The 60,948-nt window shown below is 40.8% G+C and overlaps 5 protein-coding genes and 1 long non-coding RNA gene across 7 annotated transcripts in view; 3 read left to right on the top strand and 3 right to left on the bottom strand.

Moving 5' to 3' along the window:
- Positions 1–6,925: 6,925 nt before the first annotated feature.
- On the top strand, positions 6,926–12,875 carry LOC134153793 (uncharacterized). The gene is made up of 3 exons (XR_009961233.1): positions 6,926–7,124; positions 8,158–8,298; positions 12,022–12,875. It is a non-coding gene; the product is annotated as an uncharacterized LOC134153793 (long non-coding RNA).
- On the bottom strand, positions 10,902–17,289 carry RAD1 (RAD1 checkpoint DNA exonuclease). The gene is made up of 5 exons (XM_062600215.1): positions 17,017–17,289; positions 15,385–15,493; positions 13,189–13,447; positions 11,473–11,571; positions 10,902–11,173 (listed from the first exon to the last, which is right to left on the bottom strand). The coding sequence occupies exons 1-5, from the start codon at positions 17,209–17,211 to the stop codon at positions 10,990–10,992; spliced, it is 846 nt and encodes a 281-aa protein (XP_062456199.1). The 5' UTR covers positions 17,212–17,289; the 3' UTR covers positions 10,902–10,989.
- Positions 17,290–17,415: 126 nt separating this feature from the next.
- Positions 17,416–22,403, top strand: BRIX1 (biogenesis of ribosomes BRX1). Of its 2 annotated transcripts, XM_062600287.1 has the most exons (10): positions 17,416–17,592; positions 18,541–18,652; positions 19,057–19,100; positions 19,660–19,730; positions 20,154–20,203; positions 20,294–20,367; positions 20,461–20,511; positions 20,789–20,890; positions 21,364–21,492; positions 21,794–22,403. In XM_062600287.1, exons 1-10 carry the CDS (start codon positions 17,443–17,445, stop codon positions 22,055–22,057), a joined length of 1,047 nt encoding a protein of 348 aa, XP_062456271.1. In that variant the 5' UTR covers positions 17,416–17,442; the 3' UTR covers positions 22,058–22,403. The 2 variants fall into 2 exon arrangements, with proteins under 2 accessions (XP_062456271.1, XP_062456272.1); XM_062600288.1 differs by lacking the exon at positions 20,789–20,890.
- Positions 22,404–24,696: 2,293 nt separating this feature from the next.
- DNAJC21 (DnaJ heat shock protein family (Hsp40) member C21) lies at positions 24,697–37,123 on the top strand. The gene is made up of 12 exons (XM_062599895.1): positions 24,697–24,938; positions 25,570–25,663; positions 26,267–26,390; positions 27,284–27,406; positions 30,329–30,633; positions 31,853–32,007; positions 32,359–32,446; positions 32,686–32,844; positions 33,282–33,321; positions 34,862–35,052; positions 35,491–35,566; positions 36,313–37,123. Exons 1-12 carry the CDS (start codon positions 24,842–24,844, stop codon positions 36,475–36,477), a joined length of 1,617 nt encoding a protein of 538 aa, XP_062455879.1. The 5' UTR covers positions 24,697–24,841; the 3' UTR covers positions 36,478–37,123.
- A 561-nt stretch (positions 37,124–37,684) lies between these two features.
- AGXT2 (alanine--glyoxylate aminotransferase 2) lies at positions 37,685–51,024 on the bottom strand. Its single transcript, XM_062599896.1, has 14 exons — positions 50,975–51,024; positions 49,782–49,867; positions 49,246–49,430; positions 48,817–48,940; positions 47,626–47,720; positions 46,364–46,457; positions 45,562–45,655; positions 44,249–44,349; positions 43,089–43,181; positions 42,242–42,374; positions 41,470–41,558; positions 40,915–41,064; positions 40,453–40,551; positions 37,685–38,958 (listed from the first exon to the last, which is right to left on the bottom strand). Exons 2-14 carry the CDS (start codon positions 49,815–49,817, stop codon positions 38,848–38,850), a joined length of 1,404 nt encoding a protein of 467 aa, XP_062455880.1. The 5' UTR covers positions 49,818–49,867; positions 50,975–51,024; the 3' UTR covers positions 37,685–38,847.
- A 9,745-nt stretch (positions 51,025–60,769) lies between these two features.
- The window catches only part of PRLR (prolactin receptor), a 14,936-nt gene continuing 14,757 nt past the window's right edge, over positions 60,770–60,948 (bottom strand). Inside the window, exon 12 of the mRNA XM_062599445.1 lies at positions 60,770–60,948. This exon is cut by the window's right edge and continues 853 nt beyond it. Coding sequence (XP_062455429.1) covers positions 60,770–60,948 — 179 coding nt within the window.

Below are 60,948 nucleotides of genomic sequence, written 5' to 3'. Positions count from 1 at the left end.
TGTAGTATGTGCATACTCCCTGCTGCTGCTGTGGTTATTTCCTGCTCACAGGTCCCAGGTCCCTTAGGCAGGAAAAGGAAAATAATCTTTAATCCCCATGTAGCTGCTTGTGTTAAGATTTTATCTGCACAGTCTGATTCCTGGAGGCCTGAGAGCATCAATAAGTGTCACCCCTGTGGAGCTGGCTTTCCAGAGAAACATGAGATTGGGAATAAGAGAAGGTGTTGCCAGATAGTTTCTTCAGGGATCTCATGCATTGAGATACTGAGTAAGGAGCAAATAGCTCCCCTAGCTGGATGTGCAGAGCAACTCCGTGAAGGTAGAAAGCCCTGCTGGTTTCCCTTCCGCCATTCCTCACGCTGTTCAGTGAAGTGACGATGTACTACGTGTTGGCGCAAGACAGCAAAAGCCAAAGGAAGGCCAAGCTGCCATATGCTGCAGTAAACCACCGCACCATGCCCCAGGAGGAGCAACCAAGAGAGCTAGTGGAAAAGCTGGCTGGAAATCACTTGGCAGATGCTCCATCACTATGTGGAGCTGCAATTTAGTTTTAAAGCTCACATCACATTATGCAAGTTTTCCAGAGCAATGGATGGCTGTCTAGGGAAAGGAGGTAGGTGGTGTGTGATTTCATGGCAGTGAATGTTTCAGAGCTAAATAAATCCTTGGTGGTACATGTGCTTTGCGTGTAGGCTATAAAAGCTGCTGGATGGGGTCTTTGGCAGGGTGGGGATGCCAGGCTGGAGTGAGCAGGAGGGAGGAGGACATGCAAAGAAGTTGGAGACCCAGGCAGATATGTGGGGAGAGGTACAGTTGTGACAGTGGAGCAGAAGTTGTCCACCTGAGCCTTTGCCTGTCTGACCTGTCTCCAGGCCGTGGCTTGTGTCAGGCCAACCAGAGCATCCTGGGGCTTTCTGCACCACGGTGCCAGCCTTCGTGTGAGCAGAGGGCAGAAATGAAAGGCCGACACAAACTGACCTTGTACCGTGATAGAGATCCATGTTGGGGGGAAGAATCACCTGCTCAAGTGGAGGGGTCAGGCTCCCTCGCGTGGGGCAGCACCTGGTCCTGGGGCACCCCACGCGGTTTGGGCCCTCCAAAGAGGCAGGGCCTCGGGCCGGTGCTGTGGGAGGTCTCCGGCATGGCAGCTGCGGAGCGGCTGCGCTGAAGGTCCCGGGCTGCGCGCGGAAGCAGCTTGCGGAGAAGCTCTGGCAGGAGCCGTGTTACGTGTTGACGGACTTCCAGAGCAGCAGCCTCGACAGACGTGAGGTAACACGGCACAAACCCTGCAGGCGCGAGCGTAACCCGGCAAATTCTTCCAAATGAATTTGAACTGGTACAAAGCTCTTGTAGGCCAGATCAGTGGTTTAAATCCTCTATTCGCTGTGGTTTCCATCGGCCACAGGGAGCACTAAAACTGCTTTTAGTTTAATGTCAAGCCACAGTTCAAAAGTTCGCTCGAGTACCTCGACGCTTTCATTGGTAGCGCCGCTGTCTGGTTTTCCTGCCGCGGGTCATGGGTTGCAGCTGCGGGCGTGAGCCAGCTCGCAGCAAAACCTTCCACAGAAGCGAAGTTTCCAACTTTTTTTTTTTTTTTTTTTAACAACCCTCTCTTCCACCCCCCTATTTGGATCATTCGCTGATCCTTTGGAAAATAAGTAAACTGATTCAAAAACAAGCAGCGGAGATGCTAAATACAGAGCAGAGCCCGTTTTTATTTTGATTTGATGTCCCTTTTCTTCCCAGGGCAGTAACAAATTTTTCCTATTAACAGTCATTAACCCCTTTAGCAACAAGTTCTCACGCCATGGTACAGTGCAGCTGAAGTAAGTTTGAGTTCCTGAGTTAGGAGGTTCCTCCTTGTCTGAGGAGGTTTCGTCCCCCTGCGCAAGCGGGGGAGGTTTGTGCTTTTAGTGCTCCGCGCGCCAGTCCCGAACCGGGATGGAGCTGGTGGCGGCGGCAGGGCCTGCTTGGGGAGGCGCCTCGAGGCGCCCGGCCTGCCCGTGTTCACAAGCCTTTGGCTGCCCTGGCGGGCTCTGTTTAACGAGCGTAACGCGGGTCGTTACACAACCATCGGATATCAGTTCGTTTTTTTAAAAGCCTGCTCAAACGCCAGTCTGTCCAGATCCACGGTGCTGGCCCTGCTCGAGCATTTTCCAACCGCCTGAAATGCTCAGACAGTTGGTAATGGGGCCTCCTACGAGCAGCTGGGGTTTGGAGAGAGGCACGTCCCGGTGACTTCATCCCCCGCGAGGAGCGCGGGGCCGGAGCCCGTGTCCCGGCAGGCGCCCGTCTGCTGCCGACTGCCTGCTCCGGGCCCCGCTGTTAACCCTTCCCAAGGGACGTAAAAAGGACGAAGCCGCTTGTCTGGAAACCTCCCGCTCCGAGCGGGGTCGTTCTCCCCCGCAGGCTTATCCCGGTGAGGGAGAGGTTGGCAGAGTCTCCTTAGCAGATGCTTTGGCTAACGGGTCTCTGGCAACATGTTCTCCTGCAAATATCTGCGTAACATCCGTGCCCCGAGCAGGGCGCTCGCTGGCGCGCGCGTGGCCTGGGAGGGTTGGATGGGGACTCCGGCAGGATCTGTGGTGCAGCTGCGGACCTCACCGCCCGCTCCTCCGCTTCGTGGACTGCGCTGAGCTGTGGAGATAATCTAAGGAGAAGGGCTTCTTTCCCTTAGAGGAACTGCAGTCTGGCACTGCTGCAGAGACAGGGCCTAGTGCAGGAAGCGCCCGGCCGCTGTTGCCTTGCCGGGTGAAACAGCTCGATTCGTCCCTAATGCTGCGCGTCAATCGCTGCACTCGCACCTGCGCAGACGCCAGCTTGGGCAAAAGCTGTCCTACCCCCCCCCCCTTTTAGCTCTCATCCAAAAGTAAACTTGTAAAACAGACTGGTACCACACGAGTGGCCCTTTTCCCCGCGTGAGCTAGCCGGCACGCGGGGCACTGTAGACGTCCGCAGTCAGGTGTTTCCATGGCCTAAACCCACGGAAGCACGAAGCAAAATAGCTGTTGCCCAGTTACAGAAGGGGCAGCTGCGGCAGGCAACGTGGCACCGGGTTGCGATTAGCTCACTTTGAAGGTGCTGGAAGCGTGAGTTTAGAGGGTGTGGAAGCTTTTCTGTTCCAATAAGTTTGTGGGGAAAAAAAATGCATCTAGCATCTGACTTGCTTTTCAACAGGAGTAAAGAAAATGGGGCCAGACTGTTTGGGGGAAGGAGGAGATGAAAGCCAGCCCGATACATTTTCCTGCAGGTTCCTGGGACCACTCGCTTTCACAGGTGGGTTCCTGCCTTTTCCTTCTGAGTGATTTTTATTTTGAACAAGGTTTTGTCAGCTCATCTGTAGTCTGCTCTATTCACTGGCGTAATGGCTTTTCTCTTTGAAATAGTAATTTAAGATGTGGATTTTACTTGCTGGTGGCAACTGCAGCTTTGGGCTGGCCAGGGTCACAGGGGCAGCATTGCTGGAAGCTGGCACAGGCATTGCCAGCCCTGCCCGCAGCTGTCTAGTACTTTGAGGTCTGTATCTCACAGCTTCCAGGAAAGTACGTGAAAAAAACATGGGAAACCTGTGAAATCAGCTTTGCAAATTCAGGCTTGCAAAAAAGCATTGTAGGACGGTGAGGTGAACACAGGTTACGTGCATCTGTCTACAGAGCTCTCAAAACAGAAGTTTGGCCAAAGTCACCATATGGCATCTGTTCTTTTCCTTGTGCGAGCAAGGCTTTAGTCACTGAAGAAATGCTAGACCGTGACAGGTTTTGTTATTTAGTAGGTGTGTGAGAGGAGCCATAGACAGTGAAGCTTGGTCATTGCCTTGATCTCTATATTTGGAGAAAATGCTGTAGCGAGAGCAGCCTCTGGAAGGCAGTGTGTGGTATGGTGTCTGCTGAGCCATCTGCAAGAGGAGGCTGCCTGCATGCTGCCTTTCTCCCAGGACTGGTGGATTTGTACAGATAAGCAAATTATACTTAGAATAGAGCAGAATCCACATCTCGCAGTGCCTGTCTCCTGGGAAAGACAGCTTGTGAGGCTGTGCCCTTTCCTCAGGGTTAGTTGGAGGGATGGCATAAAGACAGCAACACCGATGAAGAAGGAGCGGCACAGGAATTGCATTGCCAGAGCGCGCCGTGTTCCTGCTTCTCCTTTAGCCCTAGCCCTCAATACGCTAAATGTTTTTTTGTTGGAAGCATTTCCATGTCAGCGCGTCTCAGCCTGGGGGGGCTGCGTAAATTCTGCGAATGCAGAATGGGGCTGAGGTCCGGGTGGGTAGCGGGAGAGCAGCTCATCTGCTCTGCACCAGCTGCTCGGAGGTGCCGCAGTGTTCGCGCACATCCCTGCTGCGTTTGTGGGATGGAGGCCCTGGCATGGAGCGATGCCTCAGCATGTGCTTGTTTTCTTAGTGTATCGTGTATCTGCATAATTACTTTTTGCTGTTGCTCATGTTACATGTTATGGCAGGTACATGCTGCTCCAAAGCAGCGTGCACGCAGGGGTTGCTGTAAGGAATTTTGTGTCCCAGTAAAGCTGAACCCAAATCTCTCATTGACGTTAGTCAAGCCAGGATTTTGCTCTACTGCATGATCTAGGACTAAACACTTACGTATCATTTGGTGGATGCTCTGGTGGATTTTTGTATGTTCATGACTTTATATTTATCCTCTGCCTGCACAGGCTTACCCCCTCCCCAGTATGCCCAGTCTGATCAGTGTGCCCTGCTGATGGGCAGTGTCTGCCCACATCGCGGGAGAAGAAGAGAGAGCAGTTGGTGACCCTTGTGACTCTCCTACACTGCAGGTGCAGCACATCTGGCACAGAATAAATATCTTTGCGCTTGAAAACACTTTGTTTTTAATATATCTATTACAAAATGCTTTTTTTTAATGCCCAGCCGCATAACTTCTTTCCTTGCAGTTCTCCTGTGCATTAACTGATCAGAAGACACAGCATCTTTTTGCACTATTGGGCTGGTGTTGTGACTGTGAATGCTTTGGCAAAAAAGCCAAAGATATTGTGCCAAGCTAAGTGGGTATCAAGATTAGAGCTAAAAACAGGATGTGTGATTTTAAGAGATGGGGACTAAGTTTTAGAACAAACTGCAAAGAGGGCCAGGGACTATTCAGTCCATCACTTCTCTCTAAATCAAGACGGGATGCACTTCCAGAGTACTACTTACTCAGGGGCAAGTACTGAGGTCTAATGCAAGGGTAAGAAGACGAAACAGCCTGTGTGATACAGGCAGACGAGGTCATCTAATGCCCTCTTCTGGCCAAAAAGCTCCTACGAAACTGGGTTACCACTCTCTTTCAGGCTCCCGCTTAACATGCTCTACCCACTGTGCCCACCCGATTTTGGCAGTGGGACCACGCACAGCCTGCTGCATGCAGCCGAGTTGATACTTGGCAACATGATACTTGTGTTTCTTTGGGGATTTTTTTTTAAGGGGGGGGGGAGAGATCATACTTTAAGATTTCTCCAGTATTTAAATATTTCTGGAAAGACATGATCAAGCTAAAGAGCCTGCACGATGAAACGATAAAAGGGCAGTGCAAAGAAAGACCCCTGTCCGGCTAGCTGCTCCCTGACCCCCTCCACGCTCCTGCGCAGTCTCTGATGCCCTCACATCTTCCTTCATCCTTGAGCTGTGTGAGCACAAGCCATGCTCAGCCCCAGTGCAGTGAACTGAAGGTTAGCAGCTACTCTTCTGGAATCAGAAACACTAATGAATAATGCAAGAAGCTGTGTCTTCTGACTAAAAACTCTGATCATTAGAAACACCTGAAATGAGCACTGTTCAGAAACAGCTGGTGTCACACTATAAGACTGCTCTGGAAGCAGGAATCTGCACCAAAAACCCCCACCCTTTTCTCATTAGCTTCTGTGTCTGTGGCTTTATATGTTTTGGCTGCTGATTAAGTATTTCTAGTGGAGGCTCTTACTCCTCGACTGTTGCTCTAGCAAAGCCTCTTACTGAGGTAAGAGAGGTTCCTGGAAGAACTGCAGGACTCAACAGAGTTTCTGGCATGAATTCAGGATTAAAAAACTCTGAGAAGGATCTAGTCATCAATGACTAGATATGGACATCAGCTGTGTGTTTTGGGGAAAATAGCACACAGTGACAGCTCAGAAAGAGTAAATGGCACCGATGAGAATCTGCACATGCAAATAGCCACGCTACTGCTGAAATACCTGCTAACTTTCAATGAGTGTCTGGTTTCCCTCCTTTTCCAGAATGTGTCTGCAACCAAATAAGCTGGAAGCTGCTATGCTTTACTTTAAAAAGCAGTTATTTCGTTAGAAGGAAGCACAGCACCTGAACTGATACAGCTATATGTGGAAGTTGCCCAAATTGAACAACTGAAAGAAAACTATGATAGAGCAGTAAGTTATTTATTACAGGTAAGCAAGATCCTGATAATCACATTAAACAGTTAAACCATGTTAAAGTAATTAACACAGGTGCATCAATATATTAGAAGATTTAGACTAGTCTGAAATAAATACTTTGAAACTCCAATTTCTTGACCTTCAGATTGATAAAAATAGCCTTCAGTTTTCAAGTACCACAAAGCAAAGTTCTTGAGTATAAATAGCTCTAAATTCCAGTGGGGTTAGAAAACTGGCTTGAAAATATTCAGTATAGGTCCAGCCCTGAGAATATACTTTTAAAACTAGAATGGCTTGTTTATGCATTTCCTGCTTTAGTGAGGTAGGGCTTGAGAGAAGACAAGACTGAGTGGTGATAATATCACATGGCAGAAGATAAGCTTGTTAGTACAGTTGGAATTTCCTGTTACTTCATTGTCCCTGAAGATACCCTTGTGCTTGTTCCCTGCTCACACAGGGCTGCTGCTGGGCAGAGCTTATTCTGTGGCTGGGGAGGAGCAGCAGCACACTGAATGTCTGCTGAACAGGGAGTAGTGGAGGGTTTGGGGCAGAAAACGTGAGATCTTTGGTTTGTAGAGCAAAATGCTGCAGAAGGCAATAATGCATAGGGAAGTTTGGAGATTAGGAACACAGAAGAAAAGAGTATGCTCAGAGGTAACACCGAGCTGCCTTACAGACTGCAAAAGCCCCAAGCTTCTTGGATTTCATTACCAAATGTACTTTGGTCAGCCTGCAGTGGGGTAAGTTCAGTTCTGCCATTTAAAAAGAAAAATACATCCGAACCAATAGAGACTGCAAAATTTAACTTTCTAATTTTCTGGGAGATAAAAATCCATCTTTTCATTTCCAAGAAGTGCAGTTGTTCTTGGTGGCATACATTGTTCCTGTTAGACTGCTCCTAATTGTAATAACAAAGTCAGAACAGGTGAGGAGAAGACTTGTTCAAAGAGAAAAGCAATCAGCTGTAAGTCCTTACCACATATATTTTCTAGAACCTCCTGAAATGTACTTTAAAGAGAGCCTTAGTATGTATCAAGTGATGTTGGGTGCAGATAATTCCCAGATTCTTAGCACCGTTGAGGAATTCAGTAACTGGCTTGTCTGACTAGCAATAAATCAGGTAAGAAAAATATTTGCCTAGAAATTTTGCTGCAGATCTGCATGTTGCCAATAGCTGCTCAGAGCTGGTCAGTGCAAGCAACCCAAGCCCAGCATGGGAGGAGGGAGAGACATGTAATGGCAATGTAATGGCAGCATTTTCAGTTGTCACAATTAATTTTGCTGAAGGATATGAATTGATGCCAAATATATTTTTAGGAGAAGGCAACATTCCCCGTAGATTTTTGGTAGGACAAGTTCATACTCCAAGCAATTTTACATATGTATATAAGATTTTATACATCTACATAAATATTCTTGCTTTTGTACTTCATAATCCTTTATGAGTTTATTGTTAAAGCACTGGACATGTCCTATGTACAGCTGGCTTTGCACATGCATATTTGGTGCCAAACAGTTTATTTCCCAGGTGTCCAGCCTCACACACATTCAGATTTTCAATGGTATAAGGAAAGTGGAACTCGGTCTGGAATTCTGCTTGTTAGGCAGTTTGCTAAAAGTTCCTCATGTTTAGGTCTAGCTGTGGGTTTCAAGAATACATTAAGCATGCACCAATCAAACCTTCAAGAATACTCCTAAAAATTAATATATTAATAAAATTAATATAGTTATGAGTGATCCATGTTGCATATTTTTTCACCTCTCTCTCTCTAGCAGGCCTACACTGTGCTGAAAGACTTGAAATGTAAGGCAGATGCCTATGAGGACTACAGCGAGTAGGTTGTCAAGGTTTCTTATAAGTAGCATTGTCTAGCAGACAGAAGGATACAAGAAGCTCATCTGCTGTTCAGCAAGGTAATTATAATACTACATTTTGCTTTCTTTTTTTCCTTTATCACCTGTCTTTGAAAACTTAATTTAATGCAGTTACATAGCTGCTGCATCAAAACTAGCTCTTTTTGAAAGCAGTTCAAGTCCTTCTACATTAGTCAGCTTTATTTTCCTGAGGAGGTCCAGGATATTTGAAGGGAATCTCAATCACATTTTCAGTGGATATCCATGCACCTTCCTCCCCATGTATTAACTCCATAAAGATCTGAGCTCTGTGGACACTTAATTACATTTCCCAACAAACAGTCCCACTCCTTTGCAGAGCCCTTTTAGTTAGATTTAAGAACGATAATACATTGCTGTGTCAGTTGCTAGAGCACCACTGGGGAGAAGGCACACTAGAAAGGCCAAAGTAGCCTCCACTGCGGACCTGGGCTTCCATTTGTACCTAAGCAATCCTGCTTCCCCCTCAAAACTAATTCCATACAAACACAAGTTTGTCTGAACAAGGTGTCAGGCCTCTAACTGTTACTCCTCTGTAACAGCCCCATTTAAAAAAAAATAATTCCGTATTTGTTCAAATTACTGAACAAACTACTGAACTATTGTTGTTTAAATAATTAATGTTAAGAGTGTTCTGTCTGTTAAAGCACTATTTAGTACTGCTATTATTCTTTATACAGTTTCTTTGTACATAAAACCCACCCATTGGATTCTTAAGGATTTATAAGCTGCTACAAAACAAAATTCGAAGTAGTCACCTGTAGGTAACCACACACAGCTTCTTATCTCAGCTTTTCAACAGCCTTCTAGTCATTCTCTTCTTAACATGCACCCCTTTGCATGTTTTACTTTACTCTGTTTAACGACACAGATGTAATATAACCTGCCATCATAACACAAACTGCAGGCATTATTAACATTTCGGACAGTTTAGAACAGGAATCTTTTAGAAAAGAATGTCTCTATACTTACATTGGAAAATTCTAAGGATGCTCCTTTGGGAAGATTATGCTTTATTCATGAAAATAGCAAAGGAAGGAATCCAATTTCTTTTCCCCATAATTGTACTCTGGCCTTTATTATTTTATACATACACTGAAAAAAGCTCAGCTACAAGACTTGAAGTCTAGTCAGCTCTCAGTTTCAGTTCAGGCCACTGGATGCTATCTTTCCAACATTAAATTTATTTTCACTATGGAAAAATCTTGATTTAGCAAATGCAACTTTTCACAAATTTTAAAATATTTTGATAGTTATAACTGTGAAGTTAACACTTCAGAAAGGTAACACATTCAGGAATATCTGTGTGACTTCTGGAAACTCAAATCTCATTTTCAGAAATTACTTGGATAGCTCAGAAATGAGTCCTTAAGCATCTACGTCCCATTACTAGGCATATGCCACATACTGATCTTCTCACTCCTTGACCGTTAGCTCTGGTAGTAGCAGCCTTTAACTCACATCCCCAGGAGCACCCCCACACAGAGTACAGAACTGCTGGTGTACTTCTAGTCCATTCCTTGCCTCACTGCACAGTAACTTCTTATTGCAGCCAAGGCCTCCTGCGTTTTCATCCGCCTACAGCCATGTTCACAAAGGCATTTGTTGACAATTGCCAAACTACATTTATGAGTCTAGGCCTCTATTTAGTCCTATTATGTACAAATATAATTCCTGCACAAATCTTGCATGTCTGCAATAATTATTATTTGTGAAATGGAAGTGTTACTATCACTTACTGGTACAGTGAAGATTGTACTAACTTCTTATGATATTCTTTCCAGAATCTCTGTTGGTAGAAGAAATTGTTAAATTATCATTTCAAGAACTAATCTAGTATATCTGAAGCCAATTATGTAAAAGCGCAAACACTAAATCACAGCAATGTCCTCGAATAAAATACAAGGTAACTTCAATACTCTAAAATAAATCACATCATTGAAAAAGTCGTGTGTTCAGTTTCATTTTTATCCTGTCATCCAGAGTAGTAGTAAATATCTTTGACTACTGTGTGTTAAGAGTTAATAATTCTTAATGAGACAATAGTATTAATGTTTTTCGCTGAAGAAACTGACATGGTATGAATATTTAAACTTGAAAAATAAACAGTAATTTAGATAAAGATATCTAAAATTATTCATGTCAATCAATTTTAAATATCTGTAATTCTTTTAATTAAAAGTTTATTGCCAAAAATGATCTACAGAGAAGTCAGTGAAAAGGAATGACTAAATGAATTGCTGATGTAAGCAAGTGCTGAAAAATGGTTAATAAAAGCATTTTTAACTCAAAAAAGGAAAAACCCGAGAGGATTTGGATACTATTGATTTGTGCAGCAATCAGTTGATGACATACAAACATACTGTTTCTCAAGTGTGCAAGGCAGGACTTCATCTTCTGACAAACATTGAAGCTCAGCTCAGCTACAGTCTAAAACTGTAGGAACTACCCATGGATCACTAACTCTCTGGATCACAATGCACAGCAGCAAGCTGGAACACTGCAGCATCTTTTCACTTTTAGAACTAACTTTTTTGGGTCAGGGCTAAGAAACAGTTGCAGGAGAATACAAGAGAAGTCTTCATGGTATTAATTCCACATTAAAAAAGAGGTAATATCAAGTCTATCAGTCTTTGTAACTTTAATTCAGTTCTATAAAAAATACATAATTTTATATATACATAAATAAAACACAGACTCTAAATCACACAGCTACAGGGCTGCCTCAGTAACATCCTCATCAGGGCAACAATAGTATTCTACAAAACAGATCTGCCCATCTTCATTCCTAATCATATATTGCAGAGAAAGAAATCCTCGAGTATCTGTTCGAATGGACACTTTACAAGATAGAGCTAATGCCTTTGTAGATGGTTTAAGCAAAGAAATCTTATACCTGCAAGGGAGAAAAAAAGTCATTTAAAAATTACAAAGAGACAAGCTGAAACACTACTCCCAATTAACACCATAAAGTTATGGAAAGCCCAGTAGTAATACCATATTTTAATCTTCTCCTGGTAACACCACCAGACAGACACTGTTACCACTGAGCTTTTGATCATAGACACACAATTTTATTAGATGGGATTTCTGTACTAACGAAATAAATGTTTCATTAATGCAAAAGCAGTTTTTAAACTGTCCATCAAGAAAATATAACCTGCCACAGAGTGCAGTGAGCACACAGTTACTAACCTGTTTGTCTGGGTTTGCTTACAATGGAACGCTTCTATCAAATCAGAGTCCTTGGGATAGTCAAGATGTGCACTTCCTGCATTTCCAAAAGTGGATAACCTGGAAAATAAAAGGTGTCATCTCAAAATAGTTAACAGCAGCTCTACAAAAACTTGTCAGAAGTGGTCATCTTATATATCTCTATGGCTGTTTTACAAAACACTGTTTTTACCAAGACAACGTTCAGCAAGTTACAAAAAACAGTGTTTTGTATCTCCCAAAATGGGAGATATGGATTAGGCCAGAATGGGATAATTTAGGAAAAGGCTGAAGCACTCCAAAGTCTCTGATTCTCTTAAGACATCTGACAATGGTTTCATACAAAGCTGATTTACTTCAGTGAAAGATTGGCTATTGGTCTTCAGTAGCATATTTTAGTTTCTATTTATATATACTGCAAGTGAAAAAAGTCCCCATTCTGCAGCATTAGCTATGAAAGTAAAAAAAAATGTGGAAATCCTAGAAATTTCACTTATTTTCTACGACGACTGACTGAATTTATGATTTCAGATAGTTGTCAGTGTTCCCAAAATCATTCCAGACCTGGGAGATACTCTCTGCAAACAAAAGCACTGAAGAAGAATTCTTAATGAACTCGGACTCTGTAAAGTATACAGAAAACAAACTAATGGAAGCTGAATCTTACTGAGGCCAAGACCACAGATCTCCAAGTCACATAATTTTCAGTTGCCAACAGCATGAGGTTGAACACTAACAAAAGTTAACATCAATCATTGAAACAAGATTCAAGTTATGAAGAAGGACATTACAGAATATAGTAAATATTTAAGATGAGGCTATTGAAGGTACAAACTCATAGGATGGAAAATAAACAATAACTAGGGGTTCAAACGGTGTCTCAGGACAATCAGGAATTTTTTTTTTCCAACTAAAAGCACATTTTTTTGCTGCCACATATGATGCTTTGCACAATCCTCTTCAGTGATGTGTGCTACATTATCTTCCAAAGTGATGCACTGCCGTATTATCATGGTAGTCTTGGATGATAACTGGGCCATAGCGTATGTCTGCTAGGTTCCACTATTAGATTAGAGATGCCAGAGCAACATGACACACAACATTAAGCTACTATATGTCTACCAAAATAGTTCAAATTTGCTTTGAAAGAAATGTTATGGGCTGAATCAGGGATCATCCATTGGGGAACCTCTGTCTTGATGGAAAAACAGTAAAACACCATGAGCAGAACACACATATACACAGTTGTTCATTCTGCCTCTCTGCTTATTTTGCAATACTCTGATTTAAGTCACTACATGCAGTTTGGTTGCATGTGTTGCAGCAGATATAAACCAGCAACTGCTATCAAGAAACATGTGCTCTTTGGATTGCACAATATGTCCCACCCAGAAATGCTGTTGTCTCATCTGTTTCTATATAAGACACACAGCTAAACAAATTTAAATGGACATTTGTGTTTGTTTTACTTTAATTAAAAATACTAAATTGTCTACATTACCAAGCTGGTCAATATATTCCTTATTATGTTAATAAGATAACATGTCTTTATTATATTCATTACAATTTTCCTTAAAATAAAACTGTGTTCTAAAACAGCTTCCCACTTTAGTACATGCTAAAACTTCCAGGCCTTACTCACAGAGGAGCAGAAAGGCCATGTATGAACACTTACGCTGAATGCACAGTTTCTCCTACCTGAAGTATGGCTTGTCTGGGGACATGGTAATCTGCAGAACTTCACTGGTCATATCCAGTTCAGAAAATGCTTCTCGTAGCCCCTCTGACTGCAGGATAATTTTATTAACAACATTTGTACTGCAGAAATCAAAGTCTAACAACTCCTCAGGTTCTTGAGTGTTAATTTTGCATACTGTCACCACTCCTCCTTCTTCTAAGAAGAGCATCAAGGGATAGCCATAACCACGGTAACACATCCTAAGAGCTGTTGATGTTCCTGAAAAAGAGAATGAAGCAGACACTCTTCAGAGAGCTAGCTAGCACATCTGACCACTTTAGGAAATTTAGATATTATCTGCACAGGACATACAAATTGAATTCATTTAGAATGCCTGGTCTGGCCTCTCATACATTAATTCAGCATGGTTAGTCTAGCCTCCTATACACCCTCCTCCAAAGGGTTACGTTTATGCAGCAAAATGAAATGATGTGAATGTACGCACTAGTTTGAATCCAACTAGTGGTATGTACCAAACAGATAACTCCAGCTGTGACAATGATGCTGCATATGCTGCAAACAGGTTAGCAGATTCAGTAAAACCTCCATAGATCTAGGGCTCACTCTGTCTTAAATTGTCACTCTTTACTACTCTCGTTACCTGTGCAGTCCAAACTAAAATTAGCATACCACAGCTTGCACGATGGTACCAACCTCCTTTTGCTATGTAAACATAACCTGAATGTTTGGGTCCTCCAAATTATGGTGCAGTTTAGTACATTTGATTGTCTATCTTTAGGTCAGAGCCAGAACAGAAACAACAGAGAAACCTGGAGTTCAACACATAGCTGCAACGACAGAACTGCCTTAGAAAACTGGCATGGTTTCATTCTGCTGCATAAAAGTATACAGTGCATCCTATAGCACTCATACATTTAGATTGAATTCCAGTTACTTTGCATGAGAAATCATTTCATGAACAATTATCAAGTTAAAAAATAATTTTAAAAAGACTTCAATTTTTAGGAAGTAAAATCTAGCTAAAATTGCATTTTTTAAACAAATAACAATTTTTAAACAAATGTAACTCAATATTGCAAACATAATTATGACAGGAATTTCCCTCCATTCATCACTGAAAGCCAGTAATACAGTCTACTTGATTTTTGCAATTCACACACTTGACAAAATACTTTATATGCCTCACAGCAAAATGTAAAACCCTCTATTCACACGAGATGGTGTGCTTAGGGCATTTGAAGTGGTCACCAATTCAACCATAAATTCCTTAAGAGGCTTTAGGTAAGTAACATGCCTTAGTTCCTTATTTGCAAGCTAGAGATAATATTCACAAAATAGATGCTGCTGTAGCTTGAAGAAAGAAGGAATAAAGTGTGCTACATAACAGCTATTGCACCAGGAGCACAGACAATGAAGAGATGATGATAACTGGAATGGCTGCAGACTCCTTCAACCCCAATAAATCTATCCGCCCTAGAATATTTCCTATTTCAAGTATACACTTATTAATGTTTTTGAGCCATTTGGACTATTTTGAGTGGGCTGCAGAGGAACTATTTGTTCAGCTCTGCCCAGGTTTTCCCTTTAAGTGAAGGGCACTCTGGAACAAACTAGGATTCATGTGATGTGGGTGATCTGGGTCCTGGAGTGAAGCAATTGGCCAAACTGACAGTAAAGACACAGTCCTGGGGGTCAGTACTGGCTCTGGCATCAGAATTACAACCTAAACATAGCATGTGACTTGCTGGAGACACCCAGATAAATTACTTCCCATGTTTTCTTATCAAGGTTATAGAAATTGTTTGAGATCTTCAGCCCCAAACCAGAGCAAGGGTATGAGAGGGCTTGTACTTCATGCCACAAAAGGGTTGCAGCCACATAGAGTGGCCCTTCTGTGCCTTACAGAGATCCAAAGGGAGTCACCCTCCTCTGGCATCTCTTTCAGCAGTGGTCCCAGACACACTGACTAGGTTAAGATCCAGCACATCCCTTCTTCAGCCCATTTGCTGTTACTATAGCATACACTTATGTTAGCTTAAGCAAACAGTGTGAATCCCGCTTAATAATGATAACTGCCATTCCCAGAAGGACTTATGGTGAAAGTCACAAATTTTGTCAAAGCATGGCTAAGCACAGGTTTCACTATGCAGTTACAAGAGATGCATATGCATGATAAAGCTAAATATGCATCATACCTGGCAAAGAACTTGCACCAAAAATGGTCAAGCAGTCGAGAAGAACAGCCAAATTGATCCGGAACATCACAGATTCCTCCTGAACAGCATATTCTTGAAAAATTTCTGCCTATGAGAAGAAGAAAAGGGATGAGGAAATTTTTGGTAATTATTTTACAGCTTATATTTCAGTTCAAAGTTTTCAGTTTCAGATATCAGTGCAATACAAAGTGATTTCTATATTTAACACAATTTCTGTTAAAAAACCAGCAGGTCTTAATCCACAGAAATTAGTAAAATAAAATCAGGTCACATTTTAAATGAAGTAGCATGTCATAACCATGAAAATCTAAGCACTTATCGTTTATAGTTTAAAAACCAGCCACAAATGTTAAAGTCTCTAGCCACCTACTTCTGGAGTGAGAAACATTCAGATATCTGACATAAATGACACATTTGTCCAGATTCAACAAAATTCTGTAAGTGATCAGACTTAATTTGTTGTAACAATTACATTAAACTAATTTTTGAATATTTTCAGGTCCATGTTGAGAGACTCGGTACTCACTTTCAGAGAATAAATACAAATTTGAAACCCACATGTGAAAACAGTAAGTGGACTAATGACAACTACCATAAAAGAAAGCAGAAACCGTCTCAAACCTTGTTTTTTAAAAAACATTTGCTGGAAATGTAAAAGCAAAAAAATCATTGCCTCCAAACACACAATTTGAACCAAAAAACTATTATCAACAACAAAGTGACTTACTTACTTTTATTCTTAAGTAAGAGCTTTGCAGCAAAAAGCATGAGAAAACGTTTTGAATAATAAAAAGTATGTAACCGGATTTTCAAAAGTAGCTGAAATCATCCTCCACTTCTTTTGTGATATTCTTTTCCTGTAGTTACCACAAAGCTGCTGATACCTCCTGAGTATGCACATGCTTTTGCCAGTGACAAACAGGAGACAGCCCAGAGTAGTCTAATCCCTCTCAGACTAGTTAGGGGCGCATGTCACAGATGTGCTGAAGTCACCTCACAGCTCAACACTCAAACTGCATCCATGTGTAAACTCTAAAAAAATTCTTTTAGGCCAAAGACACAGGCAGAATCAGAAGGCAAGAGAAGGCCATTGCTCCAGTGTTGCAATGACACAAGTAAACACACGCTCCAGCTGTTGGAGTTGTAGGCTTTATATGTTGTGAACTGCTCATGAACCTAAGAACAATTCAGTCAGAAGGACAACAGACTTCTCAGGTGCCAACATATTAAACGAGGATACAAACTCAAAGCGTAAGCAGGCATTAACGAGCCATGCATCGAGTTCATTCCGGGGACATAGCACAACTGAGGGCAGCCTAACCGGAGCACTGCCCTCGGGTCAGCAGCTCCAGCTGTTGCACGGTTTTGCTCACGTTTCCCCTTCTTCGCAGGTGAACTCCCTGCACACACCTCCTCTGTTAAGTAGCCTGGGCCCTCCTAAGGTTTCTAACAGTGCTCTACACCTGTCTTTCACCCGCGCGGGTAAGAGCGGCGTGAGCGCTACGAAGCTTGATGTAAAACAGCGAGAGGGCGGACGCCCGGCAGTGGGGACTGCAAGAAACCTCTTATCGCGGCTAGCGGCAGCCTCGCCACCGCCCCGCGGCGCCGCACCTGGATGAAGGAGTTGGCCTGCAGGCACTTGGCGTCCTCCACCGTCACCCTGATGCCGTTGGCCGTGGCGAAGCAGGTCGCGTGGTCCTGGAAGTGCACGGCCCGCAGGAGGCTGGAGAGGTTGCGCGCGTTGTCCAGGCTGGCCGTCAGGACGTAGCGCTCGCCGCTGGCGGGCGGCTGCGTGGAGAGCGGCATGGCCGGAGGCGCGCAGGCGGCCCGCGGCAACCGCCCGCCTAACGGCCGCCTCGTGCTGCCCAACGGCCGCCCAACGGCCGCAGCACCGACGGCAAGCGCGCGCTGCCGGCCGCCACTACCATAGAGTGCGCGCCCAGGACGCACGGAGCGGCTACGGGCCGTTCCGGCGGGGGCGGAAGTGCGAACAGACGGAAGTGCAAGCGACTTCCGACGCGGGGCTGTGCAGCCAAGATGGCGGCGGCCAAGAGGAAGCGTGGGGCGACAGCTGCTCGGCCGAAGAAGCGAGCTAAGGGGGACGCGAGCGCCTCCGAGCCAGCTCCCAAGGCGGGCCCGGACGGGGCGGGCTCGGAGGAGTACCGTATCCCAGCGCCGGTCTCCCAGGTACTGCTCGGTCGCAGGGCGGAGCGGGCGGGGCCGCGCGCTCCGCGAGAAGTCCCGTGTGTCGGCGTGCGGCGGCCGCCGAGACACGCTGCGCCCCGGCGAGGGGCTGCGGGGGCGCGGGCGAGGCGTTGTCGCGGGCTCGGTGCTGCTGGGCTCTGCGCTGCTGCGCGCAACGCTTCCGTCGGGCGTTCGCTGCTGGTGGATTCCGAGTTTTGCTGCTCTTCCTCCTGCTAGGGAGATGCTGGGGCTCAAAGTGCGTGTGCTCGGGGAGGGGAAGCCGCCGCCCTGCCAGGCGAGGGAAGGTGCTCATAACTTCTTGTAGCTGTAGCACACGTGAAAGTAGCATCTGATGGTATATTTTGCAGTGATAGGAAGAGCATTTTTCTGTTTTGTTTAAGTTGTGCTGCACTCATCTCGGAAGTATTTTAGTCAGCTAAGTGGTGGTGTTATAAATGAGGGATATTGTACCTGTTTCATTTAAGAACTGTCATGAGATGGCCTCAATAACTGTCTTGCGATTTGCTAAAAAGAAAAAAATCAGTGTGTTCAAGTCTGAGACTTTTTTACATGGTTATCTGTAAGAGAAGCTATGTTGTTTTATTTTGAGATTGTAGCTCAGGCATTTTTGTAGAAAGGGAGGAGAGTGTTTAGGGAATATGTGTTGCGTATGGGTTTCTTAAACTCCAGTTGTTCTACACAAAAGGTTCTATTAGTGATGTGGTATGGATAAGAGTCATTCCATAAAAACATATATTCCTGTATTCTGTACGAACGTCAGCACTTTCCCCAAGTGGGCAGTTCTGTGCTAGTGTAGTAGTGGTAATAATAACAAATGTTTCTGTTGTGCTTTTCTGTTATTACTGTTCAAACATGTATTTTGGCTGTGTTGTAACAGTTCGGAGGCTAGGAATTTCCTCTGCCTGCTTAACTTCTGTGCCATTTTCCTAGGGTAAATGGAAAAACAAGGAGCGGGTGCTTATATTCTCATCCCGTGGAATTAATTTCAGAACAAGGCACTTAATGCAAGACTTAAGAACGTTGATGCCTCACTCCAAAGCAGGTAGGACTAAGCATCATTCCTGACTTAGTCATGTTTTCAGATTAGTTCTAAATCAGCTGTTTTAACAGCTTGTTTTTTGGTGCTATTTTTTATATGGTGCATAATTATTTTGACAAAACTATGCCTTGTGTCCTAAACAAAAAACCACCCTCCCTGAGCCAACAGAACTTATTGCTGTTGTTATAGCCTAATGTTCTCCGGAAAATGATTGTTATGGCTTCTGTTCTGTAAGCACCCAAATATGCATATTGACATACTTATTTTCTGCATCACATGGCTAAAACAGCTTGATATAGTTAATCTTTCATTTATGGCCAGTAAATTTTTGCAAAGAACAGATTTCTTCAAAAAAAAAAGTGTTAAATTGGTTTTCAAATATTCTCAATGTTATTTTTGTTTTCCAGATACTAAAATGGACCGTAAAGACAAGTTATTTATAATAAATGAGGTAATCCAGAATTTAACTAGTACTATTTTTTTTTTCTTTTCTGTGGTAATCCTGTGTAGAACAGAAAGGGCAGCCAATGGACAGCTAGTTCAAAGGAATTAATACTAGCTATATGAGTTGTGCAACTTCGTAAGTGAAAATGATTGATGTTAAAGAAGTGTTTAGGTTAAAATGGGAAGCTGACTTTTGATATAATTTGTGTTTGGGTAGATCAAGGAACAAACAAGTGACCAGCCCAAATAATGTAGTAAGACATTGGTAGAGCTGAAACAACAACCCATTGTCACAGCTTCTGCTCTGATACTCATGTCCTGGAAACCTCATCAGATTGCTTGTAGCTTCAGTGAAATTATTGCTACTGGTAATAGGAACTTTAGATCTTTCAATAAGTCTTTAAACTGAAGTTTGGAGATCAGTAGATGTAATCAATTAAGATGAGACTTTTTGGTTTTGAACTTTTACTTTGCTGCGGGGGTGCAGGGCATAGAGATTAATGTGGAAAGTCTGTGAAAATGTCCTCAGAATTTTGTAAATAGCTAATTTGTCATGCTTTGTATAGGTCTGTGAAATAAAAAACTGCAACAAATGCATCTTTTTTGAAGCCAAAAAGAAACAGGATCTGTACATGTGGTAAGTAAATGTTTTGGATTTTACCTTCCTGTGTGTAACTAGGTATGCTTCTGTTCTAACTAAAGTCTGTTGGAGTAATAGTGAAGATGTATAAAATAGCATTGCTTAGTTAAATCTGTTCTAATCCCATACTTAGAGAGGGAATGTGAATTTACAATGCATGATGGTTTTACTGGATTTTTCCCAAAACATTTTATAATTTTATTTAAAAAACAAGTATACATACAATGCATTTCTGTTGAGTGTTACAATTTAAGGCCTATTAATTGTACCTGAAGTATGTTAAAGAATTCAATATTGCTTTTAAAAGAGGTTGAAATTACAGAAGTAATTGGTTGGACTGTACTGTGCGACTCTGGCACACCCTTCTATCTGCCATTAACGTTTTTTTTTCCCCTCTTTTTTTCTGCCTCTCCCCTGTAGGCTTTCAAATACACCACAGGGACCATCAGCTAAATTCTTAGTACAGAACAGTAAGTTGTTGAGATCATTTGGGCTTTTTATTTTCTTGTCTGTATGTTTTTTTTTTCCAAATACTAAAATGGTATTTTTAATAATTGTAGTTCACACACTGGCTGAATTGAAGATGACTGGAAACTGCTTAAGGGGCTCACGGCCCCTTTTGTCTTTTGATCCAGTATGTATAGGTTTTGTGTTTCATGGATTATGCTTTCATTTTCTGTACTACTACATTTTGTTTTGTACATAAAATTACATTTTTCTTTTATAGACATTTGACAAGGAGCCACACTACGCCCTGTTAAAGGAGTTGTTTATTCAGGTTAGTTTGTAGTTCTCTTGTCTGGTGTTTCTTCCTTCTTGGAAATGGCCTTTGGCAACATATTTATTGATTTTTAAGTAGTAATTTTACACTTCTGAACTTGAACCTAATCCTGTGGGGATGTTGTGCTTAAGGTCACTGGGACTGCTTGTGTTTAGGTTATTTATTTAACCTGGAATCTGGATCTTAATAAATTAAGACGAATTAAAGATAAGCCACGTATATGATTGACCTCTTATGATTACAGATATTTAGAAAAGATTGCCTTTTATTACAGATATTTAGTACACCACAGTATCATCCCAAGAGCCAGCCCTTTGTAGATCACGTATTCACATTCACCATTACAGACAAGAGGATCTGGTTTCGGAATTACCAGGTTAGTGGTCCTCTTTGGCTCTTCAGATGGTGCTATGAAATGACTTCATATCAAATCCATTAGTTACAATAAATTAAGAAGAATCGCTCTCAGGATATGCTGATGTTCAGTGCTCGCACAAAGAAATTTCAGTTATTCTGATTCCGTAAAGGTTGCCTTCATGATAGGAAATGGTAGCCAAAGTGAAGCCCAAACTTCACTTGTCTTTTAACTTTTATTTAGTGCTTTGGCTCAAAGTGTGGCTTCTTATTTTCCAAAGGAGGAATTCACAAGTATCTAGTACTTGCTGTTTGCTTATACCTGAAGGAACTGCTTTGTATATAGAGTTGTATTTGTACAAGTCTAGCTTACCAGTTTCAGCAGCACTAGAGCTGGATTTGAATTCTGTCATGGATCACTGTATGTAATATGACAACAAGGTCATATATGTAGATTCAATCCATGAAAAAAGAGTAACATTCTTTTTATTGCAGATCATAGAAGAGGATGCATCTCTAGTGGAAATTGGGCCTCGTTTTGTTCTAAATCTCATCAAAATATTCCAGGGTAGCTTTGGAGGACCAACTCTATATGAAAATCCTTATTACCAATCTCCAAATATGGTAAGCAGCTTTGTCCTTTCTTTCATTTAGCAGTTCATTTGAAGTCTTGCAAGCTCCTTATGCAAAAGGACCACGTGTTCCTTTCTATGGAATCCTTTGTAGGAGGGAGTGCCCTAACTAATCACAGTTAAAAATAGAATAACCATGCATAAATAGGAAGGACTCAATTCCTATCAATAAAAAGATAACACTATACTGAGGAGTTTGAGGCAGAGAAATCTCTACCTGTTTCTTTGGTATCTGAGTTTTTTCCATCTTACTTTTTCAACACCTGCTTGAATTTAATTTCTTATTTTTATAGCATCGACGGTTGATAAGATTATCAATGGCTGCTAGATTTAAAGAGAAACAGCAAGTGAAAGAAGTACAAAAGATTAAGAAAAAAGAAACTAAGATACTTACTGAAGAAGATCCCACTGAAACTGTCTTTGAGACTCCAGCTGAAGAAAAGCTGATGGAAGTGCAGCTTGTGAAACCAGAAATGAAGGCAACCGTAAAAGATAAAAGGAAGCCACGCAAAATTCAAAGGAAAAAGCAAAAAAAGCTTTTCCGAATTGAAGGATAAATGTTACAAATGACAAAACTAGGCAGTCTGCAAAGTCATCTGTTAAACTGATATATCTATACCTAGCTATATTTCATAGCTGTCTTCACCTAATATTGTAAATACTTGTTTTTACAGACAAAACTAATTTGACTTGTTTTGAGTAAAAAAAACCCAACAGTTTCTTTATTAAGATTCAGTTTGTATTGTTTTATTGTCTTTCTCTTTCTGATTATGGGTTTTCAAAAAGAACATGTCAAGATGGAAGCTGAAATAAGAAAGTCAAAATATTTCTGCTTTTTACACTTAAATAGCTCTGAGAAACAACTCACTGTAACATACAAGGAATAAAAATAACTAGGTAGTCTTTGGTGCTCGTCATTAGCCAGAGTTCAGAATTCATATTTCATAGTCCTTTACAGTAGTCAATAATCCTTTAAAAAAGTTGCAAGTTCTCTCTTTTTAGACGGCTGTTTCTTACTATACCCTGTAATCCTTAGGCAATGGCAAGGGTTATGGCTGGTTGTGTTTTTATTAACAGTAGAAGAGCTGCCACTCCTGTCTGTGGGAGCTCCTAGTCATGTTTTTAGGACCTGAAATGTGCTTATAGGGGAGAAGTAGGCCTTTATTCCAAATTCACTGCATGTTCCCTAAAGGTAAAAGGTATGTTGCTGCTTATGATTCAGAGTACTAAAAGCACATGCCTACATGAGCTTGAAATAGAATTCTCTGTCCTTTGTTACAGCAACAGTGCTTAAAGGCACTGATTGTGTATAAAAAAAAAATGCTTTCAGCATTTACATATGCCGATTAACTTTCTTTGCTTTGTTCTTAAAAACAAAACCAAAAAACCTCTCTTCATTCAATTTTGTATACTTACATAGTTTGAGTCTTGTTTTTCAAAGAATGAGTCTATATAGATCTTTTTTCAAATTAAAATGGCAAGTAAGCTTCCAGTACTGCATAATATGTACTTATAAAAAATATTGGCTTGATTTTGCTTATAGCTAAATGTGTCTGAGTGCAGCCAAATTTGATACCTCTATTGGCTGCTGTATACTGATCAACAGCAGGAAGTCTGAAGTTTGGTTCCCTGTAGTTCTGTTTGACAGCTGGTGAACTCACACATGTGAGCTGATCTGTGTCTTAAGCCAAAGCAAAGTGACTTGGCCAACAATCTCTAAAGACCACAGGTTTCAAAAGAAAGTGTTAACAGCATGGAGCTGTTTTGGCTGCATGAAAGTACCTGTACACTCTTGAGCATTTTTGCAAACAGCTGTATGCATTTGATTTGATGAAACTGGAAGCCCAAAAAAGCAAAATCTAGCATTAATAACAGGGAAGGTAGCAGCCCCTTGATTCTTCTAGACCTGCAAGCCCAAACACTAACAAACTGGAACCTTGGGTCCAGGAGCAGGGCTGCTAGAGCAGGGCCACTACTGCAAGTGTGAGAGTGAAGTAACAAGCAGGGCTTCTGCATCACTCTTCCCCACAGCATTACTGCATGTGCTTCCTCCCGTCTGCTGCAGGCAAAAGCCCTTCCCTCTGCCCATTTTCCCAGTATAATAAAATATCAATAACGTAGCCCATCTTCTTGAGAGCAGATACACCCACCCAAGCACAGCTCTTCCCTCCCCCACACACACAACCTTCTGCCCCTCCAACGGCTCCCACGGGGCCCTCGCGCCCCCCCCCCCCCCAACGGCTCCCGCGGGGCCCTCGCGGCCCCCCCCCCCCCCGGCTCCCGCGGGGCCCTCGCGGCCCCCCCACCCCGGCTCCCGCGGGGCCCTCGCGGCCCCCCCCCCCCCAACGGCTCCCGAGGGGCCCTCGCGCCCTCCCCCCCACGGCTCCCGCGGCGCCCTCCCCCCCCTCCCCCCCAACGGCTCCCGAGGGGCCCTCGCGGCCCCCCCCCCAACGGCTCCCGCGGCGCCCTCGCGGCCCCCCCCCCCAACGGCTCCCGCGGCGCCCTCGCGGCCCCCCCCCCCCAACGGCTCCCGCGGCGCCCTCGCGCCCCCCCCCCAACGGCTCCCGCGGCGCCCTCGCGGCCCCCCCCCAACGGCTCCCGCGGCGCCCTCGCGGCCCCCCCCCCAACGGCTCCCGCGGCGCCCTCGCGGCCCCCCCCCCCCCAACGGCTCCCGCGGCGCCCTCGCGGCCCCCCCCCCAACGGCTCCCGCGGCGCCCTCGCGCCCCCCCCCCCCCCGGCTCCCGCGGCGCCCTCGCGCCCCCCCCCCAACGGCTCCCGCGGCGCCCTCGCGGCCCCCCCCCCCCAACGGCTCCCGCGGCGCCCTCGCGGCCCCCCCCCCAACGGCTCCCGCGGCGCCCTCGCGCCCCCCCCCCCCCGGCTCCCGCGGCGCCCTCGCGCCCCCCCCCCAACGGCTCCCGCGGCGCCCTCGCGGCCCCCCCCCCACGGCTCCCGCGGCGCCCTCGCGGCCCCCCCCCCCCAACGGCTCCCGCGGCGCCCTCGCGCCCCCCCCCCCCCCAACGGCTCCCGCGGCGCCCTCGCGGCCCCCCCCCCCCAACGGCTCCCGCGGCGCCCTCGCGCCCCGCAGCGCTCCCGCCGCTCCCTCGCTGCCTGCCTTCCGGGACGCCTCCCCGTCGCCCGGGCCGGGCTCCCCGCGGCCCCGCCTGTCGCTCGCCTAGCTCCGCCCGGCCGGGGGTGGCGGCAGCGGCGGCTCGCGCTCCTTATGGCTGCGCCGCGGCGGCCGGCCCCTCCTCTGGCCGCTTCCCTCGCTGCGCTGCCGGCCGGCGCTCCCCGCACGCGGTGCCGACGCGCCCCGCTCCGCTCCGCGCCCTGACCCCGCCGCGATGAGGTGCCACTACGAGGTGCTGGGCGTGAAGCGTGACGCCGCCGACGAGGACCTCAAGCGGGCGTACCGGCGGCTGGCACTGCGCTGGCACCCGGGTACGGCCGCGCCTTCCGCGCTCCGCAGGCCCGGCCTGGCCGCAGGCCTGGGAGGAGGGAGCCCGGCCGGCCCGGCCTCGCCCTCCCCTTCTCGCTGGCTCCGACCGGGGCGGGGAGGGCCCGCTGGGTTGAGGGCGGGAGCGAGCCGCGGGGTGGCGGCAGGGCCTTGCCGGGCGGCCGCCGCCGCCTCCCCCAGCGCCGCGGACGGCGTTTGCCCCTCGGGGCTGCCCAGTCCTGAGGAGAGTCGGAGGAGAATAATGTCTGTAGCCGCCTTCTCACTCCCTTGTGCAGCATTACTCTGAGGGGGAGAAACTTCCGTCTGACCGGGGAGGGAAAGCGCTTTTAAAGCCTCGGAGATGACGCCAGCCTGCTTTGGTTTTGTGTTCGTGCTGTGCCCTCTTGGCTCTCTCCTTGTGCTCTGGGTCTGTTAAAACAGACCTGCCCGCTGCGCAGGGGGCTGGGAAGCGCTTGGGAAAGGGCTGTGTCAGCTGTCGCCCGGTATCCTCTTGGTGTATCCAGTAACACCTTGAGCTGCACTTCTGGCTTGATGTTCTGTTTTCTTAAATGGTTGTGACAGGTGCTGCTCTTATGGTTTTAAGTATTTAAAATTGTATTTAAACTTACCTTGCAGATAAAAATCTAGAGAATGCTGAAGAAGCAGCAGAACAGTTCAAGTTAATCCAAGCAGCATATGATATTCTCAGTGACCCACAGGAAAGAGCCTGGTTAGTAATATTTATCTTACAGTAGGCTTCTTATTTCTGTCTTCACCAGTTCTGTCTTGGAATTCACTTCACATGTGCTTGACTGGTAGTCAGAATAGAGCCTCTGTGGCAGGTGTGGTCAGCCTTCCTGGTGCTTTGCTCCAAACTTTTAAGTAGTTGAGAGCCATGCAACATATACTACCTGTCTCAGAAACTTGAAGGAGGAGAGACTTCACTTTAAATGTTCTGTGTGACTTGCCTTTTGAATATGCTGAAATCATGTACCAGATTATGCAGCTGAGAACACCTGTGCTAACTTTGTCCTCCTTTTTTAAAAAAGTATCGTTTTTCACTTTTCATATGCTAATTTACAGTTTGGGATTTGGATAATATACTGATTTTTGAAAGCTTACTGAAACATCTTGTTCAGTTGTAACCCTGTGGGGTTTTTTTTGGTGCATGTTTGTTTATTATACTTCTCTGAAGACATTGGATACGAGAGACATTCCAGACATTGGGCTAAGCAATACATCAAAGTAATATGGGTACTATGTTAGGTATCTCTTATTTTGTATTGGGAATATTTTGTGTCATTTACGTCCTTGATACTGTGAACTTTTGTAGGTATGATAATCATAGGGAAGCTTTACTGAAAGGAGGGGTTGATGGAGACTATCAAGATGACAGTTTAGATCTGCTGCACTACTTCACTGTTAGCTGTTATTCTGGATTTGGAGATGATGAAAAGGTAATGAACTAATTCATCTTTAATGGGTCAATTTAAATCTTATGAAAAGCATCAGCATTCACTTAATATTGAAAAGCTATTCATAGAAATGTTGAACACAGTAACAATGTTGAACAGATAGTAACAATATCTTGCCAAGACAAAACCTACACTAGATATTTAATCAAATTTTAATTCCTGCTTACTGCCTAACAGCTGCATAGCCATGATTTCCAACTATACCATACAATTACAGAGTGCCTGAGTATGTTGTTATACAGTGAAGAATCCATATGCTTTTCAGTACCATGTGCTTATTCAGAAATATCTTTAAAAAGCTAGAACGCCTCAAGATAAGAAAAAGCAACAGAATACCAGTGCAGGGGTGGGGAATGAGGAAGAATACACTTGCTGCAATCTAATTTCCTGTTGCATTTTAAGATACTGATCTTAAGTTAAAAAGCTCTGAGTGATTAGAAGTACCTCTACCTGAGAGTATCTTCATTTGTCTTTGTGTTATTATAGTAGTAATGAGTTAGTAACTATAATTTAAAAAGCGAAGATGTAAGTAGGGTACTTAATAGTGAATTTTCCTCAAAACTTGTTTCTGTCTAGGCATACATATGTTGACATCTTCAGCATACGGAATGTTTGGAGTTGAATACAGGTGCTTGATGTGCAACAGAGAGACAATAGACAAAGGAGACAGAAATAACAGGAATGGGAGAGAACAGGAACTTTATTAAACAGAAAGGATCTCATTACCTAGCATAAGCACTTAAAAGGCCTATACCCTGATTTACAGTTGCTGTTGCAATTCGTAATATTTCTTTAAAATCCACTACAGTAACTGAGCAGTTGTGCACTTATTATTGAGCTATGCAGAATGAGTCACAGATTATTTTTTATTTTAGGGATTCTTTACAGTATATCGACAAGTTTTTGAGAAGATTGCAAAAGAAGAGATGGAATATATGACCCAGGAAGATGCTGAAGAATTCCCTATGTTTGGAAATTCCCAAAGTGACTATGATGAGGTAAGAACAAGTGTAAAACTAAAAGTAACAATTGAGTCATTACTTTGTCTCACACTGAAATGAAAGGCTTCTGTTGACCTTAGTTGAATATGAACCCACGTATCTACCCTCTTTACTACTACTGTAGACCATTACTGTTATAAAGGAAATGTTCAAATTATGATTCATAATATTTAGATGAATCAAAATTGTTATTTCCTGTTGGACTACGTTAGTAGCCGGGCTTTTAGTGATGTGTTGTCAAAACCCTGCATTTCACAGGCCTAATCATCAATTATGCCAATAGAACTTAAGTGCTATGTAAAGCCTAAGAAGCAAAAGAACGGATGTTCTCTTCTCAAAGAGAATAGCTTACCAGTGCTCTAATGCAACATACGTTACAGAAATGGATATTGAAATACAATATTTTTAACAATATGAATAGTACCTTGCCTCATTTAGGAAAATAAAATGCATTCACTACGTAACACAGACTATGGAACCTGAGAGACATGGTGATTGACCTACAATGGGAGCTCCTACTAAGATGTTTCTGTCATCTATATTATTTTGTTATAAGATTTAATTTTGAGAGCATCACATCCTTTCCTTGGGGAAGTGAGAAAAGAACCGGAATGGTACAGACCTGAATTTTTCTCCATTTGTTTACCAACTATTTGTTGTATTCTATCAATCTTACCATTTTTTTTAAGGTTGCCAATATTTCTATGTGGAATGTGAATAATCCCAATGAATGACTAAATAATATCAGCATTCTTAAATATTTCTGCTAGTCTACTACTTCTCCATGGCACTTTTAGTAGTATTGTACTGTATGACTAATTATTTACAGAATTTAATTGATGTATACCTTAATATGAGAAACTGCTATGGTATGAAATTTGGCTGGAATTTGAAACAAAGTTACAAATCAAGGTAGAATGAATGTCAGAACGGTTCTTTGGATTTCATGTAAAATTATAGAATAGCTTAAAAATTATACTCTTTCCCAAGGAGAAAGTATTTAGTGTCTCTGAAACTGCTAAAACCTATTTTTTGATGAAGTGAACTTGAAACATTTTTTGGGAACTGCTTGTGTAGAGGCCGCAGAATGGGTATGATTATAGACCAAAAATATTTTTATACTGTCAGCTAATAACTATAAAAGTAGCTGAAATTATAGAACCAACATGATATGACATCTGCCTTGGTCATGCTGATTGGAGAAGGAAGCAAAACATAATATACTTTAATAATAATAAAAAACATACTATATAATAATAAACAATAATTTAAATTTCAAAGTCATCAGCCCTGTTTGCTTGTATTCAGGAGCAGAGATTAACCTGTTGGGAGATTTCAGTGTCCAACTCCCTCATTGTTGAGAGTGTTGTGGGGAAAGAGAAGAGAGTTTTAGAAGGGAACTACAAAAACTATCTAGAGGCTTAAAAATCTGTGATGTGAATGTTCTCCAGTTCAGTCTACTGAGGTTATTCACAGGTTTGAGAGATGACCTGATCAGTGCCAGGCAACCAGTGAAAATGCTTGTAAATTTGTGATTTAACAAGACTTTGTGAGAAGACAAGATGTATAGGTCAATTAAATGCTGAAACAAAAACAGTCAGCTCTAACTACAGATAGCAAGTAAAACAAAATGCAGCTGGTAGTCCAGCAAGAGGTGTTTTGTTGTTGTGCGGAAAAGTGGCAGACATGCTTGTATTTCAGGCAGGCACTAAGCAGGAGGAAGTCCTTTTGTTGTACCCGGGAAAAACTGCATAATGACTTGTCTGCCAGAAGCCACAGTCATGAAAGTTGTAAGCAAGCCGTTAGAAATCAGTGCTGAGGGGTTGATGACTGTAGCCCATACGAGTACCAATGATGTACGGAGGAGAAGAGATCCTAAAGGCAAAATGTAAGCTCTTAAAGACTCAGACTTTGGCTGTAATGTATTCTGAAATACAAGCAGTAGTGCATGGAGGCATAAGCAGTAAAAAAGCAGCTTAATGGAGAAAATTATATAAGAAAGAGTGGTTTAGACTTATTTTCTCTTTCCAATATATTGAGAGTACAGTATATTAATAGTTATTTGGAAAGGAATAGAGAACAAAACAATGCAACCATTATGCCATTTTATTAATCCAGTGTTTACTCCTGAGCAAAAGGAGGAAGAATTGGGAAAAATTGTTCACTGTTTCTTGTAATGTGAGAGCTAGAGGATGTCATTTTAGTTTACAGTCTCATAATTTCCTGACAAAAATAAGTGTGTCTTCACATAATCCATAGTTAAACTGTGTGAAGTGTGACTCAAGGATATTGTAGATGCCAACAATTTATATGGGTTAGAAAAAGAAATAATAAATTAATGAAAGAAAAATCCATCAAAGCCTGTAAAACCGTTCTGTCTTGCTCTGGTAGTAGAGAGAATATATTGGGAAGAAATAGCATTATATGCTTTTTGTTTTGTTGCTTTTTTGTATTGGTTATTGGCCAATGTTGAAAATGTATCGATGACCTTTGGTGTAACTTGTTATAGTGGTGGTTATGTAATATATGCATTCACTTGCTTGTGGACAGAGCATCTGATTCTGATTGTGTGCTTTTCAATTTGAAAGAAATACAGCAAAGTTAAGTAGCTGGGCACTAGTGTTAGTGCAATTCAATCCAGAAAGGAGGTGGTTTCTTGGAAAGTGGAGTTTAGAACAGTTTAGTGGACAAGGACTTGCCATGGTTTGAAATTTTAAAGATAAGGAACGTTTTGGGACACTGCTAATGATTTATTGGTACTTTGGGGAAAATTGTGGCCTATATAGGAGACAAAACCTGCTACAAAAGCCCCAAATGATTTGGTACCTTTTTTTCCTGCTCTTCCCCCCCCCCAACCCAACACAATGACTGACGTGAATGTGGGTTTTTTTTGGGTTTTTGTTTGTTTTTTTTTAACAGGTAGTCCACCCCTTCTATGCATATTGGCAGAGTTTCTGTACTCAGAAAAACTTTGCTTGGAAAGAAGAGTACGACACACGGCAAGCATCAAACCGCTGGGAGAAACGAGCTATGGAAAAAGAAAACAAGAAAACGAGAGAGAAAGCAAGGAAGGAGAGGAATGAACTAGTCCGTCAGCTAGTTGCCTTTATTCGTAAAAGGGATAAAAGAGTACAGGCTCATAGAAAACTTGTAGAAGAACAAAATGCAGAAAAAGCTAGGAAAACAGAGGAATTTCGGAAGCAGCAGAAACTCAAACAGGCAAAGTATGTATATGTGAAACAAATTCTTTATTTTGAACTTGGTGAACAATCCATGATGGTTCTTTATAGAGTTAGATTCTAATAGCGGCCGCACTTACTCTTTTAATCATCTTGAAGATTAATTTTGGTCTTAAGCTTGAGATTTTTAAAATGGAGTGCATCTGCATTGTGCTGATGTCTAGAGGTATCTGAGATAACTAGGGTACAATTACCCATATGCTACAGGTAAATGGCTGCAGTAGTGCCTTTATTTAGTTGGAGAAGTAAAACTTAATAATGGTCCTTGTTGCTTTAAAGAAAAAAATTGGATGTTGAGGAATGAAGGGAAAAAGAACAGTAACAGCCTGGACTTAGATGAGCTTAAGTGGCCTTGGAATCATACCTGATAAAAAGTGAAGTAGAAAAAGTGAACTCAGTTTTGCTTTTTCTTATGATTTGGAAGAAGGAACCCTTTCATTTGACCAAATGCATGCTTTTATGCTTTCGTTTTTCACAAAATTTAAGCAGAAGAAAGAGAATGGCAGTCTCCCAGTGTAAGTACAATTTGGTCTTCAAACTAAGAGAGCTTTTTGTCTGAAAATGGGAGGAAGGAGCTTAAATATTTTGCTTGTTTTGCAGATGCACTTTTACTTAATCTTGTGTTTTTTTTTTTTTAAAAAAAATCTATTTTACTGAAGGGATTGAAGCAAAGAGGTATGCATTTCCTGGCAAATAGCTTCATAATTCTGACTCAGCTGGACCAAAATTCAGTAACAAAATGCAGGGGTAATTGGGTCACACAGTGTATGGAAAACTGAGCTGGTACATTCCCAAAGCATAGAGCTGAGAAGTAATGTGCTTATGTTTTTGTGTTGCTGTTCTGTCTGTGATCTCACAATAGGTAAATGTGCTAGTGCTAGTCCTAGTGCTTCTAGGATTGAGCTGATTTTCCTGCTATCAGCTTCATATTTGTACCATGCTGCCTAGCATTTCCTGCCTGAAATTCAAGAAGGATCTAGCTACACTAATACCTCTTCACTTGCAACATAGATGTGCACACTGATGTCACAAACTAACTCCTCAAATTTCCAGGCCCTATAAACAATTGTTTGTTCCATCATAAAATGTTCGGGAATTTCCTCCTAAAATACCTGAAATGAGCAAATGATCTTTAAGAAATACTATTTTTAATTCCTATCTCATAAACACAGATGTGGAATTTACTGCATTATTCTACTTAAAGGCTTGCTGAACAGTATAAAGAGCAGAGCTGGATAGCTATGTCGGATCTGGAGAGAGAATTGCAAGAGATGGAGGCACAGTATGAAAAGGAATTTGGAGATGGATCAGACAATGAAGATGAATTAGAAGAACAGGAGATAAAAGAAGGAATAGAAGGTATGTGTGAGACCTATAGTGAGTCGTGGCTATAGTACTGCTTTACTGCATATAAAGACTCGCGATCCAGGTTCACAGTTTTAACTATAGTGCAGCTCTCCTCCCTTCATAGGGAGTGTGCCAGGTTAGAGTCTGGCTCTTCCTGATGTTTTCCATTGGACATAAGAAGACATCAAGATAGAACTGTTAATTTATGATAATGTATGATTTGGTGAGATAATCTTGATCAGTCTGCATGTCAATAATACTAAAGAAGTCAAGTATCAATGTTGTGACCATTTGCTGTGGTTTTAAGAGCAGCTAACTTCAAAATCGCTTATCTAACTTTCTGTCTAATCCCCATCCCTTCAGACAAGTTGAGTGATGAGGCTGAAGAAGCAGAATGCGTTGATGAGCTCTACTGCCCTGCTTGTGACAAATTGTTAAAAACTGAGAAAGCGTAAGGCTCTGTGTTTTGTGTTTTTTTCTTTTTCTTTTTTTTCCTCCCTCCTGGAAATCTCAGTAAAGATCCTTTACCCTCACATAATGGCCAGTGTCTTCCAGTAGAGATGTTATCGCTGTCAGGGCAGAATTTTCCATGTTTGTAGTGACGGGTAATGGGTTTGTTCTTAATTTATATGCAAATATAACAATATTTGCTCAGAGCTACTTGCAGTAACTACCTGCTGGTCTTCACAGCATGAAGAATCATGAAAAATCAAAGAAGCATCGAGAGATGGTAGCACTGTTACGGCAGCAACTAGAAGAAGAAGAGGAAGAATTTTCTGTGTCTTTGGATGATGCAGATGGAATAAATACCAAAGAGGAGGAAGAAACAGAAGAGACACCCAAACAGAAGTATTTTAAATTTTTTATTTAATAACATTATTATGTCCAGTCATTTCTTAAGTCTTGGAACCTTTCAATGAGTGCTTCTAGTTGGATTTATACTTGTGTTAGAACTCATAATATTGTGCAATTTAAAATATTTTTTAAAATATTTTTTTGTATTACAGTTCCGAAGACATGATTCCTTTAATATTACTAGATTTAAATGCTGTAGAATAATAGTCTTCTGTGGGGTTTTTTGCTGCTTTTTGAAGTATCTGTTAAGGAAAAGAAGTGATGACTGTTACAGAAAATGACTGTTTGGGAATAGAATTGAAGAGAGCAAGTCATTTTCTAGTTGTGGCTACTTCCCCCTGGTTTCATATTATAATGATCTGCAAAAATATAACTTGGTGCTTTTTTTTTTTTTTTTTAAAAAAAGTAATTTTAAATTCTTATCTTCACAGGCTCTCTAAGAAGCAAAAGAAGAAACAGAAAACAATGACGGTATGGAGTTGGAGAGAATGAAATTCAGGGAACTTTATAGTCTGGTTTTGTTTCCTTTTTTTTTTTTTAATCCTGAAAAAGAGAGAATTTGAAATTCTACAGAACTTAAATTGTAAACAGTAGTAATGCCAGTCTGTGATGCTCTAGGATCTGAGTTTGTCTGTAATATGACAGATCTGTGGTGACAGCAGCAGGGTGAGACTCAAGAATTAGGAGTTCTGTTTCAGGCTTGAGTGGCAGGAATACCAAAGTAAGCAAACTTTTCTGCCTTGTTTTCTTAAGATTTGAATAGGATAAAGCTTCTTCCCTACTTATCACCTCAGTCCTAGCTTTGTCCCAGGAAATACCTTTTACCAGGTCTTGCATCCTCCATCCGTTCCCAGGAAGGCCTCACATCTTTCCCAAAGCTGCCTTATCTAGTCTCCTATCACGTATTCTTTTTCCCCTTTCTCTTCTACCATCATTATCTCTTGTCCTCAAGATACTCTGAGAAATTTTCAAGCAAGCTTATTTTGCTTGCTTCCATTCTTCCTGGTTTTGCATAGCTGGAGTTAAGATTGGCTCTTCCTTCTTGTTTCCTTCCAGCCCATCAGCTTCTTGTCCAACTCTTGTCTCCTCAATTTAGAATCAGAAAGTCTTGTCCTTGGAGTATAGGTTGTGTATGGGGGAGGACTTCTCTCCTTACCATCAGTTCTGTTGAAAGGTCTTCTGCTGCCTAGAGTGTGGGTGACATCTCACTTAGCAGGAGCTGGAATGTTTTTAGTGTGCGGAGACTCTGCTAGAAACTTAACTTCCAAACTCTACCAAGCTTCTTCGGAGTACACATAAACACTAGTGTTTCTCTCTTTTTTTCTGGAGATTGATAGCTTAGCCAAATTTTGTCAGACAGTTACAACGCTGTAGAAGATACTAGAGGAGCTAGATACAGTTGCAGGAACATAGTGTTATGTCTATCTTATCCTGCTTTTAGGAGCTGCGTGTTTTGCTTCACACGTGCTCAGGGGTTGGCTTTTTGCCAAACAAACTTAATGACCTGAGGCTAACATGAAAGGTTACTGGTGGGTTTTTTAGGTTTGGGCAGGGGGGAGAAGGGGAATACAACACATTTACGTAGCATAAGTAAGTCAGCTCTTCTGGCTTTAGTGTCCTAATGCAGATGTGTGGCGTAGAAAACTGTACTCCAAACAATTTAACATTTGGCACAGTTATAAGCAAAACCATTATTTTATAATGTGAAATGGTAGCCAAAACAGTATGAGCCCAGTGTATAATTAAAAGGTACTGTCGTTCTCCTCTTCCATAGTTCTAGAAGCTGTATGTTAACAGTGGTTCTACACTGGTTCTTCTCTTCACCACAGGGTGGCCTCACCTTTCCAACTAAGATAACCGAGGTGTCACTGAAAACAGCGTAAAATTACAGAGTTGATGGCTTTGTGTGTGGTTTTTCCCCACCCCCTGCCGGGTGAGGTAAATGACTTATAACATAATTACTGATTATCTTAAAGTAGTTAACTTACTTACATTTATTCTATTTGGACAGACTTATGAGGACTCTTTTGATAAAAGTGCTGATGAAGAACCAGTTAAACAAAAGGAGGCTCCCAGGGCAGACAAGGATGGTGGCTCAGCAGAGGAGCTGGTAAATGATGGCCAAAGATGTGCTGCATCAGAGGAAATGAGTGCTACAGAAAATGTCAGCCAAGTGAATGAAGCAAAAAGTGAAGTAAAAAGGTAATTCCCTTTGCACTGACTTGTGATAGAGCAGTGACTATGTGATGTCATGTCATGTTTGATAGTCACACAAGTCTGAATTTCCTCCGCAAGGTGAATTGGAGGCTACTCCACTAAATCAATAGAATTGAATAAATATAATACTGAACAAGGAACATTACAATCTAATTTTATAACGGCTTTTGAATAGCCACAATAGTAGTAGTTGCCACATTATTTACCAGTAGTTGGTTCATCAGCTAGCTAAATCTTGAGCTAATCAACAATTGCTAGTCTAAATGAAATTGCTCTGGTTTTGGTGGAAGCACTTACGACCTGTTGTGTAAAGGAAGGGAGGAAGAAGAAGCAAAGACACTGATCAAAAATGATTAAAGGCTCTTAAACACTTTGTTGAATGTTCCTGTGCTACACTGATCTTGGTTTCTCTTTTTCTATCAGCACTACCAAGTCTAAAGGGAAAAAAGCCAAAGATGCAAAAAAGTCTGCTAAGGCATCTTCAGAGCACCCAGCAATGGTATGTCAAGTTACTTAAGATCACCTATTTCTAAAAAGTCTAACATTAAAACCAAAGCTGTTGGTTTAATCATCTCTAGTCCACAAATTGTTTGAGGTTTTTTGGCTTATTTTTTAACATTTTTAAGCAGGTACTACTTATTCCCAAGATTACATTAGTATTTAGGAGCCTGGAACATCAGCTTGCATCTTTTCAGGGAAAAGTAGCAGCCCTCTCAGTACTGAGATGTAGGCCTAGAGTTCTGCCTCCATGGATCTCTCCAGTGTGTTCAATTTAATTGGTTTGAACTGCCTTGAAGACAGCTGTTTTCATCAAGCAGGTGACCGGCAAGTAGTATTTGAATCTTTTCCAACATTGATACTTTCCAGGCAGAGCAAAACCTTGTAATACTACAACTAAGATGTACTTAATTCAGTAGATCTCACAGCCCAAAGAAGTATACATATATACAGTCTTGTTTAGTCAGGTAAGAGCTGAAGTATTCTTTTATTTTAAAAGGAGTTAGATTTGCAAGGCTTCTATTTTTGTTCTTGGCTGTACTTAGCACTCCTCAGTGTTTTAAGAAGTTGTATTTTAGAATTTTTTTTATTGATATCAGATTACTGATTAACAATTAGAGAAACAAACAGCTTAGTAATTGCATTTTTGTTCTCTAAGAGAAGCTGCATATCACAAACCATATTTTATTTATTACACATCCTACACTAACGTGAAGTACTATGTTTTGTTTTGTTTTCCTTTGGTAGAGTGAAGTTCCCATCCATTGTGTAACCTGCAACTGTGCATTTCCATCTCGGAATAAACTGTTTGAACACCTTAAAGCCACAGGTCATGCAAAAGCAACACAAGCACCAGCTATAAATGGAGCGGTACACACCAGAAACAAAAAAGAGAAACGTAAAAACAGATAGAACTTTGTTACAGTGACAGTCTACAAAATCTTACATGAAAGCGCTCAGAACTGAAAGGTGCCGATTTCCTGTAGTCCGAGCTAAACAGAGAAGGCAACTTTGAGTTTGGGGAAAAAAAAAGGAAGATGCAACAAAAGGAACATTATCTTGTGAAGCAACCCATGCTGACTTTCGGTTGTACCAGCCTTTCTTCAGTGGCTGAATGTGATCTACCATCCCAGCAGCTTTCAGGTTAGGATGGTGGGGGAGGAAGCAGAAACTCAAAGCCAGTCACCTTGCATACCTCCTGCATGGATAAAGTACCCAGTCAGAGGAAATAAATTATTTTAGCACTTATGTTGCTTTTTCTTTTTTTCTTTAAAAAAGGCTCAGCTCATGTTGAGTGTAACTGATTTAAAGTCAAAGAATGGACTGTGCTGCTTTGATCATTGATCAAAAATGAAATGTAAACAAGAAAGAGAGGCTTTTCTGCTATTCACAAGCACATCACTGTTCAAATTACTTAATCTGAAAGAAATACTATCATTATGCTAAAGTTGGTTAACCGTATTTGATATTCAGCTGATTTTGTACAAGCCCCTCTGGAGCTGGAAAAAAATATTGTGGGAGAATTTTAATAAATTAAGTAAAGGGGGAAATAAATAAATTGATTTTCAGTTGTCATTCATTTAACTATACGCAAGGTGATTGCATGCATGAAAAACATCTCTAGGTGTATATATACACACAATGGCTAATGCTACACTAGGTCTCACCACTTGAAAAAAAAAAGTTGCAGCTAATAGGGATAGCTGGCTACCTGTGTTCTTTTCCTCTAATGAAGAAAACCAGAACTAAATGTGTACCTCTGTTCGTATGCAGTCTACTTGATCATAAATGCTGCAGGCACCTTTTTTAAAAAAAATGGAAGTGGGTTTAAAAAAACTAGCTGATTTTGGAATTACAAAATGATTTCACAAAACAATCATCAATGCAATTATAGAAAGCAGCACTTGACTATGACAGGGGATGTAGTACTTGGTTAAGAAGTCCTGAGAGTAAAACTTGCTAGAAGCAACAATCTCTATTTTAATGAAGTTTCTCTTAAGTTTCAGCTCATTAAACAAAATAGCAAAAACTCCCATGCAAAGTTAGCGTGGTAACTTTATTGCATTAAGGAATGATTCAAACTTCAAAATTGTAATCAAAGTAAAATGACAAATGTGCAGTTAACACTTTCAATCTTTTTCTTGATGCTTAAAGGAAGTAATGAACTATTTTTTTTAAAAAAAACCAAATGATTATGCAAGAAAAACAGTGCATTTTTTTCCCCCATCAGCTGTGCTTTATGCCTTTGTTAAATGGCTCTACTAGCTAATACCAAATGCAGCTACTTAGTTGGGCAGGAGGAACAGAAAAGCACTTTTTGGAGAGGATATTGATATGGTTAGAGCCCCATGTTAAAAGTAAATACAGCAGTTAGTTTAGAAAAGTTTCTATTTGTGTGCATGCAGACTTTTCTCGCTCTAATTACAGTGTATCTTTGCAGTAAGGATGAACAATTTTAACTTTGTTTGAAATCTGCAGTTATGTTCTGCTCAAGATGGCTTATATGCCACAAATGATTACTCATATAAATGAAGTCTCACAACATGGGGCAAAGGGACATGCCCCATGTCATTACCTCTCAACTTTGATTAGTTTTTTAGGTTTTTTTATTATTATTATTTAAGGAAGCAAAAAACCCCCATATTTTTATAATTTGTCTGTTTTACAAATGTTTGTACTTTAGTCTAGACAACTGGAAATGCTATGCTTGCTGTTGAGGTCTGTTAAAGCTATTAACTATGTGTTGCTGAAGTCCAAATAAATTTTGTTACCTAAGGATACTTTTACTTTATCCGTTACTCTGCTTTCTAAAAATTAATACTGCATATAAACTTAAGAGTTAAATTAAACATAGAGCTGTGTCAGCTCTTAAGTTCTAGTGAAGACAGAATCCTATCCTTTATTGTGGTAAAAGGCATGACTATCTCAGCCAATTTTGACATAAGTTTTATAGATGCAAAATGAATAGATAATGTCTTCCACTTACTCTGGCACAAGGTTAATACAATCTGGGGTCTTTTTTATACCAACACTAGAAAAGGTATGTAACTAATATAAAACACTACTGCAGAACTGAATCATATCTTTACCAAACAGATGATTATTATTTCAAGGCTGATGTGTAAGAATGGTCTTACTGTGCTGAACAAGTATTTCATCTCCAGCCTACAATTCTTCTTGTCCATTGCAGTTTAATTACAGGATTAGTGCAGAGGTTGGATAGCAGATATGCAAGTATCAGGGGTTCAGTGAACATCTCACGTGCAAGGAACCAAATCCAGTCTATTTTTCAGCAGCTCTTTCCGTGTGTCTCTCTAATGCAGTACGAAATACTTCCACAGCAAAGTCTGCATCCCTTTTAGTAATGCACATGGGAGGTTTAATTCTAAATGTCTGAGGAGAGAGAAGGGTCGGGAGGGGGGGATACTTAGAAGTATATGGAAAGAATACAGGTTCCAGCAGCCCATTTACATCAGCACTCACCTGCCCAAAAAATCTAACCAAAAGCGGGACAAGTAATAAATAGGAGAACTGCAGAGCTAGGACCAAGGCCTCTGATTAATGCAATCTGAAATAGGACAATTTTGGACTTCACTACATCAAATCCCCTACTCTATTTTTGTGACAGAGTAACTGCCTCCGTAAGAGGCCTGACAAGAGTAGATGATGTGTAGAGCTAACACAGATAGAGCTAATATAAAACCTTAGAAGGACTGGTACCAAGAAAGAGCTGAGAAAGAGCAAGGCTGTCAGAAACGAAACTTTGCCTGTAAGGAATTTCTACTGAGAGCGGTAACCTCTTGCATTGTCCTAATTTGCTGTCAGCTGATTTGCTATTGTTTTACAGCCTTTAATTCTTCTTAGAGAATGTATTATGAAATAATCACTAAACACTGACTTTCAATGAAGCTAACACAGCTTGAATGCCTGTTGATCAGGAATGAAATACACGCAGTTTAACATGGCAAAAGCTTAAATTCTTACATACACACATTTGGTCCATAGCTTCCAAAAGTATTTAATGTCTTTAAGAGTATTAAAAGTTTACTGTAAGTTTTCGTATCGTCGTATCTCAGGACTTCACGCAACAAGTACGGAATGGCCTTTCCCACCCACAGCCCCAACTAAAGCTAACAGACCCAGACTGATGGCATTCTTAGGAGACAGAATCAGATTTTACTACATTCTAAGCTGCGGTCTGTAACCTGTGTTTTGGTCCATTGCCTGTGGGAGAACTGATGAAGCGACAGATGCATACCGGCCCCTCTCTTTTAGCCATCCCACATCTACCTCATACACAAGCTCCTTCCTCTAAGTCAGAGGTCTTAATTGACCTGATCATCCTTAATGTAGTTCTGTTATTAACTGAAGTGTTACAAGAAGCTCCTGACACATTGTCTGGCTATGGTGTGGTTTATCTTAGAATGAATTATCCACGGCAATTTCTTCACACTGTAGTGCTGCATTAGTGAATTTAGTAATAAAGAGCTCTTTCTCTATTACTGTCTAGGCAGAAAGATACCAGCTGTCCTGAATGAAAGAACTGACAAGAATAAACTTGTTTCTTTTGCCATCAAGTCAGCTAAAGTAGCAAAAATACTACCTGTAAAGTAGCAAAGAGCCAACAAACCTGAGTATTGCTGGTTTCCTCTGACACACGATACATTATAGTGCAATGCTTTTCCTGGGTGAGTTATCCCTCTAAAAGTAGATTGCGAGCTTCGAACAAGCAATGTATTTGTGAGAAAAGACAAACAACTTCCACCCGATTTGTAAAATAAGAAAATTAAGCAGAGTTAGCTCTTCAGACTATACACATTTTCTAGTTTACTTATTAAACTAAAGTTAATCTAAAGTGAAGTAAGATGCAAACTAGAAGTTCAGTACCTGACGATGGAGTCCTCCTCTGCCAATCAGTACCCCCATGTCTTTACAGTCTTCCCAGATCTGACTGATCTCTTCTTCTGGAAGGGGGTGACAACTGCCCTGTGAAAAGTGAACATTAAACTTCACTTAGATATTCTAAACTAATTTTTGAAAAAGGTGTTTATTCTACTACCTCCAGTAGATTCCAACACCCTCTCTGGCTATGCACACTAGCTGCACAATTTATCTGCTTTTTAGACTGAGCTTACAGACTTTAAATACACAAGTCACTGCTTACCCAAAGCTTGTGAAATATTTAAGCTAACTGAATGTTCTAGCTAATTTTTAGCCAAAATACTGTCACTGTTGCTCCATCTTCATATGAAAAAAAAAAGTCCTACTTACACAACAATCATTCTGTTTCAGTTGAAATAAAATTTTCAGTGACAATATAAATTGAAAGGAATAAAGTAAATCACCAACCTTATTTGTCACCATTTCTATCCCAATCATAAGTCCCTTGCCACGGACATCTCCAACAATTTCGAACTTATCCCGTAACTTAGCGAGTTCTAGTAGCATGTATGTTCCCACATCCTCACTGTTTTTCTGTAGACCATCTTCTTCAATAGCCTGGTGAAAATAATGTAAAATGACAACATTGCAGGAAAAGCTTCAGATGTAACTGGTACATCATGTTCAGACCCTAATTCTTATTTTGTTTCCCTACGCACATTGGCTATGTAAAAAATAATACTTATATAAATGTTCATACATCTTCTACAGTTATTTACAAAATTGCCAATATCTAACTTTATAATAACAACAAATGTGAACATTTAGCTCAGTTGGTTAGAGCATGGTGCTAATAATGCCAAGGTCGCGGGTTCGATCCCCATATGGGCCACTCATTTGAGGGCTGGACTAGATGATCTCCAGAAGTCCATTCCAACCTTACCAATTCTATGATTCTATGATTTTTCATCTTTTGTTCTTAGAAAAAGCTTGGAATATATACATTCATAACATTCTCCCTACATCAAGAACAGCAGCTCCAACTACACAGGCCACAGGGTTTCCTCCAAATGTATTAAAGTGAAGGTTCTGAGCCAAGGAACTTGCAATCTCTAAAAGAAAAAGAAAAACATTTTGATTTCTTCTCTTACAGTTGCCTTATGTTTTATAATAGTACTTATCTGCTTTAACTTAACTTCTAAAATAATGCTGTTTAACCCTGATTCTACTAGAGATAAAGAGATCGGAAGATTTTAATTTTTCTGCAAAAAGCCTGAGTATATTATAGCTATATTCCAAAGATTATAAGGTCTAGCAGTTCCTAAAGGTAGAATTTTGTTAGAAGTGTAACATTTTTTTAGATAGAGTCAGTTGTCCTTCAAACTAACATCTACAAGTTTTCTTCCATACTACATTCAGTAAATTATTCATATGAATCAAGCAGTTGGCTTTATTTATGCAGCTTTATACACACACAGTGTGTTCTTGAGAAAAACTGTGAATTCATCTAGAATTTCCAGGGTCTGCTACCAGGTCTACCAAAGTCTCACAAGATCATCTCTGCTTCAGTTACACAACTAACCCAATTTAAATAAAACCTTACACTGCAGTAACACAGCAATTGATAAATCAAGCACCATGGGAATCTGATTCATTAATCTCAAAAGATAATCTGAGACAAAGAATATTAGTAAAGCTCAGCTATTAGAACAAATGCTTCTACAGTAATCAATTACAGCATAGTGTACTTTGTATCCGCTTTATTTTAAACCTTAGCAGAACAGAATGCTTATACCTTTTGTTGTTACAACAGCTCCCATTGGAAAACCATTACCAATTCCTTTTGCCATAGTAACAATGTCAGGGACTACATCATGTGTTTGAAACCCCCAGAAATGGCTGCCTGTCCGTCCAAATCCTGTCTGCACCTTTCAAGAGAAACATCCAGAAATGTCCCCATTACCTTCTCACATTTTAAAACATGGTTTCTTTTTCTCATCTTTCTGATGTTACTGATTTGCATAAACTGCAGCTATAATATCTAGAGTTAAATACAGAGTTATCTGTTATAGCAGGATCTTTATTCAAATGGCTTTACACAATAATTTGTAATTCGGTTTTCCTTTGTTGGTGGTGTTTTTCTCCTTCCGTATGAAAGAGCTAACATCTCACCATGTCTTAGGCATAGTGGAAAGGAGCAGGGTGAAAGGGGGCTCTACTGAGCCAACCCCTTCACATGAAGCAGTGAAAATAGTTCTTCATCCAGATTTAGCACAAAACAGTGATTACAAGCAGGGTAAGAGTCATGAGAAAAAGTGCTACTGTGACAATACTCACCTCACAGCTGGTATTTATAAGTTGCATATTTGTGTAAGTTTACTACTCCCCAAAGTTAAGAAAAGGCAGCTACTAACCTTATCTGTGTCTAAAGTCAGAATACTACAGAGCAGAAGAGAGGCAGGCACCAAGGCTAACTATGCTTGGAAAGATGCACTGTGTTAACTTTAGGCAATGAAACAGAAAGAAACTAATTGTATAGTGTTTCATTTACATTATTTCCAGTCTTGAATTCTTTTAGAAAGACTTCCAAAGGTACCTCAAACTCTAGAGCTCTAATAAAACAAACAAACAAACAATCTCACTTCATCTGAAATACAAAGGCCTCCTCTTTCCCGTACTAGCTGATAAGCTTCCTTTAAGAAACCTTTTGGGTACTGAACAGTTCCGTTAACACCCTGCCAAAACAAAAAGACAATGTGTTCACAAACAGGTAAAGAAACAGAAGATTTACCGCGTGACTATCCTACAGTAGAAAAATACCAACAGCCCTCAGCTACTAGCAAGACTTGTGTTGTCTCACAAGTTTCTGGCTTCGCAGTGAAGTTGCTTCAAAAAGTTCCTGATCACGGACACTCACTCCCATCCCACAGGGCAGTATGTTGTTCCGCTAGTTGTGTTGGTACAATCGTTTGTGAGACCACACTGTAAACTGGATCACTGTAAGACAGACTGGATTAAAGATAAACTGCCAAAACAAGACCTTGAAAACCTTCGTATTGAGAAACCTAGAAACTATTTGATGATTAAGTTAACTAAAGAACTCAGGTCCATTCTTTGGTAATTTTCTAGAACACTATTTCGGTCCACTTTGTGACTTCTCTTTCAAATCAGAAATTCTACTCCATACCTGGATTGCAGTGAAGTACATAGATTTAGGAGAAAACAAAAATTACAGAACAGCTCCGCTTTTCTCTGAGGTCATGGTTCTCAGATTTGTTTTGCACTTACAGGATATATTCTCCATACTTTCCTGCTATTTTAGAACTAAATAAAAATCAGTTCTGAAACTGGGGTGAAGCACTAAGAGGAATGAATCCTGAGGCCATGACCTGCTGGTGAGCTGCTACGAACACAGCAGAGAACGTGGCTGGGAAGAAGTGGAAGGGGACTGAAATAAAGCTTACAGAAATATAAATAGAAAAGCATTATTAAACTAGAAAGTAATTATTAGAATCTAAATAATAATATAGACATTATTTTGGTTTCATGTGTCATCCGTACTATTTAAATGCAAAAAATAAAGTACATTTAAACATTATTCTGCTTAATGTAATTTAATGAACAAAAGTCCTGCTCTGTTGTGATCAATGGCAAAAGTCCAAATCCTAATAGAGTGTACCCATTCTTTCAAACATTTAATGTGTTTAAAACCTAAAATCAGTAAAAGTACACAATTAGGATGTAGTTAAAAACATATTATTTGATTTGTGCTATCAAAATTGAGAAGTGGTAAACCACCTACTTGAATCGGTTCAGCAATAAATCCAGCTATTGTTTTTGGCACACAGGTATTCAGAGTATCTTTGAACTGCTCAATGTACTGGTCTTTTGCATGACACCCCCCTGTTTATATGGAAAACAATTCAAAGAGTTTATTTAAAATGACACAAAAATAGTTTCAAAACATGAAATTGCACATCTAATCTATAGTCTTCCTAATGGAAGTAAAGGGAGAACTCTCAGACTGATAGCTTTCAGGAAACATCTTTTACAATAAATAATTTTTGTGTTTTTAATATTCCAGATCAACAGGAGAAAAGAGATATACAACAACGCAAGCATTATCTGACCATATGGTACATATCACCTTTCAAATACACAAAAAAGACATTAAAAGAGAGAGTCCCTTACTTTCTCTTAAGCCATTTTACACTCTAAGGAACGCCAGTTCCAAAACAGCAAGGCAAAGCTGCCAGACAGTAACAGGTTACTTATCACACAGGTTAATAAATTATAGATTACAGAAAGTTTGTGAATTATCTACATCAGAAGAAAGAGTAAGTGAATAGTTTCTCATGGGTTATAAGTATCAGAATAAGATACAACAAATTGTTAGGTTAGAATGAGTATGAAGAGTCTGAAGAATGCAGCTGCACATCAGTCTATACTGTAACAAAGACAACAGCAATTAGTATAGCTCATCCTCCCACTCATGGGAAAGGGCGCAAAACCTAAGAAAACATTTTGTTATGTATGTGAAATAAAACATTAGACTGCTTACTAAAACAGTGAAAAAATTATCTTAATTGCTGTTTATAGGAGAGCAGTAGAGGAGCTTTAACACTGCGCTGCATATGGAATGCTCTGCGCATATATGACTTCTGCTGTTGCTGGAGTCAGATTGTCCTTACTACTAATTTTATTCCAAAATAAACTCTGAAGAGCTATCAAAACTTCAGAAGCAGTAGAACATTTCTCTTCTTCCAGATGTGTTAAAATTTGAGTTCCAGATTTGTGAATATCAGAACTCATCCTGACACTCACTGGAGACCAAGACTGGGATTTCAGAAGAAATCTGAGAATGAAGTGTTCTCCTGCCCAAATATTTTTCAGTGGGATGTGCATACCTCAGATTCTCTGCAATATTTTCTTCAGTTGCCTGCAAACGCAAACTTATAGGTCCTATTGATGAATATTTACTTTTGCTGAGAAGTGAAGTAAATATGCCCCATGTAGGCATTTTGATTTCCTCACCCCCATACTATCTTCTAATCTCAAAACCAAACACTTTTTGCAATTTTAGAACACCCTTCCAAACCTTTGCCATTGACCAACCTTCAGAACAGCTGCATTTTCGAATAGTTTGCACTGGAGAATCTCTACAATGGCTGCCTCCCCACGGACCTCGAAAAACATCTGGCAACATTGTCTGTCAAGCATAAGAGAAATACTACAGATTTGACAACATTGTCTTTCTAAGAGATGTGTTGATCATACCGAGGAATGACTCTAATGAAGAAAGCTAAAATACTCTACTGGAGTCAAAGGGCAGATTTAGTTCAAATGAACTGTCCGAAAAACATTTGTGAAATAATAACAGGCTTCTCCAAAGATAAGAACCCTGATGGAAGGCAGAAGACAGAAGGTTTTTTTTGCGGGGGAGAGGGTGGGAGAGGACAGGGATCTTTATTCAAATGGCTTTACACAATAATTTATAATTTGGTTTTTCTTTGTTTTTTTGCTGACAGGAAGGACATAGTTTTTTTTCCTTTAATTCTGAGGAAGATCTACTGCAGACCAGCAGAAAATAGCTTTGCATATATTTGCCAAAGCAAACTTCAGAGAAGAAGCTCTGAGCCATATAAAGGCTTCCAAGTAAGCAACAAGCAAGAGTAAAGTGCTGTAGATCATGACCGCTCATATTATGCTTTTCCTAACTCTAAATTAGCATCAGCAACTGCACAAGGAGAGGGAAAGGGAACTCCAGCTCGTTTTGTTTTCCTAGCAGAAACAGCTACATTGCAGTTCAGTTAATAAAGCACTTACTAACTATTCACTTACTAACGGCTGAAATATTCAAATAAACTGATAGTTACTCAGATTATATATATATACATATATATATATAAAATCTCACTGTTGAGCAGCCAAAACCATTGGCAACGCCATGCTTATAAGGACCAACAGATGTCACTCCCAGTGCATAAGGGCTGCCTCCGTGGTATCCTCCTCTGTGCAAACAGACAAAGTACAAGAACAGCATGAATTTCTAAGAGGAGTTGTATTAGCGGTATTAGTTCCAAGAGAGCATGCTTCCAAGCTACAAACCATTGGAAAAAAAAAAGTGTATACCAATGACTTCAGAACAAGAAGATTCCTGCTGCCAGTTTTTGCTCTGATTTTGGAAGATTCCCGACTACCCACCTGTGACATGTTTCCTGCAATGGCAAGCGTTAAAATTGCGAGCTGACGTTCACAAAGGGAAGAGAAACCCTGTAATCAACAGTAATTCAGACCGGTTTTGTGCAAGCCTCTCAAAGCTCTGCTCCAGCATCTGAGCCCTACAGAATAAACATCTCTGCTCCTTGCATCTTGGGAACTTCTACTCTCTTGAACAGATGTTGCCAATCCTTAAACTACATGGTGGTTTGCTGCTAGGTTTATACACAAATCAGCAGTTCATTAACAGGAATATACAAGTTAGGTGGATTCACAACTTTTTGCTGAACAGAATGGCAGAAGAAACGCCATTTTCCCTAAAAGCTAACAATTTATAACAGGGTTTTTTACTCTAATATCTGAGACCTTGGATGCACAGTAGAGAAGAATTGTTTATACGGGTGTTTACATAGTCCTCACCCTTGCACCACTTCTGTAATTAAGATCGAATAGCGTTCTGCACAGCTGTGCAGTGAACCACATCAGGGATCTGGCAGAAGAACAAGCCAACAAAACAAACAAGGACAAAAAAGTCCCCAGTCCTTCCAGTAGGTCAGTTTTCAGCCAGATCAGTTCCCTGCTCTGGGTCACTGCCCAACTGTTCCAGCTGCACCCTTTTATCTCCACAAAGGGGAGCACTAGGGTGGGATGAACAGGGACAGGCAGCAACTGCTGAAGTCTGCCCTGCCACTGAACGAAGGTCCACAGAAGTAACACCTGAAACACAAAGACTAGATCCCATTTTAAACAATGAAAGCAGAAATCGAAAGTTGTCTTTTAACTAGTCGTAGCTGTCCTAGCTCACTATATCAAATTTTCAACTCTCAATACTGATGTCTTACTCTTCTTTGTCTGATAAACTAATTTGAAAGCATCCTCAGCAGATTTGGAGTTCCACATTATTTTATGTCTTATGCATACAGAGAGTGAAACACAATGAGTTTCAGAGACCACCATTACCTGAAACAGATGATGTCAAAGTTACGAGTGTACAGCCTTGCCAGGAACATTGCCAGATCATTGGCTTCTGAACCGCTGTTGGTCAGATAAACCACCTGCAGAAAAATACTTTTGATGAGTTCAGCCAACAGCTCCCACTTGCTTATTTGGGATCAGACCACGTCACCTTACCAACATGATGAACAATAACCTGTCACTGCCACAAAGGTACTTCCCTGAAGTAAAGCTAACGTACATCACAGATGTACAGACAAGATCAGCATCAAAATGATGTTCATGGGCAGTACAGAAAAAGCTTCATGAGCTAGACTCTTAGATTCCCCTATCTAAGATGAAACAGTGATTTAAAGAAAAATGAAAATGTTTGGGTCAAACTGAGTATGACCGACTGAACAGAAACTACCTTTTCACAGTTAAAAACTGGTTGTAAAATATCTCTGTAGGTTAGTTACAAAGAGTGCAGCACACAGACACATCACTGTAGAAGAGTCAAACAGTGTTTATTTATGGGGATCCAAAGAGATTTACGGAGATAACCCAAATATCTGAGATTTGAAACCACCTCAGTTCTAATAACTTTCAATGCTTTTAAACTTCCTTTTCAGAAGTGATTGAGATTTTCTACTACTTAAACTATGCAGATACTTTTAAGTTCTTGTTTTACTCTCCTTCCATTTTGAAGCCTGTGAAAGCTTCTTAGTCTTCTGTTAACTCCACTTCATTCTATAACCCATTTCTTTTACCTGAAAACAAATACAAACATTTTTCTTACCCCATTTCTGGGCATATGAAACATACTTGTTACATAGGTTATTTATTTAAGTGTCAGTGAAGTTTACTACACAAAGCACTGACAAATACTTTTCCCTGTTATTTTACTCAACGTCAAGGAAATGCACGGCTATATGTAATAGTAGTTAACATCATTGCATTTTCCTTCGCTAATTTTTGAGTTGGCGGTGTCCTGTCACAGTGACGACTGAAGAGAAGGCAGAGATCTAAACAGAAGCTTGGGATTTTATCCTCATGTACCTCTAGGTCCAAAGAAAAGGCCATGAGGGTCACAGTGTTTTCTCTTTATTTGACAGCCGGTGGTCCCCATGGATGTTTTTTCTCCCCAGTTAGTGTAGCTCAACCTAAGTATTTTCATCTAATAAACATCCCACCACCACCATGTTAGAGGTAAAGTACCTTAAGCGGATCTGGGAGAAGTGAAGTTAGCTTCTCAGCATATTCCTGGATTGATGGGTGCATGTAGATATTAGTAGTATGCCAAAGGCGAGTAAGTTGTTTCTGGGTAGCCACAGTTACCTTCCTGCACGTACCACAAGACAGTGATTTAATTTAACACACATGGGTATGCAATGCACACAAACATCTCTCTGTTACTAATTCTCAAAATTCAGACATTGCTCCATTTGCCAGATGAGCAAACAAATAGACAGAAGGAATGAATTCTTCAAAATGTAGTGGGAACTGTCAGGAATATGAGTTATACACAAAAACTAAGTGAGCTAAATTCTGTTTTTGGGTTCACACAGCCACAAATTAACAGAATAAAACCAAAGGAAGCATCTGATTCTGTATTTGATAGTGTAAATCAAACAACAGCATACTTACGGGTGGCAATGACCAACACTGACAGTAACAATTCCAGCAAAGAGATCAAGGTATCTTTGTCCTTTATAATCAAACAACCACTGCATATATCCTTGATGCAGCAACAATGGCTTCTTGTAATATGTTACCAGGGAAGGGGAGACATTTCGCTCACGGATCTTCAGCATACGGTCATACCCATAGGACTAAGTGGAATAAAGAAATTAGCATGCATTTATGCTTTCTAAAGATTCGGACTAAAAATTCATGGCTCACACAGCTGTCTGCAGTGGTTGTTCAGAGAATGACTTTAACAAATTCTGGTACACAGAGGGCTCTACAAGTGTCTGAAATTCAGCTTTTTATCCTTATTTATCTTTATATTACATAGGCACATCTATAGGTTATAGCATAGTGGCAACATTATTGTTTTTCCCCAAAAAAGCAAATTGCTTGAGTCATAACAGATGCACAGACTATTTATAGCAAATGAGCCCATCACTGAGATCTCTCAGTGGAGTCTTCACTTAAAATTCAGCATAGTATGTATGACTTACTTGGTATTTTTCAGGTACAAAGTCACAAGGAGGCATTTTTGCTTGTAGGGAGACAGAGCTTTTGCATTTCTGCAGCCCAAAGGCAACTACAAAGTAGTAAGATAATTATCAGACAGGTATCAAAGCGCACAGCTGAAACAGTTTCTCAGTAAGCTTGATCACACAATACAGAAGCAACAGTCAAGGCAAACGTTTTTTGTCTGAGAGACTGCATTTGGGAAATAATATACCTGAGTATTGTATTTTTGTAAAGGTAAAAATACTCTGATAAAAATAGTGCGAGTTTCACTTTTATCCTCTAAAACTTAGTTTTCAAACTGCCTCAGGGGCTTTTATTTTGCTGCAAATGGAGTGAGAAAAATCAGCTGCTGACATCCGCCCTTCTCAAGGAGCAGCAAGCGCAGAGACCCCAGAGAGCGCGGCGGGACGGGAGCGACCACGCGCCCCGCTGGCTGGCGGCGCCCACGACCAGGGGTGACTCCGGCCCAGGGTCTGGCAGCAGCTGTGCAGCGCTGGGGATGAGGCTACAGGTCAAGGTCCGCGCAGGAGCCGGGCCGGGCCCGGAGGCCCGGCTGTGCCAGCGCCGCGGCTGAGGCAGGCGCCAAGGGCCCGGGGCCCCCTTTGTGCCCCATCGGGGTGCGCTCGGCGCGGCCCAGCCCGGTCTGCACCTCCCCTGCTCCAAATCCTGACAACCCCAAGCCTTCCCAACCTCCATTTAACCGCCAACGTAACTAAGCAGACACCAGAAAACGGTATCATGTCAATCTGCATCCCTAACGCTATCAGTTGATAACTGTATGCTGGTTTTTAAGAAGACTTTTTTTTTTTCCTGTTTAATGATCTATGATTTTAAAGGTTATCTAAAATTTAAATCTAAGATTTTTACATTAGCATGGAAAAGGAAGAAGAATGAATTTTCCTGAAACAAATCAGGCACAACGTTACTTCCTTTATGATCACTTCAAGCACTACGAAATTAATCAAAAATAAAAGTCTAGACTCAAAAAAAAAAAAAAAAAGTTAAAAACCCAACCGCACAGAGGCTACAGAAGCGCCGTCGTGGGAGCTCTTCCACAGGGACCTAGGGCTGCGCTGAAGCAGCACCGCGGCCCGGGGCTCCCCCCGCCGCGGAGAGCGCCGCGCCGCGCCGCCCCGGCCCCGGCCCCGGCCCCGGCCCCTGCCTCGCTCCTTACCGCCGCCGCCGAGGTGCCGGCCGCAGCCCCGCCGCAGCTGCCCGAGCGCCCCCGCCATGTCCGCCGGCAACGCGGGGGGAGGAGGGAGGCGCCTGCCGCCCCCTCGCGCCGCCGCCAACGGCGCCAACGGCCGCTGCGGCCCCGTCGGGCGCGCCGGAATGGCGCCGCCCCAGCGCCGGCCGCGGTCGGTGCGAGGAGAGGCTGCGAGGGCTGGGCCTGGCCGGCTGGGGCAGGGAGGACGGGGAGGGACCTCGCCCGGGTCTGCAGATACCTTAATGGAGGGTGTCAGGGGGCCGGGGCCGGACTCTCCTCAGTGGCGCCAGAGACAGGACGAGAGGCAACGGGCACAAACCGAACCACAGGCAGCTCTGCCTGAACGTGAGGGAGAACTTTCCCGTGAGGGTGACAGAGCCCTGGCACAGGTGGCCCAGAGAGATTGCGGAGTCTCCTTCTCTGGAGTTGCTCAAAACCCGCCTGGACGCAACCCTGCCTGACATGCTCCAGGTGACCCTGCTGAGCAGGGGGGTTGGACTGGATGATCTCCAGAGGTCCCTTCCAACCTCAACCAGTCTGTGAGTCCGTAAATTCCCACTGTGTTTCCACCAGCCACAGGCAGCACCAGCTGTAGCCTATTTTCTAGCAAAAGCAGGAAACTCTTCATTGCCTCCCCCTGTTAATTTCCCAGTTCCTTAAAATACTAAATTAAGAATGGTTTTGTGATGGTGTCCCTTAGAATGAAAATCAGCGTAATGAGACAAAATTGCCAGTGAAAATCATTATGCAGTTATTTTGTTGTCTCAGCTATTCTTAAGGTAGAAGACTGCCTGCTTCACCTACCCTGGGAGCAGCCTCAGTACGCAGGGAGCGCTCCTGCCCTTGCCACACCGAGTCGGATGTTTGTCCTTTCTGACCATCAGCGTAGCACGTGTACACCTCAGAATTGCCAGGTTCTCGAGCTTTTTCTGTCAAGCCTAACTTTCAATAACAGGCAATGCCTGAAATTCAGTGATCATTTTCTTCAAAACAAAGAGCCATAAAGAAGCATGAATATATACAAAAAAAGATGTGACCCTGTGAATGAGCTGTCTGCAGTAACTGTGCTTTCCATGAAACCTGAGGACTGCTTGTAGGTAACAGCATTGCTCACACTTCCCTGCAGCTTAGCCCCCCCTCCCCAAATGTTTGGATCGTGTGAATATATTGCCTATTTGTGCCCTACAGACTGCATCCTAGGAATGAAAAGAAATGTGAGCATAAACCAAACTTTCTAACCTGCTCCTCCAAGAAGGCGGGGGGCAAAGCTCTTTCTGTCATACCAGCTTTGTATGCCCGGAGGGCCTCACGCTGTGCTCTGAGTACATCGGCACACCGGGAGCCTCCCGCACATCAGATCAATTGCTTTGTGCGTATGAGGAGGGTTAAATGCACCTGGCACTGGGCCTTCCATGTGCAGAATAGCTGGAGCCCATCCTATGAACTGTGGTGGATACCTGGCTTTTCTTCCTGTTTGTTACACATTATATGTGGGAACTGATATGTTTGATGATCTCCAGAGGCCCCTTCAACCTTACCAATTCTATGATTCTATGATTCCAGGATGAAAGCTAGAGGATTATCTGAAATTTATTCAAGAACAATTTTATTAAATTGAAATGCAAACACCATTGCAAAGAGTTTTTACAATGACAAAAGACTGAAAAGTCCATCAAAAAGTTACAGACTTTAGTGACAATATCGACCTTACAAGTGAAATTACTAACAGGTTTTTTTTAAGCCAGCATTTTCAATATCAAGAACTTAAAAAATACATACACTTTAAAGCATTGTCCTTCAAATACACTTAGAAACAATGAAGAATTCCTGAGCAGCTATTTTTATACCAGTATTCTCCAACCAATATACATACTGTATACTAAATGATCTACCTTCTATAATTTTTTAAATTTTAGAAATTTACAAAACATTTGGATTTGATTTATAGAATAATTGTGCTTCTATCATTCTTTTGCTACAGTAATGACACTACAATAACTTGGATGTTCCGGATCGCATACAAGTTCTGAAATTATAGTGGAAAAAATGTCTAGCTTTTATTGCAAAACTAGGAATGTGGAGGTTTACACAAATGGAAAGAATTTTGCCTTAAATATGGAACCATCTCTCTGTCTTGAAAAGTACGTTGTTTATCGTGCATGTTATTCAGAACATGCAATGTATTTCATAAATGCTTCTTAAAGATACTTGCTGACATTATGCATAAAGTAGGACTCAGGCAAGGAAGTTCCAGAGTCTTTCCCCTGCACTTACCAGCATGCCAGAAACCTGAACAAATACATATTGTTAAGTACTGCTGACAGTTTTTGGGAGGCAGTACTTATTCAGACCAGCAACCCTAGTATTGCTATTATTTCACACATTGACTCAAAAAAAAAAAAAAAAAAAAAAAAAGCAGCACATTATAAAGCTAGAAGCTCAGATAGTGTTGAGTATCTCTGAGCAACATAACACATACATGGAACTGATGGTTCTGTTATTAGAGATGAAGAATAGTATTTGTAAACAGAATGGAAAAATTACTTTCTAAGATGAAAAATGAAAAATAGCAAAACAGCCCAGGAGCTCTCATCTGAGTATATCTGAGCAGTAGTTTCCTCTTCCTTTTGGAATGAAAGACAGGTGGATGAGAATCAAGAGTAGTCCACAGCATTATGAATATTAAAATATATGATTTAACATCATTGTATTTCTACATGTATTTATTCATTATATAGAAAAATCTGTCTATTCTTAGACATGTACCATTTCCTGAAATACTCAAAGGATACTTTCTACAAGTGGTTTCTACAAAGATTTTCAGCATCCTCTAAAAATCTGCTCAGTGTTATGTGACTGTAAAACTGATGATTACAGAATCTTTGTTGGAAATTAAGTGAAATCTTTCCATTCTTATTATTGTCAAAATGAGGTGAAGGTACACGATAGCTCACAAAAATAGACCCAGAAGCAGCATTGTCAAAAAAAAAAAAAAAAAAAAAAAAAGAAAAAAAAAAGAAAAGAAAAAAGAAAAAAGTCAAAGTCTAAGACAAGCATCACAAAGTAGAACAGGACATTAATCCTTCCAGAACAGGAGAGGGAAATGTGATTCTTCATTACTTCTAGCTTCTCTATGCATTACTGTCTTGTTCAGCTTTTTAACACATGACTGGTTAGAAGAGGCCATACAACTAGTTTAGGTATGTTTTGAATTACTTTTAAGAGATACGTATTTTCTCTTAAAAACTTAGCTTATATGGGAGAAAATGTATTTTATGCCTGGCTTGGTAACTCTCAAGGTATCATCAAGACAGGGACTTTCTGATTCAGAAAAATATTAATGGTTGTATTGTCCCTGGTGTAGACTACGCAATGCCTAGAAATGTCAAGAGGCCACAAAGCCCTTTGTCTCTTGCGGCTCATAGATTGTTACCTTTAATAAATAACAAAATGCTCAAAAGTGATAGGCATATCTGTGAGACAACACAAATAGAGAAAAAAGCCGCATCTAGAAATCTGTGTCTGAAAAATTGAAGGTTGCTTTTAAAAACAGTTTGGCTATAATATTCCTGTTGGTTTTTTCCTTAGGCATGTAGGAAATGCAACAGCAAATCAGATGAAGTATCTGAACTCTTCAAGTATTCTGTTTGCCAGTGGCCAGGATCAGATACTTAGAAGGAAATCATAATTCATTTGTACATAATTCATATGTAATTCATAAAAACGAAATGACCAACTCTCATGTACAGGATCTTTTCCAGCTCTTATATAACAGCTGATTTCCAGTAGCTGATTTCAGCATTTTCCCAACTGGTTAGCATTTAATAAAGCCTTATTATTTTTGTGGACTATCTCAGGTAACTGTGGATATTCCCACTTTTGACCTAAAAGTCTATTTCTTTCTCTTCCATTTTTTTTGCCCCAATCATCTGATTTATCATTCCTCTCAGTTTTATTATTTCTCATTCTTTTCAGTCTACTTTTATTTTTCCCTCTTTTGCCTCTATTTTCTGTTCTCCCTCCCTAGTGTCTCAGTTGCGGTCAGGATGCACGCTCACCACTTCTGATTGCTCCGATTTATCTACCTGTGTGCCATCCTATAGTGGTCACTGTGACTGTACTCCCTTTCCGTTCTGCCACATGCACCCACCAGGCCCCACCTCCCATCATTAAGCTCTCCTTCTATTCCTATTAATTATGTATTTCTCTATTTCATTTATCTTTAATCTCCTGCTTGACATACACAGAAAGGATGAAGGCATTCCTGTAATTGCTTCAAAAAGAGTTTTCAAGGCAGGGCCACAAGATTATTGCAGTCCAGTGTAATTCGGTCCATCCTCCCATGCCCAGAGCATTTGAAGGAAGTCAGTGCTCTGATTTTAGAATGAGGGTTTGGGATGGATGAGATTTGGGCTAGTCTCCATTTTCACTCATTTAGGGACAGAGTTTGAAGAAGTTCTCAGGAACTGAAAACATCTTTCTTGATAGTAAACGTAGACAAATACTGAGTTTGTTACTTGCCAAATCTCGAGTCAGAGCATATCTGAGAACTCAGTTTATTCAGTCCAAATGGGCTGGGCACACAGGCAGCTCCCAAATAACTTGTCAGTGTAGGAAAGGGACTGATGCATTAGGAAAAATGTGTCTGCCAAGCTGGTCAGTATGGCGTTCTTCTTTGTTTTCTTTTATATATAAACATCTCACTTGGCTACACATCTCTAGCATCCCATCCTAATAGTTGTAATGCAACCCAAGTGATGGTTCCATGACAAACTGTTATTTAACAAAAACAAATTGAATATTACAAATTACAAGTTGTTTTTAATCTTCAGATAGTAATTTGAAATACAAAATAAAATGCTTCTGTTTGCCTTTTTAAAGGGAGCAAAAAACATTTGAGGTAGCAAGTCTTTAATGGTGCCTGATCTCGTGATACATTTTAATTTCATGTGTATTTATGGCTTTGTAGAAGATTTATCATCTTCACTAACTGGCTTAGATGACTTTGGTTTCCTTGCACAAAACTTTCAAGTTGTTTACAGTTAATGAAAAATTATCAAATACATTTACAGGTTTCATGACGTGAAATCTACATACACAGTGCTTCAGATATCACAAATACTGCATACTCATTTTTGATACTTGCTGTTGCTACGTGTTCAATACTTAAATGACATTTAAAGCAACTGTAGATTTTCCAGCCATCTAAACATAAACACATAAAACATACCACAGAATTCATAAACCAATTACAATTACATATTTGTTTTTCAGTTTGTTCCACAAACAAATATATCCTCTTAGTATTATATAAGGTAGGTTTACTACATTTTTATTAAATAATGCTTTGTAGTTATATAACAACATAAAGACCATTCTTCAAGCCTGTAATTTTATGTGACAGTAAGTTCTGGGAACACACACCCCAGATCAACAAATCATATTTATTTAAAGTCAGGAACATTACACTGAACATACCAAAACATTGTATCAAATATGTCTTTGCTAAAGAAGGAAGTCTGAGAAAATTTAAAATAATGAGAAGTTGTATTTCTCAATATGAAGAAAGGCTGTTAATAATATTTTCTGAATCCAAAGGAAAGATAATTAATTTAAAATATACTTATTACATTTTATGAATGTTATAAAATTAATTAATTTTGAAGAGCCTTTGTGCTTCCTTGTAGGGCTTTTATGCTAGGCAATTTACACTTCAATTGACACATATACAGATTTGACATTAAAAACATCATACAAACATTTTGAAATATTTTTCCAAATAAGAAATCTATCCAATGGGGCAAAGGCATGATGGCTGATCTCTGTTCCTGGGGTAAATTCTGTGAATAAATCATTGTCCTGTGTACGCAGGAAGGTTTCAGGAGCCTGTTATTCCCTACTAGTGTATTGTAAGTTCACAACAAACCTGTTTGTACAACTGCTATAAAATCTCATCTATATCATAATAAAAAGCAATTCCTTAAAGAGTTGTAAACAAAAATAATATTGCAAACAAAAAAAATGAAATATTTGAACATCCAAAAGCCCATACACTCAGCTGAAGACTATCCCAATTTTACAGAACACTAGTTTATTCTCTTGATTTGCAAAATTACTGTTCAGACCAGTTTCAGAAGGTGTTGTTCCTACTGATTTTGGAAAATAAAAGCACATTTAAAGAAAAATAATCACACTGCATATTTGTTCAACTTGAAGCATGAAATATGTTTATGAAAAATATGTTCAAATTATATTTACATAGCAAATCCCTCAACAGGCTTAGCTAATCCTAAGCAACCAGCAAATGTACGTTTTGCATTCTGGCTGAATTTCTCTTTTTTCACAGAAAGCCACAATGATTTCACATCATGAGACATTCATTTGCAAAGGTGGAAGGGAATCTATGCCTGACAAGGGGATGTAGGCTACCGCTCTTTCACAGCTTCAGTACCAATTTATAGCAAGGCATAAAACTCTTCTACTCAGTTCTCTTTCTGTATGGATTACTGGAGGGACCTTCTTTCAATATCTTACAATCCTGACTCTTCAGGTAACAATACTGATCTTTTTTCTTGTGGCAACTTTGCATGAGCATATAAACTACAGGTCTCTTGAAAATCTTATCTTTTGTGTTTTACAAACTCAAGGTCTTAAAGTTAACAATGTTCCTGGCACCCAATTGCTGGAACACAATCAGACATACTCCAGAATATTAATAGGGAACATATTCTTTCATTTAACCAGTATCAACACAGAAGATGTCTGAGTAACCATGACTGAAATTCTGATTCTTGGGCTAATCTCAGCCCCTGACTACAGCAAACCAGGAGAGACAAATGGTAAATACAGTCAATGGAGACTAGAGTGTGAGTCATCTCCTCCTAAAGTAGACTCTTGCATTTGGTCAGATGAATCATGCTCTAGGCTCCACAGTCTACAATAAAAACTTAGAAACTTGTATATGTATAGATATCTAAAGTTAGGCAGGATAATCATACATTTCACATCTCTTAAATATTGTGCCTGGCTGCCTCTGGTCCAAAGTAGCCAGTATGGCAGCAACAGTTGCCTGCTGCTGACATGTTTCCTGGTGTTTTCTTTGGTTTATAACAACTGTGCTAGCTGCCTGTATATTAGAACCTAAGAAATCCACTACATAAATAAAATCATTAGGTTGCAGGTTGACAAGACTCTACTGCCTGTATGCGTCACCAGAGGGATACAAAAGGCCTGCAGCAGCACATCCTCATGGACGCTGTTAGGAGTAGAAAATAGCTGCTTGGCTCAGATACGGCTATCTGTGTAAAGGAAAGGAAATTGTTTGATCCGAACCAGGTCTACTAGATTCAGTCAGGATACCAAATTGTAAGTGAAACACTGTCAGAGAGAATCAGACAGTGTATTATCAACTTACATACATGCACACAAATGGCTGCCCTGCAAAACATTCCAATTTTGACTGATGACAGTTTCTTTGCAGTATTTTAGCATCTCTAGAAAATCTAGAAGATATATGACAAGTGCTACAATAAAATTGTCCTATTACCTTTAATTAAGCAAAATGTTAAGCTTGGCTGTTCTCCATAGTAGCCAATTCGTGTCTTCAGGTGTTTTAGCTAAGTGGCTGAATTAAGAATCTAAGATCCCTCCTGTACATTGAGCAGAGCATCCAGACTGCTCTGATTGCCTTCTAGAAGTGGACAACATACTGCCCATAGAGAGGCCACAGACTCTTAATTTGATTCCTAAAGTGGATGTTACAACATATATTAATATATATGTTTATATACTCACAGATAATAAGTTAAATTCTAAAGTCCTGCTAGTGAAAGGGCCAGACAGCTAGACTGATCTATACTTGGCAGTTCCATGGTATGGAGGTATAATGTGAGAAATCTATACACTAAATTAGATGTGGCCTTCTGGGGCCTTCAAAATATGAAAGTCTGCTTTGACTAGCTCTGCAACAGGTTACCTGATACTGCAGGAAGGCTGGCTCAGTGCATTTAATAAAAAGTTGGAGAAATGTGAAGCTGTTTAGGAAAGCCAAGAAAGAGAAGAGAGCTCATCTATGGTTAATACACTTTCCATCACAAGCCCGATACAATTTCCCATCCCTTACGTTTCCAAATTCTCCTGAAGCCAGGAGTACTGGCAAAATGCTTGACCCAGGTTTAATGAATCATCACTTGGTCATGCCTTCCTGGAGTATATTAGACTATTTGAAGAAGGAAAGGCTACAGAAAGTTCACAGCCATTGCAAACTATCATTTTGATTTTCCCTTCAGTCACATGTGGTAAGAGGAATCTTACTGTTCCCACTGCTGTTCTGGGGGCAGCTGTCCAACCCAAGAACATAGACTTCTTTTTTCATTCCTATCACCATTTTGGCAGAGCACTGACTCTGTCTTTATGCCTCATATATCTGACTTTTGAGGCTACGTTCTAATATTCATTTTGGTAAGTAACTTCAGTTTGAAACATCTGATTTCAAACTTTCCTTTCAAGCTCAGAGAAAAGCTCAGGCACTGTCTTAGGATGCAGGTGAACACCATTCTGTTCAGAAGGGGCATCAGGCTACAAGTTCTGTGGGAAAGATGCTGTGCTCTCAAAACCTGAATTCTGTTGTAATTTTGTAATAACAGTTGGTAAAAAACATGTGGAATAAATAATTTACAATTCAAGTAGTAATATAGCTGCAATATATTAGAAATATAGATTAAAATTACTTAATATTCTTAATTACTATAAAGTTTAATCTTATGTTTCATATAGAAATGGCAGCTTTACCCCTTACTTCTGTTGTAGGAGCAGGAAACAGAAGAGTTGTTAAGTAGATAAATAGCACTGGGAAATTTAAAATGTTTTATTTTGCTTTTGTGGTAATAGAAAAATAGCCTTTAAAAATACATTGTTAAACACATGGGCTTGTACTAAAGTAGAATTGTATATTATATACAGTAAGGCAGTATAACAAATAGTGTCTTGAATATTTTTCATATTTGGTTTGATTGGAATAGGATATGAATGGGATGAAAGGTTATCTGTCACAGGGAAAGCAAAAATATATTTACAAAGATTCATTATTTTACTATAATTAGTTGAATATATTTTGTTTTATATATGATTTTTTCATATATAGAGGTCCTTTTTTTAAGACTGAGAAAAAATATAAAGAAAACAATCTAGTGACAGAATGCATTGAGGAAAAACATGTATATCAGAATGTATTTTGTAGTGATTTATCTGGTTTAGGAACTGCTCTGGTTAGGAACTCAACCATGGTATATGACCCATGGGACTGATCCATAATAATTTTCATCTTTGTTGAATCAGAAATATTCCCCTAGGTTTAATTGAATAATAGAACATTTCAGAAATTATTTTTTTTTTATAATGTAGTTTTTCATGGCACATAATAATCCATTTCCTCATTTTCCTTTGTCAGAAACCTGCGTTAATGATCTAAGGTTTACTTCCATGATTATCACTGTATCAACACACAGTTTATTTTATGCTCTCTATAATACACATAGGAGGCTAGGTTTTTTAAAGGAACTCTTTGCTGTGTGTTTTTCGTTTAGTGTACACAACTATTAACAAAATCAATATCTAAATCAAATATTTGTCAGCTAGCAAAAGGTGTAAGCTACAATTATGATGTAGTAGCATAATCTTAAACCACAGAGCTTAGCTTTATTATATTGATTGTATTTAACTCATTCTGTAGCATTACCTGATGAAGAATAACGAAACTTTCAGTTATTTAAAGGAGGGCATAAAGCAAGATGGGTCCATGTACTCTGATCCACTAGCCTCTCTTTTGCACTCATTTGGAGCTGTCAGACAGTAGCTCATGTTTTTCTCAACTTTACCTTGCTGAAGGTTCTGAGACGTTTCCTTTGCAGGTTCTTGAGAAACAGGTGTGTGCTGGACTCTTG

This window comes from Rhea pennata, chromosome Z (genome assembly GCF_028389875.1).
Source record: "Rhea pennata isolate bPtePen1 chromosome Z, bPtePen1.pri, whole genome shotgun sequence".
Classification (NCBI taxonomy): domain Eukaryota; kingdom Metazoa; phylum Chordata; class Aves; order Rheiformes; family Rheidae; genus Rhea; species Rhea pennata.
The sequence above is the reverse complement of the archived record's forward strand: the minus strand, read 5'-3'. Positions and strand labels throughout refer to the sequence as shown.

What these genes read in the sequence shown, in the direction of transcription:
- BRIX1 (XM_062600287.1), top strand. Translation starts at nt 17,443, where the DNA reads ATGGCGGCGGCCAAGAGGAAGCGTGGGGCGACAGCTGCTCGGCCGAAG. An exon ending in TCCCAGCGCCGGTCTCCCAG is followed by an intron (nt 17,593 to 18,540) that starts GTACTGCTCGGT and finishes CCATTTTCCTAG; the next exon opens with GGTAAATGGAAAAACAAGGA. An exon ending in ATTACCAATCTCCAAATATG is followed by an intron (nt 21,493 to 21,793) that starts GTAAGCAGCTTT and finishes TTATTTTTATAG; the next exon opens with CATCGACGGTTGATAAGATT.
- AGXT2 (XM_062599896.1), bottom strand. Translation starts at nt 49,817, where the DNA reads ATGCCTCCTTGTGACTTTGTACCTGAAAAATACCAA. An exon ending in TTCTCCCAGATCCGCTTAAG is followed by an intron (nt 47,721 to 48,816) that starts GTACTTTACCTC and finishes ATTTTTCTGCAG; the next exon opens with GTGGTTTATCTGACCAACAG. An exon ending in TTGGAGCTGCTGTTCTTGAT is followed by an intron (nt 41,065 to 41,469) that starts GTAGGGAGAATG and finishes TATTTTCACCAG; the next exon opens with GCTATTGAAGAAGATGGTCT.
- RAD1 (XM_062600215.1), bottom strand. Translation starts at nt 17,211, where the DNA reads ATGCCGCTCTCCACGCAGCCGCCCGCCAGCGGCGAGCGCTACGTCCTG. An exon ending in TGGTGCAAGTTCTTTGCCAG is followed by an intron (nt 13,448 to 15,384) that starts GTATGATGCATA and finishes TCTCTTTTTCAG; the next exon opens with GAACATCAACAGCTCTTAGG. An exon ending in AAGCAAACCCAGACAAACAG is followed by an intron (nt 11,174 to 11,472) that starts GTTAGTAACTGT and finishes TCTCCCTTGCAG; the next exon opens with GTATAAGATTTCTTTGCTTA.
- DNAJC21 (XM_062599895.1), top strand. Translation starts at nt 24,842, where the DNA reads ATGAGGTGCCACTACGAGGTGCTGGGCGTGAAGCGTGACGCCGCCGAC. An exon ending in GGCACTGCGCTGGCACCCGG is followed by an intron (nt 24,939 to 25,569) that starts GTACGGCCGCGC and finishes CTTACCTTGCAG; the next exon opens with ATAAAAATCTAGAGAATGCT. An exon ending in AGAAACAGAAAACAATGACG is followed by an intron (nt 33,322 to 34,861) that starts GTATGGAGTTGG and finishes CTATTTGGACAG; the next exon opens with ACTTATGAGGACTCTTTTGA.